Below are 72,089 nucleotides of genomic sequence, written 5' to 3' on the forward strand. Positions count from 1 at the left end.
TTTAGCTGCCACTTAATTTGCTGCTAAAAATGATTTTTTTGTATTCCTATTCAACTTCATATCTTGATATTTTTTATATAGTGCATACTACATTTTTATCAGTATCATGGTAAAATAAAATAAACGTGTCATAAATTTCAAAGTCAAAAGCAAAAAGGTGCCAGATTTCATGACTATATGAATTACAAGATATATTTTTGTTGTTGGTGGGGAAAAAAAAAACCACTACCCCATTATCCCATTACTCTCATTTTCCCCCACACCATCTCCTATTAGAAGAACTTGAATTAACAAGAGGAGACTTATTTGTGATTTTTTTTAAAAGGAAAACTGGGTAAATATTTAGCTATCCCTAATTATCCTTTCTAATACTGCATATTTACATTTCCACATAGTCGCATAGTCGGAATTTTCTCTCAGTGATTTGGCAAGTATAAATTATCCTTGCCCTCAAGACTCCCAGGTTCTGCAAGCAGCACATAAATAGTTGCATTTTTAAAAGGCTGCAGTTTTATTATGAACAATTAATAATGGTTTTAAACATGAATGCTCTGACTTGCTGTAACTGCAGTTACTTTACATTAAATAATATTGATGCAAAAGGCCCTTCATTGCTTGCTGATGCCAAAGTTATCATAGCCCCCAAAGCCCATTTTGAAATGCTCTCACCAAAATTCATTTAGTACATCAGAAGTGCCCAACAAGGACTAAGTGGCAAATTGATCTTGGTTCTTAAGTAGTGAAGATACAGGCACCTCATTTTTAATGTGGCGTGCTGGCCCACAAACCATGGCTACCCACAAGAAAGTGAATCGTCTGACTCTGTAGTGGCAATGAGCTTGGCAAGTTCATGATTACACCTTCCCAGCATATCTTTGCTCATCTCTTCTCTCCACTACAGCCTGTAAAAGCCCAGCTAACCTTTTGAATCTAAGCCACAAAGCCACGCCTTTCAAAACCAACCCCAGAGGATAGGCCTGACCCTCAGGGTTTTGCCCTAGGGCTGGGAAGAGTAGAGCCTCTTCCAATAAAAGCCCCAGCATCACAGAGGTTGAGCAGCTTAACACTCACCTCTGAAATAGGGTGTGTCTTAGTGTGCTGGGGCTGCCATAGCAAAATGCCACAGATCGGGTGCCTCAGCAACAGAACTTGGTTTTCTCACAGTTCTGGGGGCTAGAAGTCTAAGGTGAGGCCTTACTCTTTGGCTTGCAGATGACTACTTTCTTCCTATGTTCTCACAGGTCTTGTCCCGTGCATTGGCTTCCTTGGTGTCTTTCCGTATTTCCAAATCTCTCTTCTTACAGAGATAGCAGTCATATTGGACTAGCATCCCAATTTTATTTAAACTTAACTAGTGACCGGATGCATGGAATGCGTGCAAGAGTAGGCCTTCCTTCTCCTGGCTGCTGGCATTGGCTTCTCTTTAGTACCCAGAACCCAGGCTTCACTTACAGTCCTGGCTTCATCCAGAAGATCGTCCAGAAGGTCATCCAGAAAGTTGTCCAGTCTAATTAACATATTATGCTTTTATTATCATAGATTACCTCATTAAAGGCCCTATGTCCAAATACAGTCACATTCTGAAATAATGCAGTTTAGAGCTTAAATATATGAATTTGGGGGAAGGCAATTCATACATTGACTTTATATCAATGAGACTGGGGAAATCTGGAGGCGTTAGTTCATACTTTCAAAACCTCCTGCAAACTTCTCCTCCCTTGGTGGTTCACTCACCCAATATCTTCATTCATAAAGCTCCTTTACTCTTCAGTTCCAGCAAAACTCCTTAGAATAGGATGGGGAAAGCTAATGCTACATTGTTATTTAAGTAACAGCTAAATCTAATATATTAACTTCAAGTATGTTTGCTTCAAAATAGGGGCTGAACATTAATCAAAAAGAATAAAATTTCATTTGTGAACTTGCAGGCACCAGAAGCCAAACCTATGTGGTGTTTCCTGTTGTTCCACAGCCTTTAAACTCATGAGACCTCTGGAGCCATCTCTATCACCCACTTGGAAATTCACCTTTGGTCCTTGGACTCCTACACTAACTACTATCATTATAATGCAAACCTACCTGACATTTTTTTTTTCTTTCTTTTTAAAAAAATACATTTTATTGATTTTTTTTACATAGAGGAAGGGAGAGGGTTAGAGAGTTAGAAATATTGATGAGAGAGAAATATAGATCAGGTGTTTCCTGCACACACTCTACTAAAGATATGCCAGAAACCAAGGTATTGTATATGCCCTTGACCAGAATTGAACCTGGGACTCTTCAGTCCAAAGGCTGATGCTCTATCCACTTAACCAAACCAGTTAGGGCAGTGCAAGCCTACCTGAAATTTCCTTTATTGAGTATGAGTGGGATGCAACATCCAAAGAAGCTGCTAAAAGTTGGTAAGTAGTACTTGAATACAAATCCCCAAAGCAGAGCTGCTAGAAATTGGGTTTATGATTCAATAAAGAGGGTTTTTTTTTTTTTTTTTTACTATTGCCAAACCTTGCCCCAGCGTGACCTGGGTGCACTAATCCTGTTAGGGGTCCTATTTTTGGATGTCATAAATCTAGGCTTTGGGCTATTTCTAGTCATTAAACATCCCATGGAACTTTTCATAACACTAAGGGTTTTTAATCTGCAGCTTCTGGCCAGATTCCAACTGGAATAATTACATTTTGCTTAGTGTACCTAAATTCTTATATGAAAGTACAAGACACCCTTTTACTGTATTATCTCCACAATTAAACTGTAATCTATAGAGTGTGCTGCATAGCTTTTAACTTGGGAGAATGCATGTGTTATATAATTCTATAAATTGTATTCCTGGTCAAACTCAATTTAGCCATTGCATTTTTTTCCCCAGGTCTTTGAAATAATTTGTTGCCCAAAAATGCAGGTCGATAAGTGCTAAATGTTATGTTGTCTTAAATCACAGGGAGTAGAACCCAGGAGCTGACGATGAGAGCCCTTTTCTCCCAACAGGAAATGAGAGCCTCTCTGCCTGAATTTCATTATTGTTCGCATGGTTGTTTGGGAATTTGGTTTCAACTCAGAAACACACCAAATGTTACAGGCAACTTGAATTCATTAGGTTCTTTTGATTATATGGGAAGTTAAGAAGAAGGAAAGCCTGGCCTTCTAATACACCATACCCACATGAGTGCAGTTTCCAGTTTATAGTTATAGGGGAGAAGAACACCAATTTCTCAAAGGTCTGGTCACCTAACATTCAAAAGATAAACAAAATGATCTCACTAAGGAGTTCCTAAACTCTAAAAGGCCTTTAAATAGGCCAACAGCTGCTCTTGCCCGAGGAGGGCCTGGCAAGCATCTACTCTGGAGGTCAGGGGATGAGCTGGGGAAGCCGAAACGCAGGCACCAGATGAGGGCAGCAGTGGAGGGCACTGTGCTGGAGACTGCTGGCGTTTGCCATTCTCAGCTTCACAGATGAGAAAGACTCAACTTGTCCGGATAAAACAGGCATGGGAATTGTAGCAAAGCCAGGAGAGTGGGCTGGCCTCTCTGAGGCAGTATGGACAGATGACTGATCCTTTTCAGCCAGGACATGTTTGTTGTAAAACACTAGACTTATTCTCTGATTGTGATTCTTATTCGGATGACGTCAGGAGGTTCACGTGTCTAACCAGCTGTCCCAGGTGAAGCCTACATGATCCCTAGGTTGGAGCAATGAAACCAGGGAAAGAACACATCTAGGCCCAAATAGAATGGTGTCTTTTTGTAAACCTTTCTAAAAACTCTTACACAGAGAAAACAGAACTTGTGCATATCCAACCTGCATCCCTTCACCACATGCGGAGCCTGGTTCCTTTATCCCACTCTACAGTAACAATAGGAAACAGAAATCCTGGAGCTTTGGCATTCAGTGCATTTACACACTCGTTTTTCTCCTACTTTGTTTTATTACTTTCAAAATAACATTCCTCCATGGCTAACCAAAACTCCAAGTGGAATAGATCTCCAAATACTGATGCGACAGATTTCTTTCTGGTCAATAGGACAGTAATTATTAGCATGTCTCACCAAATCCACATTCAGAGAGACTTGTTCGAAGCCAAGATAGTTTAGTAAAGTAGAGATACAAAGCTTTAAAGAACTACTATATATTTGGTATTTTGTTGTACATTTAATTCCAAGACATTTTACCCCTTCTCACACACACACAAAAAAAATGTAACAAACTGTAAAACTATGAAAATTTATTTGGTGAAAGCGTAAGAATTATATTCCCAGTTAAGCTGTTCCTTCTTTTTCCCCTCTTCAAATTTTGAAGGACTGTCTTTAAAACTGTTACATACCCAGAAGGGTTGGCAGAATTAGGACTGGAATAAAATAGGATATGATTTGTAAAATCATCTTCATATATTTGAATAAGGTATGCTTCCCCCTCGCAAACTTACTCGGTAAGATGGCTCTTATCACAGTTGTTAACACCATGGAGGCAATGTGCTATCTCTCTCCGTAATATTTGCATTTTGGATCTCATTTCTAATTGTGGAATGAAATAATCTGTTCCAGATAAAAGAATTTTAAGTTTAAGCCCAGAAATTATTTTTGAGCTCTACTTGATGACCTTTTTTTTTTTTTTTTTTTTTTTTGTAGTTTGAAGGGAAAATTCACTGAAAGTAATTTTTCTTGAGAGAATATTCTCTTCCTGCCAATTCTGCTTTACAAAACTACATTGTTTTACATTATGTATGTTAATAGATGCACGTGGAGGTTGTAGGGAGCTGGAAGGATTTAGAGCAAGTTTATCTAATCCAGTCCCCTCACCCAGAGATTTTAAAATAATAAATGTATAGCTGTCTTTAAACTAATCTTTAATACAAACAACTCACTGTCTCAGAATGGTCTTTCTCCATATGAATCCACCAGTGATGTGACTAGTAACTGGCTCTAGTGTATGTGTCTTTTTATCTAAATGTGCCCATTTGCACACTCTCAGGTACACCGACCATCAGGTGAAGCACCCACAGGGATTATGTGCTGTGGTTTGTTTTCTCCAGTATGGTGATCCATTTGCTTTCAGCAATGCCTGATCTCTAAACTCATCTCCTTATTGGCCAGGAGTCAACATGTGTGCAACAGCAGGCTGGGTCAAAGATAAAGCCATGACCCTTGAAAGGGAGAAGTTGACGGGGCCACATGGGGAAAAGCCGCTGATCTGAGCTTCATTAGCATAGTGCTCTAACCAAGGAGTTAACCAGACACAGACAAACAAACAGCACACACCTATTTTAAGATGAAATCGCTTAACCAATATTGGCCCACTTTTCAACAAACAAATGTTAACGCATTATCAAGTTTCCAAGCAATTATTCAAACCATTAGAATATACTAGATTTCTCGTTTTCTGTTATGAAAGAGTGTGTTGAGTTGTTGACTGGTGATGTGAATGAGCGCCCTAAGGAGAGGGGTGGAATTTATTCTTATTATTAGTAACAGACTTCACGTGGACTCTGGCATGATCTACAAGGCTTAACACTCCAAAGCTAGAGATCAGAGTTGCCCGTGACATGATGGAATTTGTTTTTTAATGATTGTATTTCATCTTAACTCATGTTGTCATGTGGAGCCATGATGTCACCTAAATGTAGTTAAGCCATAAAAGGTGCCATATTCTCCTAGTAAAATATTATTAGCATTTTTACTAGGCTCCTGTATCTATAATAATATGCAAAGAGAGAATCCAGATCCCTACGTTTCTCTGTTTCTATAATAGAAATAAAGTTAGCATGCATTCAATCTCACAGAAAAGTGACCCACATCTTCATCACAGTAAATCTTTCTGGAGGAATCAGGTGCAAACTAACCATTCTGGAGGATAGTTCCTGTGCTCTAGAAGATCCATTGTGCTCTCAGTTACCAGAGACAGCAGGCATCATAATGGAAAATGCCATGTTAATCAGGGGTCTAGAACACAATCTTACATGCAGTAAGTGCTTGACAAAATTTGTTTATTTAAAAATATCACATGCTTCACAACTTAGTCACCATTATCATCATCTTCATTCACTTTTACTCCAAATACACCAAAAGCCCAACAGGAGCTGATCCTTTGGAACCTCACTAGTTTCCTGAGTCTAGAAATACAGTGAGTCATATAGAAAGCTTAAAAACAGAATGCAGATCTGTTTTTGGCTAGTATTCTAAATCTAGATAATAGTTACTTAAATTCATCCTCAGGTGGCAAGAGGGAAATTCAACAAGTATGACAAAGATGGGCCAAGGGAAAAAGAGTTTTTGAGATCTCTTGGATTCATTTCTATCTACGCAGCTTCATTATTTATAACTATTTGATATAAGATTATTCTCCTGATCCCAAAGGAATGAGTTTAGGAGGAAACAGAACAACACTAACACCTATTAATTCCGATAATTAACATCTGACCATTTGCAAAAACCATTGGTTAATTTGCTTGCTGTGCCCCATTTTAGCTGAAATTGTCCTGTTCACAGTTTCTTGCATGGGAAATAGCACTGGGCTCTTTTGTGCATCAGAATTTCCGCTGGTTCAACCAGCAATAAAGACCCTTCATTTGTCAACAAGGAACCAGTAAAACTCTGCTTCTGAAATTTTTCTAGGACATGCATTTGGATGGAGGTGGTTACTAGACCTGATGGATCATGAATGGAATCAGGATTGGTGACTATGTTGACTCATGCTTAGAATAGCTAAACTGAGAAACCCTCGCAAGTTAGAGGCTGCCCAACTCTCAGTGGACTTTTTCAAGAACTTGAAATATCTTGATGCAAAAAAGTCCTATCGAGAGCTTGGAGTGTTCAATTCCAGAAATATGAAAACTTTAAAAAAAAAAAAAACTTTCAAGCTAATGAAATGGTAAAGGTCTTACATGTGGAGAGATAAAGATGAGTTTTGAAATTCAGGAACAAATTAAATCTAAAGATTTAAAAAAAATTAAATGTTTCTCTTAAATAAGCACATCTATGTATGTAATGTGAAGACTACAGGGATAACACCAAAGATGATTCCCATCTAATTTTGTTAAAGTAGTTTGGGTGTTTGATTTATATACTACCTGATAGTATACTCTTACACTGTAGTTTATTGGGCAATTAAAACTTCTGTGACAAGACACTAACCAAGAGGATTGGGAAGAGAAGTACTCATAGATCCTCTAGTTAAATTAGAGATAGTTGCAATGTCATTGAAATGATGTCTGATCTGCACATTATTTTCCAGAAGTAACACCAGCACCAGGCATTTGCAATTGTGCCAAATTCTCCAAAATTTCTACACTGGGAAAATGTTTAGCGATTGAAATAGAAAAACTATTCTTTAAACTAAAAACAGCCTTAAAATAATTACATGCCTACTAGCTGAGAGTGATACATTACACTTGTTCATGCTTTTTATACATTTTCAATGACTGACGAGAAGATTATAGGTAATTTTTTCTTTCTATTGATACTAGTAAAGTTGCATCCCGGCTGTACAAGTCAGTCTGGAATAAAACAACTTGAGTGTAATCTGGAGTCAAAACAGGTGGTGAGAGAATGTAGCAGCTAAGATGTTAGACTGAAAACTAAGAGGGGGAGGGGAAGAAAATAAGAGAAGACCAGTTTATGCCACTGGTAATGCAGCTGTGCAAAATAAAACTCAACTGTGATCAAAATTGCAATTGACAACCTGAAGACAAATGAAAGACCAAGAGACAGACAGCTCGTTGAGAAAGCTTGGCACCCATGAGTTTAGCCAGAGCTCTGTGCAAGGAAAATAGAATGCAGATGGGGAGAAAAGCAGCTGAAACGTGGTAAGAGAAGGAACTGTAAACATCAAATCCATCAGGTAAACTTCAAGGCATTGTGGTGGGCGTGAGGCTGTGTCTGCTGGACTCAGAACTGGTCTTCTGGGAATCAAACAAAGTTCCCAGCATCCACAGCATAAACATGACTTTCACACATAGCCACACAGTTCACACTTCAATGGCATTCTTGTTACCACTGTCTCAGGTGAATTGCAGTTTGCTCTAAGAATACCCTCTCACCCAGTCATCCCAGTCCAAAGGTTCTTTGTGGCCATGTGTTCTTTCATAGTGACGATGGCACTACCAACCTCCCAAGCAAAGAAGTTATTTTGACAAATCATCCACATATGAATTCTATTGCTGTTTCTCACAATTCATAATTTGGGGTGGGGTGGGAGGTGGAGTCTCTCCATTGCTAGGGCCTTTTTGTTTTTGTTTAGCCAGGAACTGGCAAAGTCATATATACTGTGTCTATCATTTTAATGTAAAGTTATTCCAGAGACTTCCCAAGAGGGTTTTTCTCTCCCCCCACACCCATTGGAAATCTTAAAAATTTTAGCAGTTGTTTTTAGACAACTAGTACAATTTCCCTATCCTGTAGGAAATCTTGATTAATCAGACTCGATCTTTCTGTCCAGTGTGGGAGAGATCTGGCTAGAAAGTTTTTATAATATTGATTCACAAATGCTTCTATTTGTCTATGCTCCTATTTGATGGAGAGACACACATAACACCTGTTCTTCATGATAGTCTTACACATATGTAAAGATAATAGTCATTTCTTTCATTAATCTTCTATTCTATAGTTTAAATTATCCTGTGTTTTTCTCTCATTTAACTACTATATTTTTTAGAATTCTAGTTATTCTCTTCCACACACACTTTTTTCTGCCAATGCTCCTTTTCAAATTTGCTATTCAGACACAATATTCTAGTGTAGTCCAAGCAACACTAAAAACCAGGGGATTATAATTTCCCCAAAAATAGATTTTTTTAACCTATATAGATTGAGGTTTTGCTAACTTTTCTTTCTTTTTTTTTCTTTTTTTAAGAGGAAGAGAGAAAGGAAGAGAAAGAAAAGCATCAATATGAGAAGGAAACATTGACCAACACACTCCCTACTGGAGATGGACCCTGTAACATAGGCATGTGCCTTTACTGGGGATCTAATCAGCAACCTTTTGTGTATGGGACAGCACCCAACCAACAGAGCCACACTGGCCATGGCTTGCTAGCTTTTTAGTAGCTACATAATACTCTCAGCTCATATTGGGTATGTCACTCAGCTTTTTTTTTTTAAATCTCCAGCTTTTTTTTTTAAATCTCCAGCTTTTTTTTTTTTTTTTTTTTTTTTTTTTTTCTTTTCTACATGATCATTTTTTACCTTCTGAAGATAACAATGTTATTGAAGGTTATAATCATCCTTCATGTTATAAGAAGGTTATAATCATCCTCCATGTGATGAAAGAAGATTATAACTTAATGTTCAAATATGACACAAAAGAATAATGCAAACAATAGATGGACCCATGCTGAACCTAAAAAAACTTTAATCTTTACCAAAGAATGTTAGATATCATTTGTTTGGCTTAATTTCATCTCACTGGAGCAAAGAAAGTTCAGGGTTGGCAGGGAATGGGGTGGGGTGGGGGTGGGGAGAGGTTGAATAACATGTACACAGTGCAGGTGATAAGGATGAGTCAAAAGAATGGCAGGATTTTCAGTTGGAAAGGATAAAATCCATACAAATTAGTAGGAAATGAGTGAAAAGATAAACTTCAACAATATTACAGGGAGTCTTAAAAAACAGACAGTGGTACTTTGTCTTTATTCAATAAAAATTGAAAGAAATTTAATAATATTTGAGCAAGTCAGTGACATAAGATAAGCAACTAATATTCATTTAGCAAATAGATAGTATCAAGTAATTTTTTTTCAGATGTCATCTCATTTAATCACAACCCTGCTTTAGAAAGAATAGTTCAAGAAAGCTGGAGTCAGAGCAGTTATAGGAAGAATCCAGACTGGGAGAGGCCATGTGAACTAAAGTCGTTTCCAACAAAGAGATAATGAACCCTTTAACCAGCAAAGTGATGGCTAGAATAAAGTAAAGACAAAATGCAATTGACAACGAAGAAGAAGTAGCTAGATTTGGTAACTAGATGTGGGAAGAAAATAGTAAAGTAAATCCATCAAGAACACACAATCTTAATATTATAACCTAGGAAAATGTAGCTCTCTTAACAGTAGGAAGGAAATAACAAGGAGAAAAGCTGGGACTTGTCTGTGGTGTTGGAAAATGATGGATTGACTTTGGATGGATTAACATGGGTGTGTCTCTGAGACATCCAGATTAAAATGTTCCAGGTCAGAGAGTTGTAAATTATACGTGGTACTTGAGAGTCATATTGATATTAGAGGAACTGAAAATATGGAATGTCTAGATCAAGTTATAGGAATAAATAAGAATTCCAAAAGAGAAATGGAAAAAAGATAAAGGCTTAGGGTAGTAAGAAGAACTGGCAAAAGAAATAAAAACACCATCAACAATATGGGAAGGAAACTCATATTGAGCTGTCGATGGCAATAAAGCAGGGAAGATGGGGCAGAATATGAGAGCAAGCAGGAGTATTTGATGCTGCAGAAAGTCTTAAATGACACAGCTCCTATATGCTGGACCATGTAAGAGCCAGCTCTTGCGATGGGCCCAGGTGAGGTCAGTTGACCACATTGGTATAAGCTCTCTAGAAGAAGCTGGAATCTACTAGAAGAAGCTGGAATCTACAGTTTGATTTCTCCCCAGTACTAGGAGGACTGATTGGTTTGCTGGTGCTGGGAGGATATTCTTTGGAAGAACAGAATACTGGTGTGGCTCAGAATTAAGTGTCCTACTGGAGAAGCCAAGACAAAGTGATGCTGAGAGATCCAAAGGTAAAGTCATGTTCCAGGTGTGTGCTATAAGGGTTTGGAGAATGTTCCTCATTAGACTTTAGCATGGGGTAGGGGGTTTCTACTCTCTGGATAGGCAACAAGGCAAAGTTTAAATATTAGAGGACATAGTATCCTAAAATGATTCTGAAACAGATCCCAGTACAAGAAGGAAAATGAAAAGGCACAAATTGGGCAATTATTATCAGGATTTTAAGGCTAAAAGAGCAGCAAGAAGGACTAGTTGGCCCTAGCCATTTTGGCTCAGTGGATAGAGCATTGACCTGCAGACTGATGATTCCTGGGTTCTATTCCAGTCAAGGGCACATACCTTGGTTGCAGACTCGACCTTGGTCAGTGCATATATGGTAGGCAACCAATCATTGATGCTTCTTACTCTCTGTCTTTCCCTCTCCCTTCTCCTCTCTCTAAAAATCAATGGAAAAATATTCTTGGATGAGTATTAGCAACAACACAAAAGAATAACTTGTTTTAATCTCAGAGCACTGGACTAGAGGTCCCAAAATTTCTACCTAGGTTTAGGGAGGTCTCTGAAATCTGAGGCAAGTTTAAAACCTGAAAGCTCTTCCAGCTATAAAGACTTTTTGGATTACAGAGATTGAAGTTGAGTATAATAACGCATAGGAGTGCCTTCAGAAATAATGGGTTCAACCAGGATGTATAGTAGCTGGTGTGAAAGCCAAATTGCAATCCATAAAGGAAGGAGTGAAAAAAAAAAAAAAAAAAGAATGTAATTTATGGAAACAACTAATTCTGATGGAATTTTGCACTAAAAGGGAGAAAATGTAGGAAAAGAGAGAGAAGAAAGAAGTTGAGGAAAGTATTTAAGGTCCAGAAAAATATTTCAATTTATCTCTAGCTGATGGAAATGAAGACACCTATAAAAAGAGAGAAGGACCAATAGAAAGAGGAATCTTCCATGAAATTATGGGGTCCCAAAACAGAAGAGAATGGCATAGACAAAGTATGTCTAGACCCAGAACCCATTTGAAGTTGCATCCTCACAGAAGAGGCCTGGGGAGGTGAGAGGACCAGACTGAGTCTGAAGGCCCACACATTAGTCCTGATACTGTCTGCAATCCACCATGCAAGCCTGGACAAGCGTGGCTTCTCTTGGAGCCTCTATTTGCTCAGGAGTAGGGGAGATGGCCTAGATCCTTCTAGCTTGTAACCAATCAGGAACAATTAGACCAGAGAGATGTTGAAGGGAGAAGAACAAAGAGAATGGAAGATCTGATTAGTCTCCATGTTCTCAGGAAATTAGCAAACCTAATGATGGTGATGGTGAGGGCATCACTGGGGTTGCTACAATAGAATGAGAATCCACAGGGGGAACACCAGAGCAAAGCAAGGCCATGAGAGATCGCTCTGCCCAGCAGCTAGTCATGCCAGTTCTAAATTCTGGCTCAGCCACTAATAAGTTATGGGACCTTAGACAGACTGCTTAATCTCTCTAAACCTGTTTTCTCATCTGATACATGAGAATAATGGTTCCTTTATGATTGGTATTAGAAAGATACTAATGAGAAATTCAATAAGATAACGTATGGATAGTACTTATTCTATAACAAGACCTATATGTGTGCTCAAACAAGTTCAGTGCCATTGAAGTAAATAAGAGAAAGACACAGCTGAGGATAAGTAATAAAAATTCATAGTGACCACTGTAGTTTCATAACTTGCCCTCCTACAGTCATCTAGAAGAGGGAGTAGATAAGGCAGTTAATGAAAAGAATTTCATAGTATAGCAGAAGCAGAGGAGGACATTGAAGTGCTTCTGCAAAGCAGGTGCATGACTGAGGACTGATCACGGGCAGAGAAGAAAAAGGGAAGGGCCCTTTGACTAGGAAACCAGGGCAACGTCACAATTCAAGAGGCCAAAGGTCAAAGGAGTGCAAGTCTCTGGTACAAAAGGGATTGGATGAGGCAGGTGGGTTAGAGCATGTGGTCAGGAAAAGGAAACACAAATGTACAGAATTGAAAGGGGTCATAGAGAAAAACATAAAAAAGACAAAGCAAGATGCAAAGAAAAAAATTCTGGAATGATAAATTTTAAAAACTGTGTTTTCTGGCAAACGAATGCTATTGTATAATGTTTTATACTTTTAGACTGTTTTGCCACCTATATGTATAATTCATTCAATCAAAATATTGAATCAAGAGAAAGTACAATAAAACACAGACAGAGGCACTGGAATAGAAGTGGCTCAGAAGATGGTGTGGCTCCTTAAGTCCTTCTCTTGAAGAGGAAGGAAAGTCAAGGTCCTTGGAAATGCCAAGGCCAAGGGCCCTCGCCCTGCACTGGGACAACTTGCCTGCCTTATAAATTTGAAGAAGCATCCACAAGTATTTTTATATCTGATGACAGGATAACCATATAGCTACCTGGAGTGAAAAACACCACCTAGATTCATGGTAACCTGCAGACCCCTTACTCATTGCCAGGCACTGTTCAACACTGTCCCAGTTGATCCTCACCATAAGACCCAAGGAGAAATGGACTGTGCTTTTGCACATTTTTTAGATGAAGTGAAGCACAGAGGTGTCATGTCACGTCATGAAGTCACTGAGCTAGGCAGAGCCAACATTGACTCCTCAGCACATACATGTAACTGTCACATTATAGAGAAATGTCAAAATAGAGACAAAATAGTTTTATCTTTTTAATTTGAAAGAATCATAATTATTTTTTTCCCTAATATCTCACTCTGTGTGATTCTACAGCCCAATCTTTGCTGAATAACTTCTGGTGTTTGCTTGCAATTTTAGAATCTTCTTCTGGAAGGATGTGTCTGCAGGTCCAAGGCGGAAAAATTTAAACTAAGACGGTAACTTCAGAACGTTGAACCGAGTTGTGCAGAATCTCAGTTTTTTGAGGTGGTGAACATTGAAAAACTCAGCAGTCAAGTTCTAAAATTGTAATTGTAGCTTGGTAACACTATTAAATATGTACACTGTGGTCTTTTTGACAATCGCATTAATGCCTTTACAAAGGCTTCAGAAGTTCCATCACAGAAGCATGGATGCTGGCTTGATCTATTTATTACTCTTAAGTGTTCAGAGAACTGTCCCTATTTTCTAATTAACACTTTTAAAGATAAAAGACCACGTATTAAATCAATCTGAATGATGGTTGTTTGTGAATCCCACAAGATAAGGCAATTTGCATGTTCACTTTGTACTAACAAACTACATCTGCACATCTCCAAAGCAGTCCCTTATAATGTAACCCTTTGGTGAGTGTTTGTAACTTGAAAGAAAGTTTGGTCTGCTACAGAAGCACAGCCAGTTATCTAAAGGGCTTCGTTACCAAACACGATTAAGACACAAAGATATTGGGCTGTTCTTTCGCATTGTTTGCTATGGAATTGGAGGAAACGACTTTTAAAACATCCAGGATTAGAGATTATTACCTTTTTATGGAGAACTCAGGGACCCCGAATTTCCCCGAACGGGTTAACTGCTTTCAAAGTAGCCAGTTGCCACTCACTTGGGGTAAAATTCCTTTGATATGAATTAAATAGCTTGCTGATGAAATGCACCTTTCAGCGACCTGTTTGAGTTTCAGTGGATGCTGTAGCCCACTTCGTGATGTGAATTCCAGCATTATTGCTAAATCACAGTGGTGATTTATTATTGGATTTTCCGTACTGGTGAGTCAGCACCGTAAGATGTTTACCAAATTAGACTTTCAAGAACAATGGCACTGCTCTCGTTAAATAGGAGCCTTTGTTGCCGATAGAGGCTATTATTTCCACATGGTTATGATGTGGTGTGTTCACACTTGGGGCACTCATCAGATAGGGTTTCTTTGCTTTTGCAGGATCTGTCTTCGTTGCGCTTTACGTGCTCAATCAACTTTGAAACCATGTGTAAAAGCCCCAGTCTTCAAAATTCTAAAAAGGATCCTTTATCTTTCCTAAACAGTTCAACCTGTGCTTTTCTTTTGCCAATGAGTCAAGAACCAGAAATATCATGTTGGCTAGTGAAAATGATATCAGATTTTTCTGTTTCTTTTTTCTTTTCTTTTTCTGTAAAGAAAATAGAAACCAATGCCTTATGTCAATCAGCCTCTCATGAATAGCTCTGTAAAAAGTAAAATACAAAAAATATTATTGGGGGCACTGGTGAGATGGTGAGCATATCATGCTGACCTTTCTTGGGGAGAAATATAGGACTTTTTAACACATTTATCTATTCAATAAGTATTTATTGACTATCAATTGCATGCTGGGTGTTCTTATTCTATTATAGGTGCTGCATACATAAATGCAAGCGTGAAATGCTTGTCTTCATAGAGCTTACTTTCTAGAAAAGAAAAGATGCATTGGACAAGTAACTCAGATATATATAATGTCAGCCCATAATTTATATAGGTGCAGAATTTGCCCAATAAAATTAAAGTTCTTTAAACTCCTGCAATGCTTGCTTACCCCAAGACCAATTTTGAGCTTACTTTAACAAGGAGAAGCTCTTAGTACAACACATCTCTAATACAGCAACTGCTGCACCCAGCATGCACGGCTCTCACATTGTAGGCTCAATGACAAGTTCTCCCTTATAAAATTAGCGCGTTCCTGCCCCTTACATTCTGGATCTAAGTTGGAATGATAGGAGGATGCTTCGTTGCTGACAACTTGGGGCATGTTTCATTGCGATCCAGCTCATAAAAGAAGCAACTGGACACTTCCTGAGGCCTTGCCCATGACTATTATTAGGTGATTAACAAAATCATAGGTCTTCTTCCTTATTGTGTCATGATTACAGTGAAACTGAGCAGGGACAAAGAAAGCATATTAGCAACTCAAGTCCCAAAGCAATGGACTCAGGGTTTGGCTTTCGTTCCCACTGCAAAACACATGGCAAACGATGTTCACACGTGAGACCTGGTTTCTTGGACGATTCAGGATTCCACAATCCCCAGGTCATTGGTTGTCACTCCACCCCCATCTTATTCACCCAAGAATGCAAATGGGAATATCAGTGAGTGGGGAAAAGAAAGTACTATAGGAGTAACCTTGAGTCCTCTGCTCTAATTTATATTTAAGTAAATCAGTTGTGAATGATTATTAATCACAACTTACTTATGAAGCACTTCCCAAAGAATCACACTGTGCGTGCCGCAACAGCGCACTTAGAACCATCGGCCCAGATAGACGGCATTCTTTTAAAGTTAGATAACCACATGTGCTCTGAATTTTTAGAAATTCATTATGTCGTTAAATACCAATAACCAAAGCCAACCAGCGTCATAATTTAAGCACTTAATTTGCTTTATTACTATCGTTTTCTCCTACTTGGCTTCCTTTCTCTCTTCCATATGAGAGATTTGACGACCGAGGGGGGCAGGGTAGGTGGTTCGCTCTCCCTAAAGCAGGTACTTTCCTCTGCCTGCAGCGTGTGTCTCTCAGACCACCGCTGACAAGGTGCTGATATGTGGAAGTAGTTACCTCAGGTCGGCTGTTCCTGCAGCCAGGCTGGGAGCAGTCACTTCAATGGAAAGCCTTGTGGTCCCTGCCAGCTCCTCTGGTCCACAGATGTCTCCGGATGTAACCCCCTTTCGTGGTTGCACCGTGGGGATTCACAAGTGATCAGCGCACCAGAGTTGATACTGACCTTAAGGTGGACCTCCACAAAAGGTAGGAACTTGTGGGCTTCAGAAACATATTTTGTAATGTTTGAAACCCTCCGCAAACCCTTTGAAGACTTTCTTCCTTTGTGATTCAGATGGGGTCGTTGTGCTGTTCCTGTGAATGGGTCTTTTGCTTATTTGGGGGTGAATGTGTGGTTTTTACATACTGTAAGTTTCACCATAAATCCTTCTGGAAATGCAAACTGAAAGCACACTTTCCTTCTCATTAAATTCCATTATCCCCAAAGAAAGATCTGAGTGTGACTGTAACCGGATCTGAGCGGACTGTAAACCAGAAGTGCAGGCTGCCTTGTAAACAGTACAACAGGAGATCTCTGGGAAGGTCTGTCTCCACTCTGACTCCATAAGCAACCGCTGGGCGAAGTCAGATCTGTACATTAGGCTAGAGGTTCAAACCCCAAATAGCAGGATTGTGTGTCTTCATTGCAATTTCTTTAAATTATTTTAATTATTCTGAGACAGGAAACATGTTCAATAGAAAATAAAACCATTAGCATGATTTCTATAGGATAATGTGGCTGCTCTTTGATAGGCAGCATTATTGGAGCTTTCTTTCCCACATTTTCACGGATAAATGAAAAAAAAAATTTTTTTTTTCAAGTTTAGGATATACATGGACACTTAGGAAAACCTTGGCTTAAAGCCCAATTTTTAAAATTCGGCAAAGGGAACGGGAATCTAAGGGAAGATAAATGAAAAGGGGGGGGGGGGGCAGGGAGAGAAGAGAGAATAAAGGCCTGGAATGGGAAAGAAGCAAACGCTGAACAAGGAGAGGAGGGAAGAAGAGAGGCAGGAAGGAGAGAGTCTAGAGAGAAGCTAAAACATGAGAGAAACTGTCAGTGTCATTACCCCAACACACGGGGCTTTCCAAGTGGATTGACAGACAGAAAGCTCAGGTGTTCCTGTAATTCTGATGCATTGAGAACACTCACACTGTGAAATGAGCCTCACACTCTCCCTGTGTGATGATACAGAAGCACACTGTGCATAGGCGGGGCTACCACCAAAAGATGCCCAAGTAAACACAGAGGATGGAGGACTTGGGATGGCCTTCTGTCGTGAGCTCCTCTGGGACTGATCATGGAATCTGTGCATTTATATTTGATATGATATTAACGGGGCCCATTTGGTACATCTTTAGGTTGAATAAATTTAAGAACATGCCACAATTTTTATGAGAAAATCATTTTTAAATGTGGTAAAGAGTCAATGCAGATCCCCACCCCTCCATCTCCCGTGGAGAACTAGTTTGAAGTTTAAATATTCAGATTCAATTCACCATCCTAGGGATTAGAAGTCAGCAAAATGCTGAGATAATGAGGCAGAACTCGAAAAAGGGAAGCCATTTCCGCGGAGGTTAGCATACAGGCCTTGGGAGAACAGCTTAAGATGTTGCAGAAGTCATACAACAGAAGAAGATATCTCTCTTTCACCTGGAGAAGTAAAACAACAAACCGAGCAGCCATGTCTTAAACTAACTATATTATTTGAGCATTTGTTTTGTGAAACTATTTACCAAAGGATATATCATATTCGAATGTCTGCAAGAGGAAATCATCCTGTTTATTGTACTGGAGACCTCTGGTTCCACTGTAGATGTTTTTGTCCATGGAGACAAGATTGGAGAAAAGTGTTCCATCTCCATGATAATAGTGACCACAGGTTGGAAATTAAGATTTCTAAGATCTTGGCATAACTTCTATATGTGTTTCTACTTCTACAAGTATAAATTATTTATTCTTTTGAATCTCCATTCATCAATCTCAAAATAAAGAATCTATAGAAAATGTGTGTATTATGGATTTGCTTGTCTGCACTATTATAGAGCAATCCTGGCCCACATTTAAAGATACACTTAAAGAGAATTTAAATATGAACAGATTCATATGCACATGCATACAAAATGGAAGAAAGGAAAAAGAAATGTTATGAACTTTTTTCTACAAAGCATCACTTCTTACATGTACAGTATTTGGGATATTCTTCCTTAAGTGGCATTCATTCTTTTCTCAGTTAATGCACTAAGAGCAAATGATGCTGTATTTATAATATTCGTGAATTTTTTTTATATGTTTATTCCTGCTTAACCACAAAGTTACTTGAGTTGCAATATGTTGGCTGCTTATACTGTCCAATAGTTAAGCCCCACTGCTAAAAGGAAGCATGAGTTTGGGACAAAGGTGGATGCTTTCATATGAGGGGCACCTGACCAGCTTCAGGGGTAGCAAGGAGGGGGAAAGGGAGGACTTACTTATTGTATCCTTGTTTGATCATCACCTCTAGGCAATGTATTTATACCTAACATTTAAAGGCCTGTGTGAATCCTCCGAGGGCTAAGTAATGTCACTTTCTTTTGTGGTGTGCTATTGTTATGCCTCTGTACCAGTTCTGCCAAAAATTCCCCATCACTTCTTCTTCATTAAATATCAGCAAACCATGAGGGTTAGTTCTGCATCACCACTTCAATTTCCTCATGAAAAAAAATTGTTTCTCTTTCTTTGGGTCTGTAAGCATCCAGGCCAATATCACTCATGTCTTGTTATGAAGCAAAATGAAATAAAGGCGACATAAAGCAACGTGAAGGGTAAGCTGGCTTCACCTGCTTCTTCTGGATACCACTGTGATCTGCACAACTCAGACCACAGGCCTCTGCACTGCATCATAGTTGTTTCCTTGTGTTCCTCTAATTGGCAGCATAAGGCACCTGAATGTGAAAGTCGCCTAGTCTTAGCTCCGTGGTCAGCAAACTGTGGTTCTCGAGCCACATAAGGCTCTTTGGCCCCCTAAGTGTGGCTCTTCCACAAAATACCATGGCCTGGGCAAGTCTATTTTGAAGAAGTGGCATTAGAAGAAGTTTAAGTTTAAAAAATTTGGCTCTCAAAAGAAATTTCAGTGGTTGTACTGTTGATATCTGGCTCTGTTGACTAATCAGTTTGCCGACCACTGTCCTAGCTCCTTGCCAAATCTGCTCTGAGGGTTAGCCAAAAAAACCTCACCAGTTTAAGAAATGACCTGTGCCCTTGCTAAGAGCATTCTCTGCCCCATGCAGTCTCGATTCTCTTTTAAACTGTACACAAAAGACAGCTGGCTCAAGGATGCAGCATTTTCCTCGCATGTCAGATTGCTGAGTTCCTAGCTTCTTTGGAGGACATCAGCCACAGAGCAACATCCCAAAGACTTCCCTGTGAACAGTCACACCTCTCCAACAGGTGCTGGGCCCAGAGACTGAGACCAGTGATCACTCCACCAGCCCTTCTCATTATAAGAACGTTAGACAGCTTTGATGAAAAAGTTGAGAGTCACTGAGCTGATGAATGTCAAATAAGTGGGGAAGGAACGGAGAGGTTTCGGCGCTGATCTGTCATCAGTGGATCAGATGGCAACGTGCTTGTTGCTAGCGCGGCTCCTGCCTCCCTCTGCTCAAATGCACCAACGGAAGTGCCCATTTGCTGACTAGAAATTCACAGTCGAGGTCCACTGGTGATGCAGTGCAAAGAGGCCTGTTTGTTCCTCTGCTCGCTCACGGAGAAGCCAAACCAGCCTTCACCTTTAAGTGGCTCCATATGTAATTACGAGATATCTGGAAATAAAGTTCAGTCACAGTTCACTAAAAACCTGTTCCCCCCTAAGAGAGAGGGGAAAAATGGAGGGGGAGGGGTGGTGTGATTTAACAATCAGTAACAATAAATAAATAAATAAATAAATAAATAAATAAATAACAAATTCGTGTGCCAGATTGCAATGGAAGATGGAGCATTTATTTAAGGGGAAATTATAGTAGATTTAAACTAATTATAACGTAAATATTAACATTTTAAGGGGTAGTGTTTTTTTCTATTTCATCATAAAATCTTAAGAAGTTGTGGATGAACTTTAAACAAACAGTTAAAAAAAAAATAAAAAAAGCTGAACCCTAGGAAGGTACAGTAGCTACTGTCTTGCAAACAAAACAATCTTTTCGTCCCTGCCATTTGTCTGAATTCTTCCTCCGGGCAAGCTGGACAGCTGCACTGGTAGGTTTTTTAGTCATGGGTTGTAAGCCCCACCTGGCTAGATTTGTTTAGCAGACAGCTGGCAGAATTAAATAAAAAGAATGGGACACAAAATGCTTTCCCTAAAAAAAGCTGAGAGAATACTTTTTGGCTGTTTTAGCTTTTGGGAGGTTTATGGCTTTCCATTTTTTTTTTCTTGCCTATATTCACACACTGCTCTACATGAATATATCTCGTAGATATTTTCTCTCCATTATAACACCCTAATTGGGGTAAAAAAAAATGCAGCATAAATGAAAATATCAAGTAAGCATGTCTTGAATGACTTTTTTTTTTTTTAGTTAGAAATACCAATTTGCAGTTTATAGAAGTCCCCAAGAATGACATCAGTTTTAAATTAGCATTTTTTTTATTCCTACATTTTCTTTTGCTATTTTTTTTTAAAGCCAATAAAATAGATTTTCTTCCTCTGGAATGTTCTTTCTAGCTTAAAGATAAGAAGGAGTCTAAATTGTGGGAATGGCATCCTTCTGCATCTGTTTCTCTCTCAAACCTATCAAATATCTAATTTTTGGCATGACTGCTGGCTCCGACAGGGGGATGACATAAACCAGCTTTGTGGTTACATGTTTCACTTTTAATCTCATGGAAATAAAAGTCAGCACTGAAATGTCCCTTTCCATGTGACAATGCGGGACTCTTTTCCAAAAGTCCAGGCAGAGGGGCGTTGACCTGCTTAAGCTTAACACACAGCACATGCAGAAGTGCCCTGCGTGTTTATGCTAAAGAGTGCAAGACAAACCTGCCTCCCTCCGAGCTTTGTTCCCATCCGAAGTGCGGACAACAAACAAAAAAACGGAACGGCATGACTCAGGGGCAGCAAGTTGCCAAAGGACAGTAGATGCATGCCAGGATGGGGAGAGGAGGTCACTCACTGAACAACCCCATCTCTCCTGTGTACCTCGTCTCCTTCTATAAATGTGGCAGGACTACTGGAATGCCTCAACCATCATGGTTCACTTTTTAGCACGGGGGGGTGGGGGTGGGGGCGTCCAGGCTTTCCACTAAACACAGTAAATATAGTCTGCAAGGCTCAAAAAACCCAAACTGGTTTGGACATGATCCTGATTGGAGGAACTCCATGAAAATAGATTCCAATTGCTTATACATGAGCAAGGGGGCGGGGGCCTGTTTCTTTTAAAGCCAGCAGGGCAGAGAAACGTTCAGCTGATAGCCCCGCCAGCACCTATGACATGACAATGATCTCCCGCTACCGCAAGTGGAAGACTACGCAGCCATTCAAGTCTATGCTCACAGCCCGAGGAAATGTCCTGAGTATGAAGGACCAGGCCAGGAAAAAAACTCTTTAATTCATCACCTAATACTTTGCTTTCCAGAGCAAAAGCCTGACTTGGCCCCTCTCCACCCAGCCTATAAAATCTCTACATCTCTCCATGCAACGTAGACTTTATGGAGCCAGGCACGATCTGTTCGTTGCAGAGGACGGATTCTTCCTAAGCACTGTATCAGTATCATACATTTCAAATGCGAGGGAGGCCTGGGCTGGCTAATCCCCGGGGCCCAAGTAAACCAAGTGGGGTCTCTCGGGAGGCTGTTGGCATCAAGCAAAAAGGCACTGTTACTGTATATGCTTTCACATGCTTAGCAAAATGGGTCCTCATCAAAGACTCAGAAACAGGCATGGTGAGAAGGGAGGAGTGAGGTCACCCTAGGTTTCTGCCTGACCCTCCAAGACAGTCCAATCTCGGCTGTCATCTGACAGTGTTCTATTTAGTTTGATAGATACAATTACATCTCTCGGGCCAGATAATTACGGTGCTGTGCATCTTCCATGTAGCGGTGGCTTAGCAGAATTAAGGACTATAAAATCCTTTTGTGTGCTCTACGGGGCTTTCCTTTCCTTCCCTAATACAGATTTCCTCTCACCTTCTTCCCCTGCCCAAGGAAAAGAAGAAGGAGAGAATTCTCTGTAAATTGTAGATTCTGCAGTATTTTGTAAACGTTTCCTAAGAATCCATCAAGTCTGTCTTAGATCAACTTGCATTTCAGCCAACTTCTTTTACTGAAGAAAATTGATTCTTGTTTACTCCTTTGAGAAAGGAGAATCATGATGAATTTTAATAGGATAACCTACTGTTAGGAAAGCCTTCCTTCTTTGGCTTATGGAGCTTTGAAATTTGTAAATCAGAAATAAGCCTGGGTTTTTTAAAAAAAAAATTAGATAAAAATAAAAGAGCTCTACAAGTTTAAAGCTCAACCTTAATAGTTACTCAGCAGCCATATTTTTCCTGTTTTCATCACCCCGATGAGCAGTGCATTATTCTGATACTTTGTTAAAAGGCCCTTTAATTGCAAATTGACCTTCAGTTTTTAACAGAATCGCCCACCACCAAGCAATATTTTATTTCTGGATGAAAATTAATATTGTCCTTACTATTTTAGCACACAGAAGCACTTAATTGGGGATGGTGTAAACTACTTAGTAAAACGAATATTCCTGGGAGGAAAAAGAGTACTTGCTAAAGGTTAATTCTATTCATTGAAATCTATGAGAGAGTTTATTATTTTGATAGAGGTAAACATATTGCTATGGGAATACTGTAGTAGAATCCCATGGATATTATTCAAGATCTATCTCATATTCAGCAACACAAAATGGCCTGTATCATTTGTTGGGTCAAAATGATATTACATATTCTTGGAAGATGATTTATTAAATTTCTAGAGTTAAATTTGTAACATGAGAGATGACTAATTTCTTCCATCACCTAGAGTTTCAAATCGCCAATTTACTAACCTATTACATGTATGTTTCCGATGCTTAAGGAACCAAAGAAATCTGCAGACTCTGCGTGTTCACCCAGGGATCGCTTTCCTGGTGGTAAAATGTAGTCAGCTTCTTTGTGGAATGGAGTGATCACTGGGTGCCAGGAACACTACGCTATGATGTGCAGAGGGGGAAATGAAGGCTAGCTCATCCGAAGGAAGCTTCAGGGGAATTTTAGATCAGCAGAATGCAATTATCCAAGTTGGCATTGTTCCAGGACCCCAAAAGCGAACTCTAAAGGTGGGTAAATTAAATAGCATCTCTCCTCAATTGCAGGACAAGCAACCACATTCCTGACAAGAGTGGTGCTTGTTCTATTTATTTGTCTTTACTATGTGAACACTACTGGCAAAGTGCTGGCCACTGTCATAGGAAATGGAGTGTGTAGATCATTTGATCAGAATTGGGAGCATTAGATTTATGAACAGGCACCCTATACTCTTCAACTATCTAAAAATTAAGAAAAGGTGTTTTTAGAATCTGTTTCAGGATACAATGCATTGCATGACCAGTGTAGCTCAATCGATTGAGTGTTGTCCCTTGGACCAAGAAGACCCTGGTTTGATTCCCATTCAGAGCACATGCCCAGGTTATGGGTTCATCCCCAGTAGGGGGTGTGCAGGAGGCAGTCAATTGATGTTTCCTTCTCATTGATGTTTCTAGTTCTTATTCTCTCTTCCTCTCTCTCTCTAAAAAATTAATAAAAACCTTTTTAAAAATACAATGCATTCATTGACAGGTACTCAGGACCACATGACTGAGTTCTGGCCAATGAAATGTGGTTAGAAATGTATACTCAACTTCTAGCCAGGCCATAAAACTAGAATCCCCCCTCCCTCCCCCCCCCCCTCTCTCTCTCTCACACACACACACACACACACACACACACTCCTCTGGAAATGAATTACTTGGAGATGGTGAATGACAGGAGTTCAAATCCCTAAGTCTCAAGAACCTGCTTGAAGGACAGCTGCCCAGAAGAGTCACTCAAGCTACATGTAGACTGAGCCATGAACAAAAAAAAACAACTGTTATTATGCTAAGATTTGGGAGTTTTTGTGACAGTAACTAGAGATATCTTGACTAATGTAACATCCATGATAGAAATGGAATGCCTCCGAATTCCATAAGTGAAAAAGTTGAAAGACATTCCAAGAAGGAAGGATGTGGTAGGATGTACATATTCATTCATTGCCTGTGAGAGTGTAAAATTTATCCTAATGGTCTGAAGGGGAAAATAGGCATAATATATTAAGCTATAAAAATTATACATAATTCTTCTGCTTTGACTTCATAGATTCTAGAATTTATCCTCTAAGAAAAATCAAAAATTAGTAACCAATATTTTTGTTCCTCACAGCATTAGTTCTAATAATAAAAATATTATGCAACCTTAATGTCAACAACAAAGAGAAAGCTAAGTTTGATTATACCTTTATCAGAAAATATTATACAGTCATTAAAAGTTGTATATCCAGTAAGTATTTTAGTCATTGATGTATTCAATAAGCTAATGTTTATCAAGCACATATATGATATGCTAGGACTTATTCTAGATGCTGGGAACTTTACAAGGAACAACACAAAAAAGTTCCCTGATCTTATGATGTATGTATTTTTGGTGTTTGTTTACAATAAACAAATAAATAAATAATTGATTCTAATAACAGACTTGGAGAAAGCTCCATTATGAATTTTTAAGTTAAAAAAAAAAAGCACTATTATGCAGGTATTGTACATATACCACACATGCAGGAATAACAACACAACAAATACCCACCTCACACACACAATTAAAGAGAAAAGGTCTGGAGAGAAAAAATTATAAAATTCTGATATATGCATATGCAATTTTTCTAATCATGAGCGACTCAAAGTCCATGAAACATATAAATGAGTTGCATTGCTGATGTATGTATTTGAAATATTAAGTGTACAGCACTAGGGTAGAGGGATCAATTCACATAGAGTACAAATGTAATTGGGCAACCAACCAGCAGCCACTTCACAAAGCTATTTTATTGTTGCAAATCCAGTAATACTTTGCAAAGTGATTTAAATTATTTAAAAGAAAGCACCATTTCTTTTTTTAAATTTCTTAAAAAGAAAAGAAAGGGTGGTGGGTTTGGATAGAAACCAGCTGCTAGTGCTGATAATTGAAGTGGAAAGAAAGCAGCAATCCTAGAACAGTAATTCATTGATGGTTCTTGGCCTGAGGAATGGGCTCATCATTTCCCTACCCCGGAAGTAACGCAAGGGATCTCATGAAATTTGTTCAGCTTGTACTTCAGGGGGGAAAAAATCACTCATCAATCTAGTGAAAAATTAAAGAATCACTACTGCTGTGAAGTGGGCATTTAAATTTTCCATTATAATCTACTCTGTTTTTAAGTGTAATATATATAGGATGGGTTCATATGTTGATCTTTCAAGTGCTCAGCAAATGCCATACTGTCAACAGTGATTATTACTGAGTTGGGAGGATTAAAGATTTGGTTTTAGTGTTCACACATTTCTGCTTTTTAAAATATTTTTTAAAGAGAGTATGGCTTGCTTAAAAAAATTAAATAAAAACAAGCATAAATAATACATGTACACATAAAAACAAAGGGTACTGCTGTTTCTTTGTTCATTAGGATTGTAAATGCAAAGGACTGAGACTCCCACATCCTAGTGGTATAATGCTCCATTGTATGTGTACGGATGGACTGAGATCATTGGCTTCAAGTTGTAGCCACAATGCTCCCAATAGCCATCACCTGGCAGGTCAGTGGGTAATGCCACTGGGCTCCATGCCATGCCCTTAATGCCATAAATCACAAAGATGCTTGTTGCCCTCCAAGGGTGGCCCCCTCCTAAAATTCGTTCACATCTATCTATCATTTACTAGAGTACCACACTTTCAAGTGAAGTGCGCAGAGCAGAAAGTATTTCAGAAGCAGCAGATTTCCATAGAAAAGAAAGTTTAACTTAATTACTTCCTAACTATCTCAACCAAAAGTCTTCAGGCACTATGCCCATAGGCAGAAAGGTTTGTGTCATAGACATATTCCACCAGAACTAATTCTGTTGGCAACAGCGAGGAGCTCTGAATCAAGAGGGTTATCAGGACCCTGGCTCATGTGGCTCAGTTGGTTGGTCATCGTCCCAGGCACCAAGTGGTTTCCAGTTTGATTCCCAGTCAGGGCACATGTGTATGTGTGTATGTGGGCTTGATCCCTGGTAAAGGGTGTACAGGAGGCAGCCTATGATGTGTCAATCTCACATCCTCACATCTATGTTTCTCTCTCTCCAGCTCCCTTCCTCCTCTCTAAAAATAAATTAATTAAAACAGCAACAAAATAACACAGAATGGTGGAAGGAATCCAAGACAGACATCTAGCCCATCACCCAGGCAATATTCCGAGCAGAGGCGTATTTATCCTGTTCTCGAAGCTCTCCGTTGATCTGAGGAAAAGAGACAAGGGCATTTATATCCATGATGTTTCTTACCAAAAGTGCAATATTTGCCACCTACACCATCTGCAGCAATTCAGAATGTAGTAAGACTGCAAGTTAAACTCATTGATCTCAGGAAAGATAATAAAATATAATATAACTTCCTTCAAAGCTTTTGATGAAGAATTCATAAAGTGGCATCAGAAAGAGCCTTTACTTGGCAATTGATGACCACTGCAATGTTCAGAATGCAAATGAGAAAAATTCAGTTGTTTGTTGTTGCCTATAGTGTGATGTTATAGAAGTTAAGACCAAGGTCAGAGCTTAGTATTCTCTGGGCAGGTCCTTCAGCTGTACTTTGTGCCATGGCTTCTAACCACAGTTCTCAAATTTCCAACCATAGTTCTTTTTATTCACACACCCCATTTCTTCAGATTTTGGAACTTAAGCTATTTAGGATTTTGCAGGTTACTTTTCTTGATGCTCTTTCTACTTACTGACCGTGCTTAGCAAATCTCTAGAGGTTTAATTCCTCAGTGGCTCATTAGGATTCTTGCTCTTGAACTGGCCTCGGTATAACAAGTCAATATCCAGGTATTTGTCCTTGAGATTTCTGGTGGGGAATGAGGCCATCTCTACCCAATCAGGGTTCAGAGCTCCCAGAGGTCCCCTGTGTCTGTGCATGAGCATGGTCAGGCCAATGAATGTGCAACAGACCTCTAAGAAACCCCACTCTGTGGATGAGCCTACAGACAAACCAGAGTAATCAAATCTCCAGCATCCAACTGAGGAGTTCCAGGTGTGATATAAATGGCTCTGCAATTAAATTTCCTCTGGGCTCGTTGCTAGAAGCATTGGAGGCAGAGAGGTCTATTTCTCTAGTCTTTCTCAAAAGCCCTTTTCTACTGGCTTCCAGAGCTTTTCCTAAAATGACTACAGCCCAAGTGTTATTGAAGGAATCATGATTTTAGATATGAGTTTCTCAAAAGAGTGAATCTTATGAGATTTAGTCTTCCTAATGCAGAAAGTTGGTAGAAATAGACAAACTTACTTATGCACTTAGTATGCATAAAATGATCAAAGTTATGGCAAAATTTTTATACATATCAGTCACATTTCTTTCTCAACAAATAGGAAATTAAATAATAGAGAATCAATTATACGAATATAACAGGCACAGAATCATTCTGATACCTTGGGAGCAGAGTTCAAGCTGTCTTGCCATTGGACATGAGTATAAAGCAGGTATAAGTTACTCACATACACTATAAGACAAAGTTCTGTAACATTTCTAAGATGATTAAAGTTCACCAAGCCCTAGCCATGTGGCAAATTGGGAGCTCTTTATAGTAAGGAGAGCGTGAGCCAGGACAGGTGAGTGAGGGGCTGGGGCACTGTATGCTCACTGAGCAGAGTAAACCCAAGGCCACATGAATATCTGAAATTTCTGATCAAAGAGTGACCCAGAGAAGCAAGGGGGAAAGTCATTCTCAGCATCTAGCCACACCTGAGTAGAATTCAAGGAAATAAATAGACAGAACACTGGAAATGGTCTGGCCCCATTCCACTGGCTGGCAGGACCTAGGGAAAAGAGAAAGAGAAGGACCCAGGTGACTGTGGGAGACAAGCTACTCTCAATGCAGGAAAACTATGGGAACCTGGACCCAGGACCAACCCAGGCCACAGAGAGATTGGAAAATGGGTCACACTGGAAGGGTGTTAGGTGGAGAGGCAGGGACCTGTCTGATCCTATAGGCTGTTAGAGAGCGTCATCTGTTGAATCTCTACTATGTGCACTGTACTGGGCAATATCACCAACATATCTCAATCACTTCCTAAAAAGAACCCTCTGAGATAGCCACTGTCAAAAAATGCTTCATGGACAAAAAGCTCTCAGGCTAAAAAAACAGCTTGGAAGATGTTGCATGCCATCAACACTCCCCCTACCCTTATCACACTCTTAGAGAATTGCAATGAACATTCAATTCTCTGTATTAAAGAAATCATTCTCATTTATTTCTTAACACAGAATTTCCAATGAAACCATCTCCAACAAATGTGCCTGTATACTTATTCTTTCAGAGACATTCACAATCTTCTTTCTGACCTAGTTTTCCAAGAAACAGATTCTGAATATTTCTGAGAAAGGCATGTGCTCTGCAACACAAACAAATGTAAAATATTACCCTCCGGGCCAATTTGTGCTGGTGGGAATGAGTAAAATGGGGGTGTTAGAAGCTGCTAAGAGAGTGGTGCTTAAGTTGGGATCAGTATAAATCTGCTGAAACAATAGCCTTGTGTGGCTGAAGGTCTCAATTTCTGGCATGATACAGACCACAGATGGGGACTATATTTGGGTATATAAAAAATATATGAAGTGAATAAATGAATGGGAGAAAGTAGAAACAATATCACATATTCCATCCCTGTAGAATAAATTCTTTGGGATAGGGATAATAGATTCCTCTCACACTATGTCTAAATGGCAGCAAAGTTCTTCCAGGATGATCATGTAATTATGAAGTCATAGAGAATTTGCTCTCAAGCATATCTTGTTCTGCCAATCTCTTCCAAACAGAGTGTATCTCCTTACAAGTACACGTGAATCTTCTACTGCTTCTCTCTCCTCAAATCAGTAACCAGCCCTGGTGACGTGGCCTCTGAAGAAGAGGAAGACTTAGGTCCTGGCAGCGGGGTGTGTATATTTGTTGGGATGGGGGAGGAGGAAAGCTAATTTCATACAAAATTCTGGATTAATGGAACAAGTAAACATCATTGTTTTAATAAGGAGCTTCTCAGGGCTTTTTGTGTGCTACTGTGAGATGTGGTTTTCTAAGAACAGGTAAAAAAAGACATGGACATATTGCATAGAACTTTCTAAACTACATTTTCCTACAAAACTACTAGTATATTCCCGCGGAGCATTTGGAGGGGTGGGGGAGGGGTGCGGGAGGGGTGCAGGATGCTGCACTCTCTCACCTAAATTTCTATAGTGTGCTTAGCCACAGCTACCTCTAAGGCTTATAGTAAAGAATGAATGAGACAATGTGAGTGACATTTGCTAGCATAATCATTCATAGCAAAGTTTAAAAAATAATCTTCCTTAATAACCTGCAGATGTTGAAGAGGCCTTATTACCCTATTTTGTGAATGGGAAAACTGAGGTTCACAGGAATTGGGTGACTTGTCTTCAGTCAAACAGCCAGGCTTGCGGTATCTGCCTCCAAATCCAACAAACTTTCCCCCATGCCACTACTTCTGGGCCCTGAGTAATTCTCACCCCCATAATAACATCATTTCCTACCAGGATGTCACATTCACCCAGAAATTCACTTTGCGGGAGGCACTCTAAGCAAACCAAGCGGGAGCCTCACATTGTGAATTCATCTCCTGGAGGGCTTCTGATCACAAAACATGTGCTATCCAATTTTTCCCACGCATGCTGCTCCTCAGCTGGCCTATCACTGGGGGCCTGTGCGGTGTAGTCTGTTTGAGGCCAATAATCATATCACCATTGTAACGAGTGGCAAATCCTATGTAATTTACACATTAAAAGGAGGCTGAGATGCATGGGGAAACCCAGCCCCCGTTTTTCTAATGAAATTAAAGCTCTTAGCCAAATAGTGGTGCTGAAAAGAGATGTTTGGGAAGGGCTCTCCCAGGCTCTCTCACCCCTGCCTCCAAAGCAGAGGGTGAGTGTTCTTTATTCATGATCCCGCCTCTACCTAAAGCACTCCCACAATGGGACCTCTAAACTCTGCCTGTCTGGAAGCCTGATTTACACAGAGCTGAGGCCAGGCGGGGCTGACAAAGGCATTATGACTAGTTATTTTCAATAACAATTGAAAGGAAAAAGAAAGCAACAAAGATGGTCTGTGGCTTGGCAGGCAAAGCACTAAACTGCCCTGTCTCCTTCTCCAAACGACATAAACAAACGTTTTGAACCATACCTGATAAAGCAATTATCTTAAGATATTTTTCTCATCACGTGGTAACTGGACATTATCATAAAACAAGTGTGAATGACACAGCGTTTGGAGCAACCACACTGAGCTTAAGCTCTGGAATAAACCATTGGCCTCATGATAAGGCAAGAAGGGGTGGCTGGCTCTTGCATTCAATGGTTGTCCAAATTCTTATGAATCCCCATGACTTTGAACCTCTCCTTTACATCTGGGAACTAGCCATGTTGAAGTGAGATAAAACAAAACAAAACAAAACAAAACAAAAACATAATTGGATTTCAGTCTAAAAGTCAAGAACTATCATGATGCTAGTTAGGATACAGGATGTTCTTGTTTGGCCCATAAAGGGGAAAAACATAAACTATTATGAAATATTTGGGTTTAGGAATATATAAGGAGGTATTGAAGCAATAATCTGTGCATAAGGACAGTCAGAATATATTGGAAAATGACGAGTATCCTTTAGCCTGGCTTAAGCAGCTTCTCAAAGGCAAATGCAGTTGAAAAAAAAAGAAGTGCTCTGTTGATATGAACGTGGTGCATGTTCATATCCACACCCCTGAGCCAGAAAAATAAAAGGGTGTGTTGAGAAGCATCATTCTCCATTTGAGTTGCAGTTATTGGTTACAATGAACAATCCTGTGCATTATATAAACATGATTGATTTCATTTTTTTATTTCAAAAATGTTCACTATTTTTTTCATAAATTAATGCTGTTAACATTTTCCCCAGGTCTGAAATACTTTCACAGGCCTATGAAAAACTCCTAGCTGTAGGCAACATGCCAACAGTAACTAATGAATGAAATAGTCCTGCCCTCACCTTTCAGGTGCAAACCAGATGTCATTACATATAAGAGGTGTTATCTACCCATTCCAGAAAAGCCCGTCATTCCATGCTCTTTAATATTCATTGTAATTTCTTTTTGTAATCTAAACTTATCCAGTATTTAATATTTACCATCTGTTTCCTAATGCATGAATATAAACTTATGACATAAGAGATACAAATGACTGTCCTCACCATTGCCTATTAAGTGCCTAGAATAGTGCCTGACATATAGTCGTTACCTGATAACTATCTACCGAATAAATGAATGGCTATATGACTGTGTGAATTCACCCATCATAGGTTAATTCTATAATAATATTGATTTAATAGATGAGTGACTCAAAGTTGTGTTTGTGTAGAGCTCATCTTCTCTATGAGAAGAAATCTATTATAGAAAACTTGACCCAGCTCTCAAGGTAGGTCAAACACAATCAGACCTAAATTTGCAGAGACTATTGGAAGAAAACAAAACTTTCCATTAAAACAGATGTATAAAATGTTGAGACATAAAGAGTATAGTTTCAATAAGTACACTAACAAAATCCAAGCTTAGCAACAAAAATGTTTAAGTATAATTTGACATCGTGGTGCAGACTGTGGGACAGAAAATGTGGAACTCACCCATAAAGCCCAGCCCAAGAAATGAGTAACAGTATCATCAGGGTCTGGGGAAGAGAAACAGGAGAGAGAGAGACATCAAAGCCCTCAGGGGTGGTAATTTACATACAACTCTCATTACAGAGAATGAGTTTTAGCCATCTTCAACATATCACTTTCTCTTTATAAAATCTTTATTAAACCACATCTCCTAGTATTGTGGTAGTCAGATATTAGGGCCAAACAAATCTCATGAAATGTTGGAGTTATAATTCTGTGATCCAAGATAGTGAAAGCCAGTGGTACATGATTCTGACTTAAATAGTTTGTATGTTGTACATTAGCTATCTTATTTGATTTTCTCAGTAACTTCATTAGATAGCTAAGAAATATTTTGTCCCCATTTTGTGGTGAAGAATCAGAAGCTCTGAGAAGTTAGATGCCTGTTTTAGTTAGGATAAGTTAGGCTCATGCTACAGTAATAAGCAATACAGAAAGAAAGAAGCATGGTTTGCTTCCCCATTACACCAATTACCCACAGGTTGGGTACCTCTGTGTGGAAGCTCTTCTTTTTACAATGGCTCAGAAGTCAAGATTGTTTTCATTTTGTGGCTCAACCACCTCAACACAGGGCCACTTTATGGGTTGAGCAAGAGAGACCTGGAGAATTTCCCAGGAGTGTTTCCCAGACATAGCTCAGAAGTGACACACATAATTTCTACATGTAATTGATTAGCCCAAACTAGTGACCCAATCCTATTTACATGCAAGGTTGCTGGGAAGTACAGCTTCCCATGTTCCCAAGAAAGAGGAATTTGATAGGGAATATGTAACTGTCACAGTGCCAAAGATTAAACAACAAGTAAAATGAAAGAGCTAAGATGTGGCCCAAATCTGATACCAAGCCCAGTACTCTTTTTCCTGACTCTATCTAAGCTGAAAGATAAGGATTGTGTTTTGTTTTGTTTTATGTCTTTCTAAGACCCATATATCTGACATACAAAAAAATACTCAAAATAGTTTTTATAACAGGAGGAAGAGAGGAAGCATAGAAGATATTTATTGCTTCTTTACTTCATGATTGATATATTCTTTCATGTATTGTAGAGAACAGATATGATACAGCCTCTAAGAAAGAAAGAGGGAGAGAGAGAAGAGGTTAAGAAAAGAATTAAAAAAGATAACATGACTCTCATGAGGAGGAAATCCATTTGGAATGTAAATTGGTATGTTCCATATGCCTTGAGTTCTTTGGCAGAGAGGTGCGATGTAAAGTAAATGCTACGGCAAAATTATTTAATAATAAGACTACTGTATTTCTTCCTCCATACAATTTACAGTAGAATCAAAGAGCTATGCTTTTACACAGCCCTTCCAGGAAAAGCAAGACAAGGGCAAGCAGAAATAAATTAAGTATCTACCATTGATTGTCATGGATAGCACCAGCTTATTGGGCTAATACTTTATTAGTGTGCTATAGCCTGGATAATGATGGTCTTTTTATTGTTTTTGTGGTAACTCTTTATTTTAAGTATCTTATCATTATGAATTCATTTAGTATTGATTGCAATAGCACTGATCATAAAGAATTAATTTGGCATTACCATGAATGTCATATGCACTTCTATGAGTTCAGCTATAATTCAAAATTAATTAATATGGTAAAGTATTATTGCTTTGCAATTTTGCAATCTTTTAAAATGTATCTAAGTTATTTTTATTACAGCAGGTAAAATCTAGCACAAAAATCCACCCAAGGCATTCTTTGGAGAGCAATTTCATTTAGTGATAAGTGGAAAATCTGCCTTTAAAAAATTCTTTATGTTTTAAAACATTTGATATTCCAGCCCCAGAATTCATAGTTATTGAAAGACTAAAGCCTTGTGTCTGCTGGGCATTCCCACTTGTTTGGTGTGACTAGGGTGAGCAGTGTAATTGAGAGTTTACCTCTCCTCAATATCTTCTGTCTCTCACCAGAAAGATGATTTGTCCCTGTCAGGGTGAACAGCCTCCAGCAAAGGAACTCCATTTACTCATAATGATTTTGAATTACCAGAAGGTACAATTCAGGACACACTTCCAGCAAGTTAAGATTGTTGAACGTATGTATTAGTGGGAATATGGTGAGTTTCAAGGTCTAAATCAAGTGGCACATGTCTGGAATGCCTGGCCTTCAGTTAAAATCCACTCCCACTGCCTTCTGTGGTGGCTGCTGCTCTGAACACAGTTGTGGTGACATGTATAGACCTCCTGGATTACCATGCTGCCTATGGCTGACCTTACATATATCTGTACCAGGGCATCCTTCAAGGATGGCAATGCCTTAAAATAATCTCCTCCCTCCATCCCCTCCCTATTGAGAAAATCTTTGAGGTTGCTCATCATCCCTATTGAAAGTGAATGTCATTTAAACCCAATAGATCCATTTCTCCACCTGGGATTCATCATGAGGCAACCCAATACACAGAATCACTTTGGCTGAATAAAATATTGGAGTTTTAGTGGAAAGGTAGGCTCTGAGGGACTATCTGGAACATGGGGACTGCCCAAGAGCAGACCGATAGGGAAAACCACTATGGTGGACCCTAAAATTTCAGGGGCCACAGAACATACTGAGAAGGCAGAGGAGCGCATATAACTAAAATGGAACCTTGAAGACTAATTTTGGTGAAGAACAGTACACGTTTAGCACCCTCCCCCCCCCCCCAAAAAAAAAAAATGCCAGAGACCAGCTATGGGGTCTCAGCCCAGGTGGAGTCAGCAGAGGGCAGCTGGGCATTAGAAAACTCCCATGGCCTTGCAACAGCTGAGGCCTCCCTGCTCTCACTGGAGAAGCTATCGAAAATGAAATCAGAATACAAAGTAGAAGGCCAGCAGCCAAAGTGATCTGGAAGGGGAATAGGCTTATGCCCATAATGACTTCCTTATTATCTAGGTAGGAAGAGTGAGCCTCCGGCAGAGCCCAAAAGCCAGGGCAGCAGATACAGTAAGGCAGGATCATGGAGAGTTGTGGTAGAGCTGCTTGTGGGTCACCAGTAGGGAGGACTTGGTGCAGAGTGAGCTGAGAAAGCCATATGCACAGAGACCAGCCCCAGAGGGATCAGTGATTTGGGAATACTGCTATGTGGGAACCCTTAACACAACCCGCGTGATTAGGGCCCACTCAGGGTCCGGTTTCTGGAGGAGGCCATTCCTAAAATGAAGAGAGAGACTGGAAAATAGTTAATTTGGGACAAATGGGGGGCCAGGCAGGAGTCAACCTCTAGTGGGAAGACTCTCTAGGCTCTGTCCTTGCTATCCCTTTTATTGAGGCTGCTATGGGATACACCCATTACCCTTAAGCAGCTTTGGGAAACATCCATAGCCCTTAGGTGGGTAATAAGCAGATTATCATATCAGTAAGGATTTACATGATTACAAGATGGGGAAGTTGCCTCAGTTACTATCGTCTCAATTAGATAGGGTGTGGTTGGCTCTGACCTTTCAGAGCTTCAAGGTTGACCAGCCTCTTTCTATTAGTGAGACAATGATTGGTTTCCAGCACTGCTACAACATCTTTCCTAGGAATCCTAAGTCTGCTTTATTAAAAGCATTTTCGGTGGTATAAAAAATTGGTTCTCTCTTGTAGCTTTCAAAGGCACTCGGTGAGGAAACCCAGGTTCAGAGTCCAAATTAGTTTCAGACAATTCTTCCAAGCTGTGCACCACACTGTACACACTCTCCCTTCTTCTTGCCTCCACTGTGCTTTCTCTTGGGGAAAATTATGAAACTAGAAAAAAGCCACATCTTCCACTGGCCCAGCCCTTTCTTCCCATCATGGAGAAATGTAATCACCCTTGTCTTCCGTAGTTTTTTTAGTTGGTATAAACAAAGATTGTGCCATTCCTTCTCTCTGATACCAAAAAGGTATATATAGAAGTCTATTCTTACCTTTCTAATTACTGACATTTCCTTTGTGTTAGTTGAAAGCACACTGCAAATCAAACAACACAGCTGCCGAACAGGGTAGTCCAGAATTCGCTTGTCCCACCAGATGAGTTAAAGGTTTCAGGAAAGGGGAAGACTAGAGCAAACTGAAGTAATTTGGTTCTTGAACACCTTAAGTTAGCATGACTTTTGATTATAGGTGTCTCAGGGCGTCTTCAGTGGCAGTAACACTCCACTTGCTAATACACACAAGTTCAAGCACCTCAAGGAGCCTTTGAGAACATATGCATTCACCCTTAAAAATTAGCAGAGGATGTCTCGGAGATAAGAGGGCATTCTTTATTTGTGCTATGGGAAGCAATAATGGAGATTTACAGTTCTTCAATACAGCATAGGATTCCCAGAATGCTGACTAACGGAACCACTTGGAGGTTTATTGATGTAGTGCCTGTATTGGAAACATGGGTTTATTAATAAACAGCTACATGAGAGCGTAAGAGGCAAAAGGAGATAGCAAACCACACCACAGCATAAGGAGCAGGAAGCCCATGTGGAAAAGCATGTAGCTTGAGAAATGTGACCAGGAGATGAACTACAGAGATCAACTTATAAATATAAACATTCAGGGGAAACATTCAAGTGGAATCTATGCTAACAGAGCCTTTTCCTTCTGTTTGCAGGTTTTAATGGCCACACGTGTCTCTGAGCATTTCTCTCCCTTCAGAGAATCCTGACATCAATTTTTTAAAATTATACTAGCAAAAGATAAACAAAGCTAAGATATAGAAATATATTTTCCATTGGAAAAAGTATAGGAAATACACACACACAGAAAGAGAAAGAGAGAAAGAGAGGGAGAGAGAGAGAGAGAGAGAGAGAGAGAGAGAGAGAGAGAGACCGAATCCTCATATTTCTTGGCTCTTAGTAGCAGGCTGACTAGTTACCCAAATTGAGCTGACTGCAAAATCACTCTGTTCTCACCACAGGCACAATTTACCAACTGGGTGCAGCAGACACCGGGCTGGCTCCTGGACTTCTCCAATTAAGCTGCACAACCTGTTACCATTTTGCCAATGGACTCTCTATTTACTTAGGTTCTGCATAACTTGCCAAGTGCTCACTCTGTGGAATTCCCAGGGAAGAGAAAAGAACAATTGGGGGAAATTTTTGTTAGCATCCTTTCTTTTCACTTTCTGTAGCGGAGAGGGAAGGCATCAACGTGGAGCAGATGTGCTGAGACCAAATGCTCTCTTCCTCACGATTACAGTTGGTTATACCTGTGGATAGGCAAGCTAATTCTGCTGCAAATGTGCAAGAGAGGGTAGTACTGACGTACAATGTGTGGTCCTGGAGGCTTTGTTCCCACGTAATAGGGTGCTTCGTTTCACAAGACCTGGCACGTTCAGAAGAAACCTGAAGCAGAACAGCCCCGTGCAGTTGGGATCCTGAGCTCCCTGTGTACTGTTTAGAGAGTGCCCCAATTCTCAGCAATGTTGACATAAATATTGCAGAATTTCTTATTTCGACTTGGAGAGTAATGATTCTTTCTGCTTAATGTGCTCAGCGACTCAGCACCCTATTGTTTCCTGCCATTTGAAAGTGCCCGAGGATGTCATTATAACCACGTGTATCAATATTAAACCTTTACAAACAGTTGACTAAATGAGCTGTTATTATCTTTGTTTCTGAAAACAGTGTACCTTTTTACTTCATTTATCAGTAACTAGGTATAGTCGATTGCAGTCTGGTATTGATCCCAATATCTATACCTGTCACAGACTACCTTTCTTCAAGGTCATTGTAAGGTCAGGTTATGATCAATAAGAATTGACTGTCTGCAAATAAATTTATGTAGCTGACATAATTGCAAGTAATGCCTTTTTTTCAAATTAAGGTGGACTATTTTATGAAGCACATGTGTTTGAAACATTAATGGCAACATCACCCAACTCTGCATAACGAGCAGGTCTCGCCATAATTTTCAAGCCCTCTTTGTGTAGTTGAAAGCCCATAAGCTCCCCAATAGTCATTTCTAAATAACACCTGCAGAGTTTCAAGCTAAGTGTTTCATGTGGATGCTAATGATGTTTCCCAAGCAATCGTGTGTTCGTAGGTAGCCCCATGTGCATTTTAATTTCCAATCTTGAAGTCTCATTTCCATCTTCGCTATTTCAAAGTTTGGTAGGATATTTAGCCATCCTAATCAGAGGGCTGTGTGTGATAAAAAACCAACTTTCTTGAGAAGAAACAAAATGTAGAGTGGATTATCAAAATAAAGAGTGGATGCCAATGCCATCTCCCTACTAGGGGCCCTTCTCACTGCAGGGAGATGCACTTGTGATCAGCCTGCTAGCCACTGGATGTCACTGATGCTTACACAAATGGAGCTTAAGGGGCATTTATCTGACTGTAAAAATCATGACTTCAGTAGAAAGCAGTTTAGCTAGAAACATTTCACTCAGGCAATTTCTAATTTCAGAAAAATAGGCTCATAAAGCTCACAAAGGCGATACCCAACTTCAAGCGTGATTAGTTTCAGTTGTTTGTTTCAGCTTTAACTGGAATATGAATAAACAGCAAGTTTTGGGGGTGCATTCCATTTTTTGACAGCAGCTGCCATTCTGCTTTTAAAGGGATACTCCCCAATCAGGTTTGTGACATCCTGAAAGACTTATCAGCAAGTCCAAAAAACAGTAACTTAGAAAATATTTTTAATTCTATAAATACTATTGTTTTTTTAACACAATGTCCTACATTTAACACTTTTCATAAGAACACATTTTTGCCGAAACCAGTTTGGCTCAGTGGATAGAGCGGCAGCCTGCGGACTGAAGGGCCCCGGGTTTGATTCCAGTCAAGGGCACGTACCTTTGTTGTGGGCACATCTCCAGTGGGGGGTGTGCAGGAGGCAGCTGGTCGATGTTTCTCTCTCATTGACATTTCTAACTCTCTATCCCTCTCAATTCCTCTCTGTGTAAAATCAATAAAATTATATATATATATATATATATATATATATATATATATATATATATATAAAACACATTCTTATTTTAAAAATTAAAGGTTAACTGAAGCATAAAATGTACTTCTTTTAGTCTAAATGATTTGGTTTCAGGTTTTAAACAAGAAGTAGAACTCAGTAAAAGTATAATTAATGATGGCAGATGTCAGGAAAGCATCATTGAATGAATTATCAAATGGCCTCTCTTTCTAGGACCTACTAGGGAAACCAATCAGATCTATCAGTAAATGGTCTACAGTGTAAATATGAAAAGGTTCAATAGATTGGAAAGTCCTAACAGGATGAGGATTTGTCTTTTGTCTTGAGTGTAGACACAAAACAAATGTAGTTATGTGAGTGGCCCGGAGGAAAGGCACTATATAAGAGCAAAGAATTATGACAAATGACATCGCAACAGACATGCCGCCATCCCAGAGCTTGAGCCATTTGAGAAGCTATTTTGAATTAATAACGCATGCCATAGTGATTACATTTGCTTAGCAGAAACATTTTAAGAAATAACAGCCTGCAAGAGGAAACTGAAACAATAGCTCTCTATCTTTATATAACATACAATTGCCATTTTTCCTCAGAGAGAAAAGACTCAAAAAATTCATAATAACTAAAGCCTATAGCTGACAATACATATGCATTGGCAGCAAAATAAATGTAGTATTTCCCCCACAAGTATTATTACTTACTGAAAATATAAATTCTTTGAGACTAGATCACCCACTGATAGCTCATATTGTTAGAGCTGAAGTTGGGTAGGGGAAGGAAATGTAACTAAATTCAACCAACATTTTTGCAAGCAACTCAGTGAAGGCTACGACAGCAATCCAATCCAATCACAGCCCATTATCATCCCCCCAAAAAAATATTGAAAATACATATTTATGTGCATTTATGCAATTTTATCTGCTGCTAAGATGATTAAAAAGCAAAACTCTCTATCCACATAATGAAGGCCAAGCAAATATGTCACAAATTCTCATAGCTCAGGTAGCCAGGAACACCTGGAATCACATCTTTAGGCCATTTGGTGCTTGGCAAAAGGCAGAAAGATAACACTGTGGGAGTTCTCTCACTCCCTCTTAAACTATGTTTCCACCTTAAATAAATTAAAGCATGCAGCAGCAGTAGGTAAGGTGGTCAATGCAATTAAATTCAAAACCTGAATGTATTGAACTTTCTGCAATTATACATGGGTCATCTCTGGACAATATGTTGGCCATCTGGTAGCATCTGTGCCGTTCCCTCTAATAGAGTTCCTGCTGTGGCTCGAGGCCATGGCAGGCAGTGCTAAGCAGGTCACATGTTGTGTCTTTCAGCCATATTTAGGTCACAACTTGGGATGGGAGGAGGCAGGAATTATCTTTTTGCACAAAGGCAATAAAAATGAATAATCCCTTGTAGGTATCTTGTGCTTTGTTAAATAGATAGGGATAGATTTTACAGTTTTGTTCCATGCTTCATCCCAAGTTACACAAAATGTAAGACAAAATACCATATGCTAATGGTTAAACAGTTGTCTGTAAGATTCTTTTTCTGACACACAAAAGAATTGATCTTTTTAAGTGATGGTATATCTCTTTTGTCGTATTTTTGTTTTGTTTTGTTTTGTTTTTACAAGAGGGAGGATTAGAAGAGGAAATTCAAAATCTTTAAATTAGTCTTTAGGTAATGGACAGAATGCAGAATGATCTAGAATGCAGGGTATATTCTAGAAAAGTTTTCTTGGGAGAAGGGTGATAATGCTTATCTTTTAAATGGAAAGAGTTGCAAATTATATACACACACATTTTATCTTCCTCTAGATAGCTATTAAAAGCTTACATCCTATTAGTTGACTCACATGATGTTTAAACTGACATAGACAGTGTTAAAATGTGTATAAAAATCTCATCAACACTGAGAAACAGAATGCTTTTTTCCCAAAGTAAAATCACTCTAGACATATGAATACAAATAATAAGTCCTATTTAATATTACTTTTGACATTAATATAAAGTTTCCACCTCCCATATTTACTCGTTGCTACCCAAAACAACTACAACATGCACATTTAGAAAGTGTGAACCTTACATGTATTATCCAAGTTCACTCGATAAAGATTTTAAAATGCAATATGGACAAGAGTCAAGTCCGACATAAGCAATTCCAGTTTGACATCAATTAGTGAGTAGCTTTTACTCTTATAGACATATTTATAATGGAAAGGAGTGCATTTAGACTTTAAGGTCCTGCCAACTAATCAATTTGATGAACTAATTGATAATAAATGTTAATTGACAACTAACAGCAGTCAATTAATTGCAGTTCAAATGCAGCTCCAGGAAGCTGAGTTGAACATTATTCTACCTCAAGCTACTCAAATAATAGCTCAGCAATGACTTTGCAACAGGCTATAAAGGTCAAAATGGGCTCGCCTTTTCTTTATTAGGGGTTCGAGATCCCAGGGCACAGGTTTACAAAACCCACAGCAGCTGTGCCCGGAGCTCCCCTCCCCACCCCATGGCTTAGCCTCATTCTAGGAGACAGTTTGCTGGCTTCAGAAATGTCTCCTGTGGCATTTTCCCTTTAGGTCACCATGTGGAAAGCCAATACTCCACTCCCAAGAATCAGTGTGGGTCCTGCCAGTTATAGGATCTGTCTCTTTGACTGAGTCACTTGACTAAAAGCAAAACCTAGATTTGAGGTAGTAGTTCTTTTTCATCACGCAACTTTGCAGCAGGAAGGATATGCCACATTTTCTGAGCTCCTACAATTACAGGGAGTTAAAGTTCTTCATTTTAGTCAATTGATACAGAGTAAAACCCTCATAACTTAATCTGAACACTATGCCTGTAATCTCAAAATCAGACTCATTTGCAAATGTAATAAAGGTCTCACTGGCCTTATAGACTCCAGAGACTCTGCATTTTCCTTTTGGTTTGCCTAAAATGTTCTTTCCCAGGTGGTCTCGTGACCAATGCCTTCGCTCCATCCAGACCTCTGCTCACAGGTCCCTTCCTCAGAGAGGGCCACCGGGGCGGTTCTACCCAATCCTTTGTTCACTTTCTCTTCTCTCACATTGCTTTATTTTTCCTCACAGCTCACATCGCCTCCTGGCATTATATATTCTCTTGCTTATTTATCACGTATCTTCTTCACCTAAATGTAATCTCCATGGGGAGGGACTCAGAACTATTCCCTGGGTATCCCTGGTGCCCACACAGTGCTCATGGTGGGACCTCAGTACCATTTGCTGAATGAAAGAAAAAAACGTTCCAGAAATCCTCCCTCCAAGTGAACCGCTGTGATCACATCACTTCTGGCTCAGAGAAAACATCCACGAAGGGCAGCGTGTCGGAATGGAGAGGAAACTGAGCAGGGGAGAAGAGAACCCAACACTCCCCTTGGCTTCGTGAGCCCTGTCACTGTGGGAAATGACTCCGCCTCCCCGGAACTCGTTTTCCTCATTATAAAATGAGAGGCTTTGACAAGATGACTTTTAAAAATTCCTTCTCACTCTAAGGTTTCCCTGATTTTCTAATTTAATTTGTCCTCTTCGGAAGAAAACAATTCTCCATTGTTCTCTTTCTGGCCATGTTCTCCTTGGGAAGAAAAATAATAATACAATAGAGTCATGTGTGTTTCATAAAAATTGTTACCTCCGAAGGCTTTATGGAGTTAGAAAATGTCACCATAAAGTTAAACAAATGGCAGCCAAGGGAGAAATGAGTAAGGAATACAGGGAGAGGCTAGATATGTTAAATGAAATTTCAAGTGAGACGTGAGATTTGAAGAGACAGCTGGAGCGAAGAAGTCCCTCTGACAGGGATGAGGGGAATTGGGGGTCAAAGTACCGATGGGTGGAAGTGCAGAGGTAAAAATGAGCCAACAATTGAGGAACTTTTTGAGAAATTTTGGACTTCAAGTAGTACAACGTAATGGAGTGGTTTAATTTTAAGAAAAGGAAAACACCATAATTCTGAAAGTGATGCCAAAAGAGCCCTCGAAGGGGGTGCAGGGGTGAACTACAGTGGCCATGTGAGTGTTGTGAATGATAATCCCACACTTTCAGACAACTGTGAGCATTTAGGGGGCATGAGAGAATAAATAAATGTAGCTGGAATCAAAGCTTCTGGCTTCGATGACATGGATTTTTACATCCTTGTTGCTCCTTCTTGAATCACATCCAAGTCAAACTCCCTAAACCCCTAATATGCTGACCGTGAAAACTCACATTTTCTGAAAATTTAATCAAAGGGTTTACACTTACTTGCTTTAGAAGGCAGTTGGTTGAGTTCTTCCCAGTTTTTGTTTGTATTGTGTGTGTGTGTGTGTGTGTGTGTGTGTGTGTGTTTTAATCAATGATCCTCTACCTACTTTGGTCTGTGTTTCTGTTTTTAAGAAAAAACATTATGTGAGAAGCTGGTTCAGTGACCTAAAGTTACTCTTTCATCTTGCTTTTGAATGTGGAAATGATACCCCGATACCCTGGGGTAAGGTGGGAAATCCTATTCCACACGGGATAAACTCTTATGGAATGTCACTGTCATGGGCAAATTCAGATATTATTTCAATAAACTCCTTTGAGCTACATAATCTATGAGTTTATGAAAAGACCCTCCGGTTTATTATGTGGGCTATAAATAATCTATGTGCTCTTTCAAACAAAAAATTCAAATAGCAGTGCAAAGGCATTAAGCTTTCCCCTCCAGTTACATCAGGAGTGGATCTGTTTGCTGCCAACATTGCCTCCTGATAGAACAGCAGGGGCTGGGTCGGTTCCGAATGTAACTCTGTGAGAATAACAATTGCCTCTGATTTCCCACAGCCTCTGAGTTCTTGGTGGGTGAGCCAGGGTTCAGAAGCACATGAACAAACTGAGGCTATTCTTACCACCTCTTCAAAGGGAGCAAGCGAGTTTCACTTGTTTCTCCTTCTCCATAAAGAACTCTTCACTATCTTCTCAAATTCCCTGTCAATACTGAACAATGTGGGTTTTCTTCCAGCCCATACTACTACTCCACACCCCCTTCCCTTCCTTTCCCTAACACCTCTACCCCCTTTTCTTCTCATTCTCTCCTCCTGTGTTCTCCTTCGCTTTCCATTTCTGCACTCACATCTACCTTTGGATTCTAGCAAATTGAATAATAACCAACAGCGCCTGCCAATTTCCTTTCTCACTAGAACGCAAGACAAACTTTTTTATCCTCTTGGGGTATATTTTCTATATTCTAAAACGCACTATATGCCTCCCCAAGCTCTCATTCACAAGCCAGTCCAGATTTAGAGATGTTACCTTGAAAATATTCTCTGGTGGCATAAGGTTTATGAAACTGGAATCTCGTTTCTTTATCTTTGCTTTTCCCATTTAGCCAATAACCCACCGTTTACATTAGTGCAGAGTGAAGCAAATGAACAAATAAACTGAATGGGTGTTTGGGAGTAATTTGAAAGTAACAACAATATGTACACATTGACATAGACTTTGGGGGTGACAGCAGAATATACATAAATTAATAAAAACTAAAGAAAATTCAAAAAGTAAAATTAATGGTAACAAAAAGGAACTATTTGGGGCTAAAAAGCAAGAAGTTTTTAGGAGAAAGGGATGACCCACATCAATTCTGTTAGATAAGTGAAGGCAATAATTGAAGCATATATCCAGTGTTAAGTGAAAGGACCAGAGGCTTTCACTACAGGGTCAATATAAAAATATTAACTATAAAAATAATAGCATTGCACAATGAACATTTAGATCTACTTCTTCCCAAAGTAGTTTGTCCTTTTCTAATTAGGATCCCATGTATTTACGCTAATGCATCCTAATTCATTAGTAGTTAATTGGTCTGATCTTAAAGTAACTCTTCCCAATAGCATTAGGATAGAATCTTGTGGAAGATTAGGATATTCTAAAGAGCAGAGCTCACTCAAAGACAACTTTTGAAAAATAGAAGAGTGAAATATTGGTACCTGCATTGGATTGTCTTGGGCACACACCCAGCCACAGAATGGCTCCATTGTGCCTGACTTATTCAGAGTACAACTTATAGAAGCTCTTGCTCTCACTGTCCACCTATTTTTTTCCACATTGTTTGATTAAATTGAAGAGAATGTTCTATCTTTCACCAACCCTTTAAAAAAAAGAAAGCATACTAAATAACAATGAGCCAATACATATTAGAGAAAATGACTTACCTAATGATAGGATCAATTTTGAAAAATATTGTTTTTGAGCCTTCCAGTGATAAGGAAAGGGGATACTGAAAACAAATAATAAAAAGTATTTGCATAATCTAAAAGTATTATTGACTATAATGGAAAAATTAGTAAGTTCACAGTGGAAAAAAACTATCTTAATCAAGTGATCAAGGTTAACATCACCAGTAATGAGTCATATCAACATCCAGTATCCCCCAGTATGATACTGAAGATACAATACACTTCTGTAGTATTCATATCCAGAATTCATAACCTCAACTTGATCATTACAAAGCATCAGTCAAATCCAAATGGAGAAGTATTCTACAAAATCACCACCCATCAAAATGTTACAAAAAATGTCAGCATAACGGGACACAAGAACAAGTTGAGATATTGTCAAGATGGAAAAAAAAAATTAGCACAGCAACTATATCCAGTGTAAAATCCTGGATTGGCTCATGGGACAAAAAAAAAAGACATCAGTGGGAAATCTGGCAATGCTCAAATATGGGATCTAAGCTTAGGAAAAGGTGCTATACTAACGTTAATTTCCTGATTTTGATAATTATGCCAGGATTATGTAAACTGTTAACATTAGGGAAAGTTTGATGAAAGATTTATGTGAACTCTTCTATTTTTGTAACTTTCTAAAAGTCTGAAATTATTTCAAAATAAAATGTTTTTATTAACAGTATGAAGCCTAATGGATATAATCTTATATAAATGTTTTAAAGGCAGAAATCTTGAATAAGAGATGATTGAGAAGGTACACACAAAAAGAGTACATGTGACCAAGAATGCTAGAACCCATTGAATTTGTTATTAAGAAAAACTGAACTTTTGGTTATAGAATAGTATCAATAAAGATTAATGCCAATTTCCATCTCTGCTGGGAAGAAAAAGAAGTAAAGATGCTAATGGGTTATGGAAGGAAGTTGTATCATTTCTTTCTTCTCAAAGCTTTATCAGGAAGCCCTGCTTCCATGGCCACTTGAGAAATTAACTTTCTATCACTAGTTCAGATTTTTACTCCCTGTGCTCTGAGCAGAGACTAGCAAAGAGTGGTGCCCTGTGAATGTCTGTTGAGTAAATATTTTCAGAATGACTTCTGAAAATTTAGTCTTTTATGTACCTGTGAACTCCTTGGAACATATCCATATACCAGTCTAATCTACAGCACTCCCTGGCCCTCAATAAATAGTGTTGTCTTTATTAATAAAGGTTATGAGCTATTCGCCAAAACTAATATGCCAAAAAGAGAGGGCCTTCCTGAAAACTTTTTTAGTAATATTACAAATTACCCTCATAATCCCATTCTATTCTTGAGAAAAATTTGACAAATCCTTTTAGCTACATTCTACAAAATACCTGACCAGTTCTCTTTATTTATTTTTTTAAATATATTTTTATTGATTTCAGAAAGCAAAGGAGAAGGTGACAGAGATAGAAACATCAATGATGGGAGAAAATCATTGATTGACTGTTTTTTTCACACCCCCTACTGGGGATTGAGCCTGAAACCTTCATGGGCCCTGACCCAGAATTGAACTACGAGCTTCCGGTTATAGGCCGATGCTCAACCACTGAACCATACCACTGGGCGACCAATACTCTTTAAAACTGTCAAAGTCATCAAAAACAAAGAAAGCCTGAGAAAGTAAAAGCCAAAAGAAAAATCTGAAAAACCTTAACAGCCAAGAAGAACTTACGAAGACATGACAACTGTCATGTGGTATCCTTGATGGTATCCAGAGGAAAAGAACATTAGGAAAAACATGAGGAAATCTCAATAAACTATAGAGTTTAATTAACAATAAGGTATTAATATTATTTCATTAACTATAACAAATATATCACAGTAGCGTAAGGGGACATTGGATATGGGACCTATCTGTACTACCTTTGCAGGTTTTTTTTGGTAAATTTAAACTACTCTTTTAAAAAGTTTAATTTTTAAAATTCAATGTAAATAAAGCATTTTTTAAATAATCATAGTAGCAAGTATAATATGATCTGTTCTTTAAAACTGCAGTATGCTACGAGCATCAGTTTTTATCCCCTGTGATAACACAATTTTTATTTCTTCCTCTCTGACAGTCTAAAGAATCTGTGCATTTCCACTGCATGTGCCCACTTTTAGCAAAGTCTTTCCTGTTGATACATATAAAGCATTCAGAACAGCAGTGCCTGAAACAAAGTTTGCAGTAACATTAATATTATATAAAGACTACAGGCCCGATGCATGAAATTCATCCCAGAGAGGGCGTTCCTTCCCCTGACTGCCAGCACTGGCTTCCCTCTGGCACCTGGGACCCTGGCTTCCCTCACAGCCCCGGCTTCATCAGGAAGGTGGTCCAGTCTGATTGTCATATGACGCTTTTATTATTATAGATACTGTCACCCGCTGTAAGCATATGGTAACTTGGGATATTTCTAGAAACAGTGATGAATTTGTAATCCATCCATATTTGCTCACCTGTTTGCTGTTGTGGCTAAAGATTGACATTATTAAATGGTTAGTGAAGGTAAGAATTTAGGTGTTTAACCATGGAAATATGAAGTTAGATAATCCAGCAGTGACTGACACCTCTGTTTTAGGTCTCGTTGCCTCTATCAATCCAGCCTGGTGGCTCACACATATCTCTCCCCCACACCAGCACGTGTGCACACCATCTGTCTCTCTGACCTCTTGACTTCTCTCCTTGCTCCGGATCAAAGTGGACCACGGATACAACAGAAAATGGACACCAAGTTGCAAAGTCCCAAAGTGACCTGACCGGGTGTTCGGGTTGGTAACTATACTTATCGCCTTTCTAAAGTCCTTTTCCAGCTTTCAAATGCTTCGTAACTGAAAAGTCTTAATTCATCAGCATGGAGTGACAGGTTAGGGTCCCTGTCAGGCAACTTTTTATTAGAAAAAATCCTTGCAGGGCACTTATAGCAACTCCTGCCTGGCTTGGTTCCTGCCAATTCATCACCAGGCCTGCGTCCCCTTTTGGCAAGTGGCCAGAGGAGGGTGCTCTGTTGTTAGAGGAAGACCCTCCAGGAAGAGAGAGAAACAGACAAATAGGGATCCTCTTCTTTTCCTGTGTCCCTTCAGACCTGCAAGGGGAGCCCTTGTGGTTTTTCTCCCTTTTTGTCTCATCCTGTCACTCTCTGGTCTTTGAACAATAGAGGCGACAATGGTCTTGTCTAAATGATTTCACAGGCTATTATTCAGACACTCAACTTTTAACATTTCAATTTTGTCATTCTGTTTCCACACAAAAGGTGCACTTCTTACAGTATAATGTCCTCAGAATTATGTCAATGAGCAGTAATGGCTTTTAGCATTAAGTTGATCATTAACAACTACATTATCTGAGGCATAATCATCAGTCCTTCAGCCTTTTGTGTGATTATGACACTACAGGATTTGAAACTAATAGGCGGGTGCTCTCATAACAACATATAAAAATATTTACATGGTAATGAAAGGTTGGTGAAAAGCAAACATTCTGAAACAAGTATAATGAGTAAAAATACAAACTTAATTTATTTACCAAAGGTGAGCTTCTAAATAAAAAATGAATAAGCGATATCATTGCAATGACATTTCTTTGTTCATAAAGGTTGGTATATTGTATCTAAACATCTATGTGGGAATCGTTTCATTTAAGTTTTATAAGAAGTGCATATTCTAAAAAGTTTGTATTTTTAAAAAGGTGAATAGGTAGAAAGATGATTCTATGTTTTAAGTACTATGTAACTTTCTTAAACTTCCATGCTATTTGGCAAAGAAGGTTGATTGGGACTCGTAGGTACTGTTTTAAAGTTGTTTTATGCATCCTGTCTCCTACCTCTTGCATGAGAAGTCATTCAGGGGAGAACTGTGTATATTAACCACCAACTCAATGGAGGCAACCATGCAGCATTCACAATGGCATTCAGGACACAGGAGAATAATTAAGGTAGTGACACCGTGATTGGATAGAAGCCCAATTCTAAATGAACCTTGTCTTATACATGATTTTGGATCTCAGTTAGAATTTATTAATTGTAAAGAGAAAATACACGTCATCAAAGAATCCAGCCCACGTTCAAATAACCATAAAGAGTAACATGTATGCTGTTTCTACCCTTTGATAAAGTAATTAAATTTCCAGAATTCTATCTTTTACGGAACTCCTAAATCCAGACACAATGTAATATGCAAAGAAGTTTATCACCATATTATGTATAACTGAATATCAAACCAACCTAAATATCCAGAGAGGAATGATTAAGAAACCATTGGCTACATTTTCACACATGATGAAACATAACATAGTAATTTCTTGTGGTGCTTACAAAATATAAACACTTAATAAAGAAAATACTTACAAAACTAAAGAAAAATACAAAATTACATTGAGTGTGTGTGTGTGTGTGTGTGTGTGTGTAAAACACGATGAATAAGAAAAAAGGGGAAGGTGGGGTGATAGAAGGAAATTTCCCAACAAATAGTGTGGTTTTCTTGGGTAGTGGTTTTCTCCTTCTTCGTTCTTCTCTGTACTTGTCTGTATTTCCACATTTTCTTCAAAGAGAATACATTATTTTTACAATTTTAAAAGGATGCATATTTAATTTTGTTGTTTAGTTGTCCTTATTAGAAGATACTGAACCAAATATACACCTAACAAGAACAATATGCAACATCAATGGTTTTCATTGTTTCAAACACTGAAAGGCAGTCCTTTGATTTGAAAATACAAAAACTTTGTGTGGAATATATGTGCCATTTGTGTGATTTCATCCAGGCCACAAATCTTCCTTTCTCTGATTGCACCTCTCCACCCTCACCACCACACACACACACACACACACACACACACACACTCTGACGTGTGCGTGCACACACACTGGTAAACCAATATCATTTCCAGGTGTGTCTACCTGTGCCCAGACAGCTTTGTTCCAGCTCTCTCTGTTTGGAGTTACTTCGTTTCAGTTCACACTTAGCTTTTCTGAGCCTGTCTCCCAACATCAGTGCAAGAGTTTCGTTGCACTGATGTTGGGAATGGAAGCAGCATATTTTGTGGGAGGGTGCAAGGCCTTTATTTCCTCATTCCAGGAACCAGGGAAATATCGGAGAGAATGTGCGCACTCTGATTGTGGGGAAGGAACTTGACATGACAAGTTGAGGTTCAAGAAGGCATTTGGGCAAGAGGGGATTGTTCAGCACACACTCAGTGCTCCAGGCAGAGAATTCTACTTGCTAACCTTTGTATGTGTCTCATTCTGTCTGTCCCCTTCCCAAACACTTCATCTGTTATTTCTCCCTCCTGGAATACTCTTTCTTACCCTGTCTATTCTTACGCAGGCCATGCCTCTATCTTTCTTTCAAACATAGCCCCTTACAAATAATACATATGAGCTTAATGTGTGTATATCTTACTTATAATACTACTTTTAATTACAAAGCATTCTTTCAAAGCGTTCCAACTAAGAAACTTTTAATATTTATTGTTATTTGTCATACCACAATTTTATGTTGGAAAAAGCCTAATGCATAGAAGCATTATGCCAAAATTGTGTTAAAATATAGTTAAGGTTCATTCTCTTAGATATCTTCTTTAACATTTCAAAAATGCAGGAAACCTTTGTGAACTATAAAACACAGCAATCATGATTTTCACTATATAACTTCTGCTGAATTTCTAAGCATTTGTTTTGGGAATGTGTATTTAACTCTGTTGCTCTCTGGCAATTTTTCAATTAATATTTCTTTAAAAAAGAACTTGGAGGGAAAGCTTAAGTTTATCTTTTATACAAAGAAAATGTCAACCCAGAATCCATGGGTAGCCAGCTGAATAGAACACAAGTCCCTGCGCAGGAACCAGCAGTTTCTTTGAAGAGCAAATTGGTTTCTGCGCAGATCAGTTCCATCACTTTCTATGACAGGAGAAAAGGACATGTGCACAAACAGGAAGTCTTTGACATAACTTTATAGTCTTCAAAAAGCTTTGGTTTCTGACATCTACGGTACAGTCAGGGCTGTCAACAATCCAGCCATGCCTGCCTCAAGGTGATCGCTTACCTTCCTTAGTGGTCTATTTTTGCATGAAACCCATTTTCCTCTATACTCAGAATTCCTCCTCCACTGCACTGCCCTTCCTGTCACTCAGCATGTTTATCTTCCCTCAATTCCCAGAAGCTATGCAATGGGAAGACTATAATAACATGACCTTTCTTCTTTCATTACATTACCTTGAGTGAGGTCCTACACTGCATGAGATTCACTTCTGACACAAACATAAACAGTGCCCTCATGTTATCTCTTAAAATGGCCCCTATACTATTTATCTATTGCTACATAACAAATTACCCCAAAACGTAACAGTCTTAAAGAATAACAAATGTTTAGTACATCACAAAGCTTTTGTGGGTCAGGGACAGGAGCAACTTAGATGGGCAATCAAGCTTGAGGTCTCCCAGGAGGTTGCATTCAAAATAAAGGCTCATGTTGCAATCATCCGAAGGCTTGACTGAGGCTGGAAGATCCACTTCCAAGGTGGCTCACTCACCTGGCTGGCAAGTTGGTGCTGACTATTGATAAGAGAACTCAGCTTCTCTCCATGTGGGCCTCTCCAGAAGGCTGATCAATTTTTAACCAACTAGGTTTCCTTTAAAAGTAGTGGCCCAAAAGGACAAGGCAGATGCCACAATGGCTTTTATGATCTAGCTTAAGAAGTCACAGACCATCATTTCCACAGTATCATATTGAGCACACAGGGTCACCCTATTAAGTGTGGAAGGTAAACCTACAGGGCAAAATGACAGATTATTGGGGAGGGGGACAGTTATCTTTGTCATCTTATCATGGTTCATGACATCTTCCATCAATATGTGGAGTTTTTCTTTGACCAGTTGAATCTGGACTGACCTGTGAATGTTCTGACCAGTTGAACACAGTGAAAATGATGGTAGGCCTGTTTCAGGTAAAGAGTTCTTTAAAGAGAGTGGAAGCTTGATTTGGAGCTCTGAGCCATCATGTAAGAAATTCAGGCTACCCTCATGGCCACATAAAGCTATGCTGGTGTATCAGGCCTGTGTGCAATAAAGGTCATCTTGGTTGCTTATTGAGATGACTCAAATACCTGCTACTGTATTACTACAACCACAAGAGAACTCTAAGGGAGAATCACCCACTGAGCACAGCCAATGCTTAGAACTGTGAGACATTATAGTAAATTTGTGTCATTAGCCACTACATTTCAAGATGGTTTATTTGCAATGACAGAAAACCTGAACAAAAGCTGTGCAAGTTTCTATTATCCATTCTTGGTACTTCATGCGCAATGTTTATATTTCACCGTAAGTTCCATCATGAAAGGAAACAGTGCCTCCATTATTACAATGGTCTCCTAACTGGGCTTTCACATTACTTTGCCTCCAACCTTTCATACTTCAAATAACAGTCAGAGTGACCATTATTATAACTTATATCATAGTCTATGTTTGTATTATGCATTATGACTGTGGTCTATACATGTCGTTTGATATTTTATTGTACTTTATTTTTAATCATATTGAGCATGTCACTTTTTTATGTTGGTCTTTTTAACTAGATACTAATCTCTCGTAAGCAAGATACTGTGTCCACTGGTCTAGGCCCAGTTTTAAGCACAGTGCCTGAGTACATAGTAGATAGTAGATGTTCAATAAATATTGAATGACTAACTTTTCAAAATGTCTTTTATACTCCATTTAATTTTGTCATGGAAATATATTTCTTAATGTTTTTAGTTTGACTCTTCTGCTTATATCTAGTTGCAAAGAAAAAAAACATACAGTTATTCCCTGGTTGGGGTTTGGAATGTGTGCCAGGCATGGAAAGGTTATGGGTTTGATTCCCAGGCAGGGAACATACCTGAGCTGTAGGTTTGATCTCCTGTTGGGACACATTCAGGGGCAACTGATCTGTTTCTCATATCAATGTTTCTCTCTCTTTCTCTCTCTCCCCCCCTGCCCTTCTTCTATCTCTAAAATCAGTGAAAAACATGTCTTCTGGTGAGAATTAGAAAAATAAATAAAAATAAAAATAATTCATGTTTTTGTTGACTTTTCATGGGCTTCTTATAAATGGGTCATGAGAAATAGTTACCTGAAATGTGACACATACTCAAGTTTTCCCATCTTTGGGTTAACTTTGCCTTCCCTTAAGAAAAGCAGAAATCTGGCCACTCTTTATTGCTATGAGGTCTTCAGATTCTATCTTGCTCACCAATGCAAAATAAAAAATAATCCTTATACTCCCTTTTTCCAGTTGTCATTTAACTTTCTAAATTTATTATAATACAGTATTTTTATTTAGAAATTATGTTCTATATTCTCTGTTGCATATTTACATTTATTAACTTATTTAGGTTAAGCAGCCTTAGAAATCATAAAGCTTTGTTTAATTTAATTATACCAATCCTAGAAAATCAAAATAACTCCCTAAATCCTTCTACATTAATAAAAAAAATCAATGGAGCCAGAAAGACTGTTAGGTAAAACATATTCTAAATAAAGTGCAGAAGTATTAAATACAAGACATTTCCCTATTTGGGAAACCAAAGGCCCAAATATTCAATAACAAAATTTTAGCCATATGTGCACTTATGTAGGACAGATTATTAACTGTTACCCTCCATAAATATAAGAAATGAATTACAATAAATCTGAATAATTTTGAACTGTTTTTTTTCTGAAATCACAGCCATTGAGCAGTGGCAATCATTCAATGGAAATATTCATCAAGATATGTGTATGACAGAAGTACCAAGTTCATTTTGCAGTGTCAAACGGAGGCAAATTCGACAAATCACTATATTCAAAAACAATTTCAGAGTAATTACGTGTTTTTGGACAAAACTTTCAACATTCTTTTTCTTTTTTTCTTACATATGCTTATAAATATGTGTTTGGAATTCAAAATTTAAATTTAATTACAAGCAGAAGAATATGCCTATTTTACATCCAATTTAATCTTAAATTACCCTTAAATTCATAGAGATTCATGGAAGTTCAGGGTGAGGAATTTTTTTAAAGTTTATCTAACCTAATGGTTTTCAAAGTTCCATGTACATTAGAATCACCTACAGGGCTTATTAAAACTCAGATGTTTGGGATTCACCTGAGTTTCTGAATCAGTGGTCTGCCATGAGGCCAGAGAATTTGCTTTTTTAACTAGTTCCCAAGACATGCTATTATCACTAGTCCAGGGACCACTCACTGTTCTAACCTCCAACCTAAATGTTACAGATAAAGACACAAAGGTCCAGAAAACTTGAAAGATCAATCCAATCCTGCCACAGTCGTGGCAGAAATATCAGGAAACACAGCTTTTCTAATTCCAGGCAAAGTATTCCTTTGATTCGACTTTTCCAGTCTGAGAAATATTCAGTACCGTCTGAGGTGTTGATGATGAATAAACTACAGACAAAAAAAAAAAAAAAAAAAAAAAAAAAAGTCACAGGCAAGGGAAAGGGAAGGCAACATAAACATCCTCTCTCCTAGTCTACGAAATTAAAGACATGCAGAACCGCACCAGAAATTGTATGATTCAGGTATTTCTTTGCGGCCGCTACTCCCCTTTTGAAGTTCATTTCCCTCTAAAACATCTAAGGACTTACTTTGCATTCTTACATTGCAACGTCTTTGTTGATAACTTTGCAGTAATTCCATTACAGCAAATCACAGGGTTGTCAAATCTTCAAGGATCAGAAGATCATGAGTTGACAAGTAGCAGATGCACAGAAAGGAGTTTTAAATAATGTGCAGCCATTCCCCATGTGGAGCAAAGTAGAATACCTATTACTCTGCGATAGTAAAAACCAGCCGGGAAGTAACAAAGAACGAAGTTATGCCACGATATGTACCGCTTCTCCCATTTTCATTCAGTGAAGAATCAAAGAATTCAGAAGAAAGAACACTCTGAGATTTCCAAACAAGCTGTTTCTGTTTAAGGACAGAAGTTTCTGTTAAAATTTAGGATAATTGTGATGTCAGCGAGCATGGTGAGCGCTGCAGGCAAAAAGAACCTTTGCATTGTAATACCACTACTGTGGGCATATTTGAAACACTATAGCTTCTTCAGACTCTAATTATAACTGTTTGTTGCTTCTGTGGTTTCAATGATAATAGAAGTTGTTCACAAAATTTACACAACACTGATGTGTTGCATATAAAATATGGTCAGTCACGTGCAAAATATACCATTATATATTTTTCTTCTAGAGAGAAACAGCTGAGAAACCTACAGACCATCAAATTATGACTCTAGTGTTTCATTACAAGCAATTAGACTCCAGAACCCAAAGGTACAACCAAAATGCGTGGTGTAATTTGGTTAATACCATTTAAGAGCTGGGCCGCAGGTGTTTGAATCAGCAGAAAAGAAAAATCTTAGTGGCTCTCAAGCCTTATTACATTATTGGTAAATGTTTTTATAGCCAAAGTATCAAAGATGGGACTGAGGAAAAAATAAATGTGAAGTGAGAAGAAATATCCAAAGTGATATTCACTCATTCCACAGCACTGAGTGAATGACTACTCTGTGTCGGGCCCGGGGCTTGCCTCAATGAACTCAAAATCAAGCAGGAGAGTGGGCATACTTTCATTCCTTTATCAAACATTGAACAGATGTAAAGATATCAGTACAACCTGTTAGTAATGTTTTAGAACACAGCACGCATGTGTCCAAAGGGCTAAGAAATTAGGAAATTATCACTAATAAATGGCATTGATCTGGGTCTAGAAGAATTAAAAAGATGTTTCTATATGGAAAAGGAAACCACTTGACAAGAAATAAAACCATGAAAGACAGGTTGAGGTCATACACCTTAGAAAATTAAGTTAAGGAATTTGAACACTATTTCCAGACACTGAAGCCATAGAGAGTGTCTGAGGACTACAGTGGAAAGCGGAGTAGTTTCTGAGAAAAGTCTTCTGGAAAGCACACCTAAAAAGGTAAAGAAAAAATAAGACATGCTTTTGTAATGTCTGGTTGAGCTGTTATAATAATAAGGGACTTCCTAGGGATGAATCACAAGGAATCCAAGAGATTAAGACATTTGGAGTGGATTTTTGCTCTGCTGTCTCTGCTAATTTCTGCTGGCCTAGCAGCTGGATTTCAATGAGTCATGCTTTAGTGATGGGACACGAACCCTGGGTCAAAGCAGAAATGGACATCAATACAACAAGGTAAATGGAAGGAGACAATAAGATATAACAGAAAATTAAAGATGTAATATGGAACATCAATACAACCAAATGTTAGTCCTATGATGAGACTAATAAGGAGGAAATCTCTGATTTAGAAAGCAACAACAAAAGAGAGACTAGTGTAAAATATACAATATGAAGAATGAAACTGGGACTTAATTAGTGATGCAGCACATACCAAAAAGATGAAAAACATTATATTAACTTTATTGCAGTAGATTACAATGAATCAGTAAAATGGAAAAGTTTCTAGAAAATTTGTAACCAAAAATATTCATGAAGACAAAGAAAATATGAATCATCTTAGAACTCTATTAAAAAAAAAAAAACACCTAAAAGAATAATTTAAAATTTTTCCTAAGGAAAAACATCTTGTTGAAATAGTTCTTTTGATGCATTCTACTGAGCAGTCAAGGAACAAATTTTTCTATTTTTTAGAAAAGAGAAATGCTCCATAATATATTTGGTAAGACTGACATATTCTTTATACCAAAACCATAGAGTTTAAAACAAACTATCATGGGCCAAAATCCAAAGAAAAATGATATTATCAGACTAACTCTATGGATATATGAAAAAGATAATTTATTATCAATAAGTTGTAAGTATTTCACAGATGCAAAGTTGAGTCAACATTAGGGAATTGTGAAATTACTTCATTATACTAAAATTAAAATCAGTTTTTGCTTTCAAAATATAAAAACATTTACCAAGTATTCAATATTCAATGTAATGTGACAACTATTTGGGATAAAACTCTTAACATAATTCACAAGCACTATAACTGCCTACATATCAAAATCAAAAAGAAAAATTAATAGAATATATAAAAATTTTAATAAAGTAAATATATACAAATAGAATGTAAAAGCAATGGCATTCTATACATTCTAACACAAGATAAGGATGTATATTTTTTAAATACTATTCATAATGGTATCTAAAAACATACCTAAGGAATAAACCAAACAAAATATAATGAATTTTTAGGTAGAAAAGTATAACACTTTGTTGAAAGAAATCAAGAAAATCTTAAAAGGCAAAGATATACTATGTTCAAGGATAAATAGATTTACTAACATAAAGATGTTGCTTCACCAATTTGGTTTTCAGATTCAATGCAATTGACATCAAAACCTTGACTGGGAAGGACTTTCACTTCCAGTAAAATAGAGTGGATATGCTGTTCACTATTGTTCCAAGTACAACCTAAAACTCTGAAAAGTATCTATGAGAAAATATAAGAAGACTTTGGAAGGTGGAAAGAAGACCAACTGATCAAAAACACAGTACCTGGGTGATGGCATGGCGATGAGTTCTCTGGTTTTCGTCTTGCTCATGTATCCTGAACCTAAAACTGAATGAGCCAGCAAACCCAAAATGCAAATTATAGTAGATCATAAAAACTTCCAAAAGGCTACTTTCTCTAGCCAAAGGACAAAGAAGGGGGCAACAGACAACTTTGAAAAATAATAGCTTTACTCCAGCAAAACAACACAGAGAAGAAGTATAACTCCACCCCAACCCCACCAGCAAAGAAAAGCCAAGCTAGGCTCATGGACTTCTACATTTGCTCAGCTGTCTTGGGGTTTTCAACATCCTGCTGGGTTAGTTCAAGGAAGGATAAGGGACCGTCAGAAAAGGCCAGGACCTTCATTCATCACACTGGCTAGACAAGATTTCTTCACTATGCTGACAATGCGGAACATGTGTGCAGGCTGGACTTCCATTGACAGTTGGCAGTACGTTGACATCCCTCTGACCTTACTGTAGTGGTATCTGAAGAAATCTAGTGGGAAGTCAGTGCCCACTCCGGAAAACAGTTTGACAGTTTCTTAAGAAACCAAATGTGCAATTGCCATACAATCTAACAATTGTCCTGCTGGGTATTTATACCAGAGAAATGAAGACTCATGTTCATACAAAACCTACACACAAGTGTTTATAATAGCTTTATGTGGAATAGTCCAAAACTGAAAACAACCCAGGTGCCCTTCAATGGGTGAATGTTAAAGAAACTATGGTACATCCATAATATGAGATAAATACTATGGAACAATAACAGATAAATAAACTCTTGATGCATGAATCAACTCTAATGTATCTCCAGATAATAATACTAAGTAAGAAATTTTTAAAAATCCCCAAAGTAATATACTTTATAATTCCATTTAAACAACACTCTTGAAATGATAAAGTTTTAAGAAATGGAAAACAGATTAGTGGTCACCAGGGGCTAAGGAGGAGGTGAAAATGAAAGGGAAGTGAGTGTGGCTGTAAAAGGGCAACATGAATGATCTTTGTGGTCACGAAATGCTGAATCTTGACTATTTCAATGTCAATTTCCCGGTTGTGATATTTTACTACACTTTTACAAGCTGTTACCTTTGGGGAAAACGGAGTAAAGGATACATAGATCTTTGTAAACATTTGTAATTGTTAATTTACAATGATCTCAAAATAAAAGCTTAATTGAGGGGGGAAAAAAACAAAACACCAGATTACTTATGGAAATTAACTAACTGATTCTAAAATGGACACAGAAAAGCAATGGACTAAAGGGCAATGATATCACCAAAAATGATGGAGTGGGAACTGTAGGAATTCATCCCTTCCTTCTCACAAGCAAGTAATAAGTGGGCAAAACTGTCAGAATGTGCTTTTAAAAAACTCTAGAATCCAATCAAGAATTTATAACAGCCAGAAAATGATTCTGTAAAAACAAAACAAACAAACAAAATTATTGTTGCTTTGTGGTAAGAGAATGAAGTCTGAAAACGCCAGGTATTGATAATATATGAACTGAAGAAACTTCTCATACACTGCTGCGGTATCAGCAAAACTACTTTGGAAAACAATTTGGAATTGCTCAGTACAGGTGAAATTGTGCATACCCAACAATATCACTTTTATCTGTATGTCCTAGAGAAACTCTTGAATACATGAAACACACGAACATAAAGAAATGTGCACAAGAAAAATTCCAGCAACACTTTTTTTGTAATGACAAGTCAATCCAAATGTCCAACAGCAGTAGATTAAAAACAAAAATTGGAATTCATTCTTGAAATGGAGTACTATGCAATAGTGAAGAAGAAATTACAAACTCACAAACAGAATATGAGTGAAAATACCAAGTTTTACAATAATACATTAGGATTTCTTTTATATATACAGTTTGAAGCAGGCAAAATTAAAGCACATAGATATACATATTTTATATATATTTATACATATACAACCTCTGCATAAATTAATATATACATATATATGGCAAACTTTAAAAACACACACAAGAAAATAACTAACATAATTCAGAGGTTACATTTAGGTCAGAGGTAAGGCAATTATATCACCAAAAAGGAGCTCAAAGGCAGTATCTTATTTCTTAGACAAGATTGTGATCAGTGATAACTATATTATTTATAGAATGCTACTTATATATTACATACATTTTAAGGTACTATATATTACAGTATAAAGTATTGTGTTTAAAATAAAATACAAGCCGAAACCGGTTTGGCTCAGTGGTAGAGCATCGGTCTGTGGACTGAAAGGTCCCCGGTTCAATTCCTGACAAGGGCATGTACATTGGTTGCAGGCATCTCCCTGGTAGGGGGTGTGCAAGAGGCAGCTGGTTGATGTTTCTCTCTCATCGACGTTTCTATCTCTCTATCTCTCTCCCTTCCTCTCTGTAAAAAAATCAATAAAATATATAAAAAATAAAATAAAAAATAAAAGTAACAAGATTTTAAAGAATAAAAAATAAAATAAAATACAAAACATTTTGTTCCCAGCAAAATATAAAAACAAAAAATCTGAGTAGGAAAATGGCTCAAATCTGTGTTTTAGAAAGATTATTCTGGTGGACATATAGAAGAGACACTGAGGGCTTCTACTATCAAGGAGATTCTAAACTGGGCAATGCAAATCAAATGCAAATTTATTTATTTATTTATTTAGTTAGTTAGTTAGTTAGTTAGTTTAAATATATTTTATTGATTTTTGACAGAGACGAAGAGAGAGGGATAGGAAGTTAGAAACATCGATGAGAGAGAATCATCGATCAGCTGCCTCTTGCACAACCCCTACTGGGGATGTGCCCACAACCAAGGTACATGCCCTTGACCGGAATCGAACCTGGGACCTTTCAGTCCGCAGGCCGACGCTCTATCCACTGAGCCAAACCGGTTTTGGCCAAATGCAAATTTAAAAGAGAAACTTTGTGGACATATAATTGACAGAAGAGATGAGAGAATGTTGATGTGTTTTGTGCGTTTCTTCTTATGAGGATGGCGAATGATGACCAAAGAGAGCCGAAGGGAAGCTCTATTTGAAGGGTGGGAAGTAGAACAGGAAAGATTAAGCAATGAAAAGATAGAGAGACCCACAAGAAAAACCATGTTCCCAAAGCCAGTTGGGGATTAACAAGTTCCAATTTGGACCAGAATAGTTTCAACCACTGTAAAGTATGTTTGGAGGTCATCCACTGGTATGAAAGGTACGGGAATATTTTTCTGGACTTGAGGAGAAGGGAAAGGCTATGGAATAGCAGCTGTGGTGAATACAATAGGGGAAAAACACTAGAGACAAAAACCTGCTGAACAGCAGTGAGGGTCCAGCTGGGTTGGATGGCATGAATTTGTAGGAGAGCCAGCTGGCATGATTCATGACCTGCTCCAACAACCTTGGTTATTATCACTGAACAACTGTCTTTAAGGTTGCAAATATCATCATGTATAAAACATATAGACACACACATGCAAGCACTCATGCATGCACTCACACACTTCAAGTTTGAACTAAATAATTTGTCAGAGGTCTATCAAAACCATAGACACTGAACAGAAGAGAGTTTGTAAGAGCCTTTCCAGTAGACAACAGCGTTTCCATGAATTACTAAGTGTTTCCATCCAGGCACAGCCTCTTACAGGATTCTGGTTTGTCAGAATTTCCAGGAAAGTTAATGGGACAAACTACATCCTCATTGCAGCAGTAGACTCTGAGGCAATAACTGATTTATCCTCTTTCTCCTTTTCAGCCACATTAGACTCTTCTCCTTTCAATTAGCATTCTTGCTGGACCAGGTGGTTTGCCTGGTGGTTTAGCCCAGAATCTCATTGCTGATATCTGTTTTCACATCCTTCTCAAGCTAAAAGTATTGTACTTGCTCTTCACAAGTACAAGTTACAATGTGCAGGAGAGACACACACATTCCCCTTTACTAGCAGCAGCCCTACCTTTTTATGTTAATCACCAAAGGCCTGGTGTATGAAATTCATGCACAGGGTGCATGCTGGGTGTCCCTCAGCCCAGCATTCACCCTGTCCAATCTGGGACCTCTCAGGGGATGTCTGACTGGGATTCCTCTAGGATCAGGCCTAAACCAGCAGTCAGACATCCCTCTCACAATCCAGAACTGCTGGCTCCTAACCATTCACCTGCCTGCCTGCCTGATTGTCCCTAACCACTCTGCATTCCAGCCTGATAGCCCCCTAACTGCTCTCCTGCCAGCATGATTGCCTTCAACTGCCCTCTCCTGCTGACCTGATCACCCCCAACTGCCTTCCCCTGCAAGGCTGAGGGTACTGGGGGACTCCAGCTGGATGAAGCAAGGCTGAGGGGATGGGGGGACTGAGGCTGGATGAGGTGGGGCTGAGAAGGCTGGGTGCTGCCTTCTTGTGAGAGCGTGGCAGTCAATTAGCATATTCCTTCTCTATTGGCTGTGGGCACTGGCAGCTTGTGAGGGTGTGGCAGTCAATTAGAATATTCCCTCTTTATTAGATAGGATGGCCAATTATAAGGAGAGCCCAAAGTGATGTAACAGCAGCCATGCTTTTGAGTTTATTGGTCTTACTATAATCCCCCCAAGGAAGCATCTTTACCTGAGAACCAGAACCTCAAGACCACCAGAGCCTCCTTGTTAAGGGCAATTCTGAAAAAAAAAAGGGGGGGGGGATAGCTATAAAGAGTTATTAGTCTATACCCATAGCAGCTAGAATATGGATACATCACTGCATGCAAGGAATCCAACAGCATGGTGGCAGCAACATCCATTCAACTATTATTTCTTATTTCTTATTGTTATGAATTATAATAATAACGAAGAGCAATTCTATGAAATCGAACTCTCAATGTAAAGCCATGCAGTGGTGTACTAGAACACACCAGTGAGTCCCCTATTAGCTCCACAGCGCTGATTATTCACATCTCTTACCAACTAGGTATTCAGTAATGTCATGTTGGCAGCTTGAAATTGTCCAAATTGGAGTACTTACATCATGGAAACTGATAAAAGCTACATATCAGATCCTTTTTTGGGGGGAGAGGTAGGAGTGGTGGGGTAGATGATCAAGTTGTTTAACATTAACCACCCCTGTAGCAGTTCAAGAAAAGAATCATTATTTCTAATTGTAAGTATGAGGAAAATAAGCTAAGAAAGAGCCGTTAAGTGACAGATTTATTGTAGAATTAAAATCCATATCTCTCTGACTTTAGTGTAACTGCACATTAGGCTTAGGTTAACATACATTTACTAAGTGACAATCTCAATCCACACAAGTCCAATCTTTGGAAAATCAAAAACATGACATGTTGGGAGTTTGATTGAATCCTTTCTAGCTATTTTCATATTTTGGGGATGTTAATAACGTTCTAAAATGTTTTCCTTTTTAAATTTGTACTATGAAGATTTAAAATATATAATTTTTATGCCTCAGTTTGAGATTGTATGCAACAGTACTTTTGAATGCACAAAATTTAATACAAATAAAAAATCGTTAATAAAAAAAGCAATAGGGACAAAAACCGTGCTTTTTCAAATGACTGAAGCAATAGATCCATAGAGTGAAGATGTCCTTCTTAAACTGAGTCAAGGCCACTTTTCCTTGTGCTATTTCAATTGAGTTGGAATAATTTCTTCAAGCTCTCAATTTGACAGTGATTTTAAAAATATATTTTATTGATTTTTACAGAGAGGAAGGGAGAGGGACAGAGAGTTAGAAACATTGATCAGCTGCCTCCTGGGGATGTGTCCACAACCCAGGAACATGCTCTTGAGCAGAATCGAACATGGGACTCTTCAATACGCAAGCAGACGCTCTATCCACTAAGCCAAACTTGTTAGGCCAACAAGTGATTTTTTTTTATGTGATGAGAATTCTTCTGGCTGTGGAGAAATTAGCAACTTCTCTCTCGTCCAACATTTAACTCCATAACTGAAGTTGTTGTGAATGAAGTGTTTCAGAATCAAGGCAGCTCCAGTTACTTGTGGGTCATGCATCTTCTCCTGCACATTCAGAAAACATTGTTGAGTTCAGTGTCCTCCTCCCTTTGGAAGTTTGTTGGTTTGTCAGTTTCAAGACTCATGTTTCAAATCCTCTCTTCTGTTCTCCTCTCCTCTCTTGTTCTATAACCTGCTCTCCATCTGTCCCAGGAACCCCACTTCATTCTTCATTCCAGTTACAGTCTTATCTCTATTATTACTGATTCTGGCAAAAAGAAGACATTATGGTCACTGTTATTGGTCTCCAGTACCACAGACATCGCTGGCTTTAGAAAACAAACATACTCTGATAGGAGAAAAATCAAAAGATAGTTTTATATTGCCACAGTGAAATGTACAATAAAGCAATAGGAACAGTCATAATATTGACAAATGCACCAATCTGAGCACCTTACTGGTTCTGACGTACACACATTCACAAGCACACCCATATATGTACACACACACAAACACACACACACACACAAAACATATGATTATATATTTTCCTAACTGAACAAAACAACAAAAAAGGCAGCAATGGTGCTCTTCAAAGGACTTGTTTTCTTCTGGATAAAATTTTGCAAGCTTGCTATCAAGAAAGGTTACATATGAGACACAAAGACACAGAAAATATTCTTGCTCCATGAATTTCCTAACTGATTTCATATTGTTGAATTCTATCCATTAACACATGTACTTAGATTCAAACAATGACTGACAGACATTTGGAAGGCAAAAGTAAAAGTTGACCTGCAGACAGTTCAAATTTGCCATATGCTCGCTGTCACTGTTCGCTGTTTGTAGACCATCCTAATGTATGCTTTAGCTGGCTAAAGTGATATACTTAAAGAGTGAATACCTCTTTCTTTTTCCATTCAGGCATTTTAGTTTTCCTATTACACATAAGCATGACAACATCGTAGATGATTAAGGGCAAATTTAAGATAGTTTGAAGGGGGTATTTGCCCCTAGAATCTATCACAAATGTTTCCACATAAATGATTGCCTCGCTGAGGAAATTCTCTAACCATATTCTTCAGGTGCAATCTCAGAAATAAGTTTTTTCCTTCAACATAGCCTAACAGAATTTCTAAAGAAAAATTATTAGTGCTTAGAAATCATTACGGTTTAAATTGTGTGTGTGTAAACAAATGCCTAAAAATACCAATTTTTACCCTGTCTAATTTTTGCCTTTGAAAAAAGAAATATATGATTTTCTCATGTGTTTAAGCAACCAAATATCCCATTAACTAGCTGCCTTTTTTATTTCTTGAAACGTTATATCTTGGGCATTATTATAGATGGAAGAATTTTTTTAAGGAGAAAAAAAGGAAAAAGTTTGTATTAGTTGTTTTAAAATTTGACACTTTGGTGTAAGCCTACTCATCCTTTTCTCTTCATGTACTTAAGGAGAGATCTTCAACTTCTCCAGTTTTAATCAGATATCCCAGATGGTCATGTTTATAGTAAAAATGTTATTAAAGCCTGAGTAAATAAAATAATTAAGATTTACTGATTAATATTCTAAATTCTGAGCAAGAGCTGCAGATTGCTTTTAACACAGAGGTTGGTATGTGGTAATAATAAATAAATTTTAATTAGTCATAATATGTATTCTGCTTTCAAAGATGCCATGTTTGCCCAGGTCTGTGTGTGTAGTGTCAGCCCACGCACCAGAGGGCTGCTGGTTTGTGGTGCCTCCAGGAGGCACCCAATCTCTCTCTCTCTCTCTCTCTCTCTCTCTCTCTCTCTCTCTCTCTCTCTCTCTCAAAAAGTCAATGAGGAAAATGTCCTCAGGTGAGGATTAACTACAACAAATAGATGACATATTTACTTCCAAATGCCCTAAAACAATTAAACCAACCACCTAAAACATTCATAACCATTAATTTTTTTAAAATAAAATCTGATGCTTGCATTTTAGCAGAGTTTCCTTTTCAAGTATCTCTTCTGCCAACATTTAAGGCTTAACTTATGAAAATCGTGGGCAACTCACCGTGAGTCACGGAAATGAAACGTGAACAAAGAATGAGAATGGTGTGAAGGAGGGCTGTGCTTGTTGTCACACTGGTGGGCAAAGCCCTCGGCCTAGGAGAAAGATGACCTGCAACTCGCCCAACAACATCTAACGGGATTTCATGGCAGGCCTTCCTGATCCTTTAAATGGCGCCCAGCAGAGGGTGGGGATGATGCTCTGCTTCATCCGGAGCACCAACGAGGCTCCGTCATCTGCAGAAGCGCAGCCCTGGGCAGCTGGCACCCTTCCACAGGGAGCTGCAAACGCCACGCTGCCACATTGCGGGCTTCCTCAGGCAGCAGATGTCTCGTGGCTGCCGCGCAGGTCTCCAGCCCACCAAGCCACCTGTACCACATATTTAAGGGGCCGGCAGTGCCATCGCTGCCACTTGGGAAAGATTCTGTTGTTGTTGTTGTTGTTGTTAATTTAGTCTTTTCCTCAACCCCTGTGTGTTCACTGGGATTATGCTATGAAATTTGGCCTCATGGTGCAAAACTCTTTGTTCAAAAAATATAAGGGAGGGGGAAAAAATCAAAGCCTGCTCACTGCTCCATCTCCCCTGGCTGCCCCCAAATGACTCAGGAAAATGCATTCACCTTCTATAGCATTTCAATTAAATTTTGTTTCTTACAAATCTAACGTTTCCAAAAGGCAGTTTTTCTGAACCACTACACACACACACACACACACACACACACACACACAAGTCAAGCAACTGACAGCTCAACTGCTCACCCTTCTGCACTACTCTGACACTACCCAACGCTAACATGCCTCCCCCACAACTGTACACCGTGGGTGCAATCCTCTTAGAATGTTATGGGGAAAACATTCTGACTCCTTCGGCTGCTAAAATGACACTTACAGTACCATTGTGTCTGTTTAGTTTAAAAATGAGGTTGATAACGGTAATGCTGTTCCATAAGATGATCTTCTACTTTTTAATGATACCCGTAGTTTCCCCTACATAAATGACTAAATCCTCACAGAATCTCTGTCTTGATTAGCACTCCTGCTAGTAAAATTTCACATACTAAATCAGCACCAGCTGTAGCAAGCAAGAAAGAAAAAGGCAAGTGTAAATGTTCCATATGCCCCACCAAATTGGCATCTGTGTCAGTAACCCCCTTTTTTAACTATTGTATACATACATTCTCTTAAGTGTTTTGTTCACAGAACACTGCTAACAAAATTTCTCTGTTGGCATATCAAGCAAAGAGCCTGTGCATATCACTCAACTGTAAGAAACACAATCTCTCCTTCTCCTCTGGTAGTCACAGACACACCTGAGTGTTCTGTTCATTAAGTTAGTTTAAGATAGTGAACCCTTCGACATCTGTTCTCCGTAATGTGACACTGCAGGGCTCTTATAAAGCTGCTTTACAGTTGGAGTTTAATTGTTAGCAACACCAAACAATGTCAGAGAGACAATAGAATTATTCTAGTCACCTTGAAGGTATCTCAGAGGCTAGGCTCAAAATAATGGAATGAGATAGTGGTAGAAAGCATTTGTGATCTCTCTCATCTCATCACCCATGTTCTCTTCAAATTATGAGGTGTCTCTTCATAGATATAGACATAGATATAAACATGGATAGATATAGATGATATAGACATAGATATATATCAGAAAGAACCACAAAGCTATATATATCTAAGATGCTACCTTGAGCTACTTGTTATACTGAATATTAGCTGGTGCTCAACACTTTACCCATTGGACCCTTCTTAATTATCTAACATCAAATAGGTATATAGTTTTTTTTAGGAACGCATTTAAGCCACTAATATGAATGCTACAATAGCCATCAAAAAGTTCCAAACATAGAAGAGCATACTAAGCAAATGCTCTACACACAAGGAATATTAGCAGGATTTATCCCAAAGATAGTCATCTCACAGAGAAAAAATATATTTAAGTATTTTCTCCTCTTGTTGGAATATCGTTATCTTGATAGGCCAGTGCATTCAGAAGAGAGAACTGACCACTCCTTTCTTTGTGTCACTCATTGATTCCCACTCATGCAGTCTCACAAGGATGGGTAACTTCATGTAGTTCTCGCTTACTTACATGCCTACCTCTCTTGATTTGACTATAAGCTCCTTGTGAGTTGAATAGTATCTATGTAGTCTAATGTCTACCCTATGGGAACATCAGCATTTAGTAAGATACCCAACAAACGTTTTCCCACAACAAAGTGGTTAAGGCATGCTGAAAGTTTTTGTTAAAAGCTAAATAAACTGGATGATGAACAACTTACCAATGGAGATCAAATAACCCAACTAAACAAGGACAAGGGGAAATGGATGAAAATTCCCTTTGTTTCCTTGAAGTTTGCCTATAACATAAATTCCCTTTCATTGAGGGCTATTGAGATTTAGTGAAAGTTACACTTGATAACTCTAAGGCTAAAAATTAGAAGACATTCTGGTTGCAAGTTAAAAACCTCTTGGATCTTAAGATCCAGTCTAACTAAATTCTTAGTGAATAATTTAGAGAAGGGAATGTGAGGAAATCCACAATTGTAGCATACTTTGCAAGGTGCTATTATTTTCTTTTAAAAATGTTGCTTCCCTCATGAATGGCTTCTCTCCCTGGTACTGTAGTGGTCCAGCAATGCCGCTAGCCTTCTCTAGGGGAGGCTGCGATAGGAATTCCCATAACAGGAAGCCTAGATGAGATTATCCAATGTTTACATGCATAAAATGCAACTGCACCTTACAGTGATCTCACAGCTTTCAAAATTATTATGTCTTTTTTTTGGGGGGGGGCGGTTGGGGGAGTAAAGGGGGTCAATGAGGAACAAAAGGACATCTGTAATGGTTTCAATAATCAAGATAAATTTTGAAAAATGATTATGCTGACCTTATTCTTAGAACATTGGCCATATTGTTGTTGACAGCACTAGAGATAAATTTGTATTTCTACAAATCTATATGCTCCTGGAAACTAAGCACGGTTCCTTTTATCTCTGTATTCCCAAATATCAGCACCGTGATGCAGAGGATGTATTTTTAAATGATTTGAATAAATTACAATTTTTTTTTGAACAATTGATTTCTTACTTGGTTGCCTGCTTATTTGTTCGTCCTAATTCTGTAATTGGCATGCCTATTTTAATACAGTTGTATGGATGATAAATTACACACTGATATGGGATTTTTCCAACTGACAGGTAAGCATAAAATTCACTTAGGGAGTCAGTCAGTCAAGAAGTCCTTTCCCAGAGCACTGTGCGCATGCAGACCTACTATCCTTCACGGTGGAGAGTCATCAGCCCAAAGAACAGGGGCAGTGGCTGGTGCGAGTCAGGAGGGCATCGCACTGGCACTCTGCTTGCTCTATGCCTGTGTCTGCTTGCAAAATATTTTGAACATCAACATTGGATTCTGTTCAAAGATAATTTGTGATTGTGATTATCATGAAAAAACATTAGATAATAAAAATCTACAATAATAGGCAATAGAGACCATATGAACAACAGGGTAGTTCATGAAAAAATAGCCATGAACTTTGCTGAGGCAAAGTTCAGCAAGCAGTGCCATGGAATTTTCACTTGGAGCACCAGGCTTAATAGTCCACGGTGATGTGTGGACTTACGCTGTCCATGTGTACTGGGAACTGATGGTTACCAGTTATCATTGCCTTTTATAATCCCATGGGCTTGGCTCACCAAAGCCACTTCATTGCCTCGCCATACATGTCTGGGTAGATTGTTTGGGGTGGTTGCGTCTTCAAAGGCCACAGCCAGGTCACACACTATTTAAAGCACTACTTTATTTAAGACAACTTTCAAGTGTTTCTTCTCCCTTTGCTATCTATGATTGCCCCATTTCAGTTTGCCATACAACAGCTGTTTCGATATCCAGCATTTATCCGTTCTCCGCATGCATCCAGCCCAGAGGGATTGTTAAGCAGATCATTGTTTTAATTCTGGCTCCATTCCAGGTCCCCATTATTAGTGATCCTGTCTTAACATTTATTGTTCAGTTTGGCTCACAGGTGATGCTGATTAAATTGGATGTGCCATCTGGGGTGGGTTTTCATCTGGTAGGCACATTCAGGGCAGAGTACACCTACTGTTTCATTTGGTCTGAAGCTTAATGCAACATTGGATGGCATTCTGAACAAGGTTTTGTGCAACCCGGGCTTGACTCCTGGCTTAGTCAGGTAGTAGTTGTGCAAAATTGGGCAACCCACTGTACTATATGGGGCTTTGGTTTTCTAATGAACAAAACAAAGAGAATAATCATTAATTCACTCCTTTATTTGGTTCCTTATTAATTTTTCACCGTTTATTAGACCTGGTACTATGATAGATGTGAAGAAGTCAGAGCTAAATAAGGAATCAAAGCAGAGGTGAGAAGACACATAAACTGAAAGGTTGCAATAGTATGTATAATGTTCACAAAACATCTATTTGTGCTAATGGATATGATGGGCAAAGGACTATGGAGGCTGGAGAACAAAGCGAAAAAATCTGCCCCCAGGAATCACAGGCTTTCTCAAAAAGGACATGATTACTGAGCTGCATCCTGAAGATCACGAGCTCTAAGCATTGCTTTTGTGCATCTTATCAATCAAAACATCCGTGTCAGGGTAACACAATTTTATCCCTATCTATTGTGGAAAAAAAAAATCAATCATGTACAAATTTCTTGTCTTCTATTTAATTAGTTAATTTGAATAAGCAAAGCAGACTTGAATACATGTGATTGTTTTGAGACTCAAATGGCATGATGTGTGAAAGCACACCTTTCAAAGTGCTGGAGAAAGCTCTTCGAACATGTGGGTGATGTTGCCTGCCCTGCCTATCCCAAGAGACTGTCACAAGACTAAGTGAAAAATGGAAATGCAAAAGCACAGTTAATATAAGGGCAGTAATAGTTAACATTTCTTTTAGAACATACAATGTACTATGCAGTGTGGTAAATGTTTAACCTGTATTAAATGGTGGATCCTAGAGATAAGTCATATGAAAGAGCCAGTACTGGACTATTTTTGACATATATATATATATATATATATATATATATATATCCCTAATATGCAAATAGACCAGACAGCAGAACAACCAACCAGTCACTATGACATGTACTGACCACCAGGAGCCACGCTTGGAACATGGCAGGTGGCAGCAGCAGGTGGCAGAGCGCAGAACATGGTGAGCATTGGCTATGGTTGAATGGTGAAACAGGTGAGTGGGGGTACCAGATCAAGACAGGGTGCCAGTTGGTGTCATCAGGGTGAGCCTCTGGTGGTTACTGAAAATTCTTTGCTCCTGCATGCAGCAGTCCTGCCGGGTGCTCACACCTGCTGCTGGTGCCCACTCTGCTTGCACCCACAAATGGCGTCGTTAGCAGGTGCAAGCAATGACTGCCAGCCCTGATTGCTCCTGAGGGCTTCTCCACTTCCCCTGCTCCTGAGGGGCAATTGGGGCAATAGCCACCACTTGCAGGGCTGCCAGCAGACAGGGGACCAGGGCCGTTGCGGGAGGGGCTGGGAGGGGGCACGGACGATGGGCCAAGATCCACCCCTGTGCCCTTGGCAGCCTCATGGTCCACAGTTCCTTTCAAGGTGCATGAATTTGTGCACTGGGCCCCTAGTATAAAATAATATTGAATGTCAATTATAACGGAAATTTTAAAAAAATAAAGTGCTATACCAATACTACAAAAGGGCTAATATTGATATCATTAAATGTAATGTTCATTTGTTTTTTAGAATAAACTACAATTACTGAGTCAAAGTATATATATATATATATATATATATATATATATATATATCACATTTCTATACATATTACTAAATTGTACTACAAAAAATGTATCACAATGTACACTCCCACCAACAATGTATGATAATGCTCACTTCCTAACTTCATCATCTAATAGAAGGCAGAGAATCTATTAGTATGTCTGTGAACTCCACATCCTAGATACCAGATCTTATACAGTGCCATCTTCACTGGTAATTGGAGATGAGTCAGACAAATTAGAGTAATTCAGACAAGTCTGACCTAAATTAACACGGCTCTAAAAATGGCAACCCACACTGTTGCATGATTGAACAGTATTACTGGAATAAGTGTATGGCCTTAGATGGGGGTTTTAACATTTCCAACAAGACAGGACCCTATCTGAAGTAGACAGATAGACAGAGATATGTAATATTTAGAAACACAGTGTAAGCCAGCAATAACAAGTCTAGGACACGCACCACCATGCCACCCTCTCTGGCCCTTGGCAGACAAAGGTAATTCCAATGATCTCTGGCTCTAGCTCTGATTCCTTCACAGCACTGTCTCTGGCAGCCACTACAAACTCATTAGAGCAAACACATTAGGTACAACCTATTTGTCATCCCTAAGCTTACACAGTGG

At 38.7% G+C, this 72,089-nt stretch overlaps 1 long non-coding RNA gene across 5 annotated transcripts; it reads left to right on the plus strand.

Moving 5' to 3' along the window:
• The first annotated feature begins 16,067 nt into the window (after positions 1–16,067).
• Positions 16,068–37,642, plus strand: LOC311626490. Of its 5 annotated transcripts, XR_014795695.1 has the most exons (6): positions 16,068–16,378; positions 23,232–23,472; positions 25,869–25,998; positions 29,249–29,365; positions 34,042–34,187; positions 36,672–37,642. It is a non-coding gene; the product is annotated as an uncharacterized lncRNA (long non-coding RNA). The 5 variants fall into 5 exon arrangements; XR_014795696.1 differs by lacking the exon at positions 25,869–25,998; XR_014795697.1 differs by lacking the exon at positions 25,869–25,998 and having other exon boundaries at positions 34,042–34,166.
• The last annotated feature ends 34,447 nt before the right edge of the window (positions 37,643–72,089 follow it).

Source organism: Pipistrellus hanaki, assembly GCF_964339955.1.
Source record: "Pipistrellus hanaki genome assembly, chromosome: 8".
NCBI lineage: Eukaryota > Metazoa > Chordata > Mammalia > Chiroptera > Vespertilionidae > Pipistrellus > Pipistrellus hanaki.